General features: G+C 43.1%; 1 protein-coding gene across 1 annotated transcript; it reads right to left on the bottom strand.

Annotated features, from left to right (window-relative positions):
• Positions 1-2,523: 2,523 nt before the first annotated feature.
• On the bottom strand, positions 2,524-38,939 carry FKBP1A (FKBP prolyl isomerase 1A). Its single transcript, XM_007523033.3, has 5 exons — positions 38,749-38,939; positions 38,605-38,652; positions 12,152-12,264; positions 7,662-7,826; positions 2,524-3,616 (listed from the first exon to the last, which is right to left on the bottom strand). Exons 1-4 carry the CDS (start codon positions 38,783-38,785, stop codon positions 7,698-7,700), a joined length of 327 nt encoding a protein of 108 aa, XP_007523095.1. The 5' UTR covers positions 38,786-38,939; the 3' UTR covers positions 2,524-3,616; positions 7,662-7,697.
• Between the last annotated feature and the right edge of the window lie 22,009 nt (positions 38,940-60,948).

Below are 60,948 nucleotides of genomic sequence, written 5' to 3'. Positions count from 1 at the left end.
ACCTGGGTAGTGGTGCACCCAGTTAAATGCATATAGTATGGCAGTAGCACAGTACGTTAAGCACACATGGTACGAAACACAAGGACCAGCATAATGATCCCAGTTCAAGCCCCTGGCTCCCCACCTGCATGGGGGTCACTTTGCAAGCAGTGAAGCAGGTCTACAGGCGTCTTTCTCTCCTCTCGATTTCTCTGTCCTATCCAACAATGACATCAATAATAATAACCACAATGATAAAACAACAAAGACAACAAAAGGGGGGAAAATAGCCTCCAGGAGCAGTGGATTCATGGTGCAGGTACTTAGCCCCAGCAATAACCCTGGAGGCAAAAAAAAAATGCATATAGTATGAAGCACAAGGATCCAAGTTCAAGCCCCTGGCTTCCCACCTCCAGAGGGGATGCTTCCTAAGTGATAAAGCAGGTCTGCAGGTGTCTTTCGTTTCTTTTTTGCCTTCAGGGTTATTGCTGGGGCTCAGTACCTGCACCATGAATCCACTGCTCCTGGAGGCTATTTTTTTTTCCCCGTTTGTTGTACTTGGTTTTTTTTTTATTTGTTCATTCCATTTTGTTGCCCTTTTTTTTTTTTTTATTGTTGTAGTTATTATTGTTGTTGGATAGGACAGAGAAATGGAGAGAGAAGACAGAGAGGAGAAAAGAAAGCTAGACACCTGCAGACCTGCTTCACCGCCTGTGAAGCGACTCCCCTGCAGGTGCAGAGCCCGGGGCTCCAACCAGGATCCTTGTACCAGTCCTTGCGCTTTGCACCACCTGCACATAACCCACTGCACTACCACCCAACTCCCTGTCCTTGTTTTATCGTTGTGGTTATTATTGTTACTGATTGTTGGTATGCTTCTAGTTCTGCTTCTGGGATCCCTTCTGTTACATTGCTTGACGCTGTGGTCTATTTACATGGTCATTCTGTTACATTGGTTTGGTCTCACTCCCCCTGCCTCTGGGAGATTTTGGTTTAGTCTTTGCCTTTTCGCACTTCTTGCTTCTCCCCGCCCCCTATCCTACGTACTTCCTGGGTTCCTGACTCTGCCGCCGGAGGAGAGGCAGGAAAAAATTGTGTGGTGATTCGATTGGATTAGTTTCTTGAACCGTTCGCTCGCAAATAAAGAAATACTGCTTCTCCGCTCAGCCCTGTGTCCCTGGTCATGTCTCCCGCCACGCAGCTAGCCCAGCATACTGGCACCGTGAACTTTGACTGACAACTGATGTCATTTTCGGATAGGACAGAGAAATCAAGAGGGAAAGACAGAGAGGGGGAGATAAAGATAGACACCTGCAGACCTGCTTCACCTCTCGTAAAGCAAACCCCCTGCAGGTGGGGAGCCAGGGGCTCGAACCAGGATCCTTGCACCAGTCCATGTGCACTTAATCTGCTGTGCTATCACCCAATCCCTGGTGACTATCTTTCTGTCTCCCCCTCCTCCCAATTTCTCTGTCCTATCCAATAAAATGGAAAAATGGCCTCCAGGAGCAGTGGATTTGTAGTGCTGACACCAAGCCCCAGCAATAACCCTGCAGGCAAGGGGAAAAAAAAGATTTAAGAACACATAGTGATGCCTACCATTTAATCTTAAATGTGATATAAAAGGAGTGGTAGAGGGTTGGACAAATACATGATAAATATAGATAACATTTACAGTAGGTTCTAGATGGTGAAATGTATATATCCCCACACCCATATAAAAATACTTGGTTGACAGGAGAACCAATGAGGTAGGGATTGATTTGGAAAATTATTACTAATGTCTCTCAATTTTTAAATGCTATCTATGTAAGTGTGGGAGCATTTTTTAAAAAATATGATCCCTATGAGGAGGAATGAGTATTATCAATATTGGCATAAACAGGGTAGGGGAGAGGGAAGCTACTGCAACACCCATCCAGCTCATATGGCAAAAACTTTTCCATACCAAATATAAGCAAGAAACAAAAATTCAAAACCAAACAGTTCCCTTTGTCATCAACTTGCCAGTAGTACATCTCCAACTGAGCTGTGACTCATCTCTTTAGAGTGGATTACATCTCCCACTCCCTGGTACACCCCGAACAGCCCCACGTTCTACTCAGAATGCATTCTAATCAACATCTGGTGATGGATAAGAGATGCTCCCTGCTGATCTCAGCCCAATCTTTTGTTGTTTTTTAAAGTATTTTATTTATTTATTAATGAGAGGGATAGGAGGAGAGGGAGAGAAAGAGAGAAGACACCAGACATCATTCTGATACATGTGCCACTGGGGATCAAACTCAGGACCTCATGCTTGAGATTCCAACACTTTATCCACTGCGCCCGCCATCTCCCAGACCACTCTCAGCAGTTCTTGATGGGTGAAGATGCAAACCTACCATCCCATGTTCCCATTCCCCTGAGGTCAACAGGAAAGGATGTTCACTCCTGCTTTCAAGATACAATCTCTGACTGTGCCCATTGCCAATCTCCAATCCCCACCTCTTTGCACCAAAGGCCAGGGGGGTGCCCCTGAGAGTAACCACCATCACACAGAACTGAGAAAAGCCAGCATAAAGCACTTTTATTGCAATAATAAAACTTGAAACTCAAATGTAGTGCAAGGGAGTGGGGGGAAGGTAGGCAGCAATAATCTCTCTCACCAAATCACTACACAGGACAGCAAAGGGGTGAGAGGGGAGGAAGAAAAAAGCCAAGAAACTGAGATTGGCAGGAGAGCAGAGCATCAAAAACAGGAGATGCTAAAGCTGCGATGACCAGCATCATTTTCTTAAGAGAACACTCAAGGATTTGTCATGATGACTGGGCTTTCATTGGGTATTAAGTGTCTACAAACAGCACCTTCAATTTAAACTTTCAATTAAAGTTCTTAAAATTTAGGAAATGAAGTTTGGATAGCTATGGCATTACAAAAATCCTGAATATCCATTAGAAAAACCACAGGATGAAAGAAATAAAGAAAAAAAAAGATCAGGCCAAACAAGACTTCAGCAGTCCCTACAGGCCTGAGGACAAATACCTGTAGTGTCCAACTTCCGCAGTGAAAACAATCTGCTTTCAAAAGGCAGAGGATTTAAGGAGATGGTGGGTGGCGGCACTGGAAGCAAAGACTCCCTTCCACCCCCAACTTCAGTTAATTCAACCCAAGGACATCTCTCAACTTGGAGAATAATTTGGCCCTCAATAGCGCCTCATATCTGCTATGGCTTTGCAGCGCAGCAGCAAGAATGTTTAATATATAATAGATAAAAATTTCACCCCACCCCACCCCCAAAAATAAAATTTAAAAAATCTTGCAACCCACCCCCATACCAATTCCTACTCTAAAGTTAACCCATTGCTTGTGCTGTTAACACTTGACTAATACTTAACTGGAAACTGATATCCAAAAGACTGAAACTAAATCTTCACCCCGAAGTGAAAACAAAATAAAACGAGTAACTTGAGGTTTATGGCATATAGTTTAGGTCAGCACACACACACAAAGAGAAGGGGAAAGAGCAAAGCTGGGTGGTAGAACACATTCAGTCAGGGTAGATGTTTATACAAATAGTGTAGTGGAACATCCAGAAAAGCTCCTCATGGGTTCGCATGTACATTTCTGGAGGCACCAGATCCCTCCATGGCACATCTGTAGGGAACAAGAGAGTTTGTGAGTTCAGGAGACTTAGCAGCCATTCACCAAGTCCCTTTTGCCATCAAGTCCCTTTCCCAACCACATGGAGTTTTACAGAAGTCAGGCTACTTTTGCTTTACCTGGGGAGAACTAGCAGTTCCGCTGGATTCCTGTTTAAATTCTCTCCAAGTCAGGTAGTAGGTGGCACAGCGGGTTAAGAGCACATGGCGCAAAGCACAAGGAAGGACTGGCGTAAGGATACCAGTCCCAGTCTCCGGCTCCCCACCTGCGGGGGAATGGCTTCACAGGTTGTGAAGCAGGTTTGCAGGTATCTTTCTCTCCCCCTCTCTGTCTTCCCCTCCTCTATTTCTCTCTGTCCTATCCAATAACGACAACAACAATAAAACAACAAGGGTAACAAAAGAGAATAAATAAATAATTCTATCCGTTTTTTCTTTTTCTTAAAACCTAAGGATCAATTTACTTGGCTGATGACAGGAGTGAATCCATCACAACACTAACAATATATCCTCTGCTTATCACTGTCACTCAATTTGGCTGCATAAAGAACCAACTAGAAGGAATTTAAAAAATCTTAATACTTGGGACTTCACTTCCAGTAGCTGTGGTGAAGAGAGATTTCTTAAGTTTCCTAGGTGACTTAAATGTGCACAGCCTTAAACTGGCATTCCTTGTGTAGAACAGACTTCGGATATGCCTGTTGTCTCCCTTCATCCACATTAAGCCCTTAACTTTCTGGGTGTGTTTTTATTTTTTAAAAGTATTTTGCCTCCTGGGTTATCACTGGGTCTTTGTGCCATCACTGCAAATGCACTGTTCCTGGCAGTATTTTTATATATATATATATATATATATATATATATATATATATATATATATATATAGGACAGAGAAAAACTGAGAAGAGAGAGGGAGAAAGAGAGGGAGGAGAAAGATAAGATGCCCGCAGACCTACTCCACCTCTTGTGAAGTGTCTCCCCTGCAGGTAGGGAGCCGGAGGCTTAAACCTGGATCCCTGCACAAGTCCTTGCTCTTAGTACAAATGTGAGCTTAACCAAGTGAGCCACTGCCCGGCTCCCTGTGCTCTTATGATTTTTTCCTTCAAGACCCTTGTAAGAAGCTCTGAAACATCCCTTAATCTGTCAGCAGAATTATGCCAGGATGACTCATAGTCCTTCATCCCTCCTTTCCTTCTTCCATCCTACCAGATTTACAGAAAGACTTTCTGTAAATTTTCAAGTCGAACTCTGAAGGTTTTTTAAAGATAGCTATGTTCAAATGACTCCGTTGTCAAAGAACAGGGAAGGTCTTAATTTACAATATAAACTCCTGGGCAGTAGCTTTGTAAAATATTAAGCAATCCTTCCTAGTAGTGACAAAGAAGCCAGTCATCAACCTTGCGTAGGCCTGTATGATTCGGGTATGTAGGGCTCTAACTATTGAGACAGAAAATAGAAAATTTAAAAAGGCCCTGTTTTTATGAAGTACACGTCATAATCAGGGGCTAGCAAAATAGCTAACTTAGCTCACTGCTTTGCTATGCGTATAATCCAGGTTCAAGCCTAGCCTTCATCAAATTGAAGGAAGCTTCAGTGCTGTGGTTTTCCCATCTCTCTGTATTGCTCCTTCTACTTGAGAAAGTCAGCCCAGAGTGGTGAACCCTTGGAGAGAACCAAAAACAAAAAAGGTAAAAAAGGAAAAAGAAAAAAAAAAGTCACAATTAAGCTGGTAGCCATTTGTTAGCACTTTCAAACAAAAATGGGCCCTGGTAGGGCCCTTCTAATTCAGGGAACAAAAGTGGAGAAATTATAAAGACCTGGAAACAACTGGAAAGAAAATTACAACATTTGTGTACTTTATAATTCTAATATCAACATGGAATAGGTTATGTGCCACTAAGCTTAGTTTCCTAGAAATGTGGGCAAAAGAAATAAGAATAAAGACCAGGAAGTGAAGCAGGAGACAAGTTCTGGTTCTAGTTTGCCATCACCTGGATGTGACCCTGAGGAAGGTCTTTATTAGGCCTGTTTCCCCCTCCCTCCCTCCCTCCCTTCCTTCCTTTCTTCATGCCTGCACTACAAACTCACTGCTCCTAAGGCTATTTTTACCCTTTTTGTTGCCCTTGTTGTTTATTGTTGTTACTGCACAAGACACAGAGAATTGAGAGAGGATGGGAAGAGAAGGGAAAAGAAAGATAAGACCCCTGCAGACCGGCTTCACCACTTGTGAAGCGATCCCCCTGCAGGTGGGGAGCCGGGGACTCAAATGGGGATCCTTGAGCCAGTCCTTATGCTTTGCTCCATGTACACTGAAGCTGCTGCACTACTACCCGGCCCTCTCCTCACTTTTTAAAAAATTTATTCCCTTTTGTTGTCCTTGGAGTCAGGCGGTAGCGCAGAGGGTTAAGTGCACGTGGCACAAAGCACAAGGACCGTCCTAAGGATCCCCCTCCTCACTTGTTTCATAGAAGGCTGACTCTAAGTCCCTAGGACCTGCTCTGGCCTGGGACTGTCAGAAAGCATTCTTTTTTTTTTTTTTTGCTTCTAGGGTTATTGGGGGGCTCAGTGCCTGCACCATGAATCCACTGCTCCTGGAGGCCATTTCCCCCCTTTTGTTGTCCTTGTTGTTGTAGCCTTATTGTAGTTATTATTGTTATTGTTGATGTTGTTCATTGTTGGATAGGACAGAGAGAAATGGAAAGACACCTACAGACCTGCTTCAACACCTGTGAAGCGACTCCCCTGCAGATGGGGAGCTGGGGGCACGAACCGGGATCCTTACGCCTGTCCTTGAGCTTTGCGCCACCTGCGCTTAACCCGCTGTGCCACTGCCTGACCCCCAAAAAGCATTCTTTATACTTCTTTACAAACATCCTATAACTTCACTTTCAATCCACTGATAATGAGGTGGTCCTTGAGTGTCTTGGGTAAGCAAGGTGGTAATGCCTCTTTTGTACTGGCATGCTAAAACTACAAAATAGGCCAGGGACAGTTCTACCTTTTTAAAATTTATTAATGAAAGGGAGAGAAAAGAGAAAAGAGAACCAGACCATCACTCTAGAGACTGAACTTAAGATTTCATGTTTGAGAGTCCAACACTTTACCCGCTGTATTGCGTCCTGGGGCCATGGGCCACACTGTTGCTCCAAAAACTAAAATGCTGACTAATAAATTGGTCTTTATTACCACAAGTCTGAACTCAGTTTAATCTATGAATTATATATATAGACAAAGCAGCCAAGGAAGTGGCTCAGTGGATAGAGCATTCAGACTCTCTAGCATGAAGTCTAGAGTTCAATCCCTGGCATCACATGATGCTGGTTCTTTCTCTCATAAACACAACACAACACTCCATTTAAACAGCCACCACCAATTTTCCCATGCCCCTGGGTTCCCTCAGGGTGATCAGTTTTTACATTTAAGGTATACAGTCGTGTACTGCAGACTGGTCCCAACATATTTATAGCTGTGGTGTGCACAAGGCTATACTGTTTACATTTGTGTAATTTGTGATGTTTGCACAATGACAAAAGTCACCCAGACACATTTCTTGGAACATATTCTTCTCATTACTAAGTGTTGCATAACCGTATACTAAAAACTAAAACTGAAAGTATACCCAAACAGAGTAAGAACGTAGGGATTGGAAAAGACTCCCAGGAGGGCTCGGTGGTGGCGCACTTGGTTAAGCACACACATTACCATGTGCAACGACCCACGTTTGAGCCCCTGCACCCCCACCTGCTGGGGGAAAGCTTCACAAGTGAACAAGTACTGAAAGTATTTCTCTATCTCTCTCCTTTCTCTCCCCTCTCAATTTCTATCTGTCCTATCAAAGAAAATAATGGGGGTGGGGAGGCTGCTAGGAGCAGTGAATTCACTGTGCAGGAACCAAACCCCAGCAATAATTGTGGTGGCAATAAAAAAATAAATAAAACTTTCATGGCACTCATGGTTCTTTTTGCTACCCATCAAATACTGTGCATAACATGAAAGAAAGCAAAGGTGGGTAAAGGTCCTTTAGCATTAAGTTTCCTTACCCCAGAACAGGGAGCTTAACGAGGAAGCCATTCCTGTCATTCCAGTTTTAGAAGTTCCACATCAAAGACGAGAGTGGCATTTGGTGGGATGATGCCAGGGTGGCCAGTGGAACCATATGCATAATCTGGAGAGATGATCAGTTTGGCTCGCTGACCCACACTCATCTGTGAAAAGAAAAAAAAAATAACATTACACTCCCCAAATGTCTCCACAAGAAGCAGAAAGCGATTTAATATTTTTATTTGTTATTGGATAGAGACAGAGAAAAACTGAGAGGAAGAGGGGGAAGTAGGAAGGGAGAAAGAGAGACACCTGCAGCCCTGCTTCACCACTCATGAAGCCTTCCCCCTGAAGGTGGGGACCAGTGGCTTGAAGCTGGGGCCCTGTGCACTGTAATGTGTGTGATCAACTAGGTGTGCCACCGCCTGGTCCCCGCAGAAAGCTATTTATCTAAGACAGTGTAACCAGGATATTCCAGTCTCTGTGCAGCTCCCTGGACCCTTGATTATCCCCTGTGAAGGATGACATGGAGGTTGGTACCAGGCTAACCCCAGAATATGGCAGCTAGGGGTCCAATAGTGATTAAAACCCCCTCAGCTCCCAGAATAGCTGGGGAAGCTGTGATCTTGGTCTCTGACTCTGCTTCTCAGTATCTGAAAAAGTCAGCCTGAAGCATTGAAGCTCTGGAAATGACTCCCTCCCCGTTATGTGTTATGTATGTGTCTATATACGTGTGTGTGTGTGTGTGTGTGTGTGTGTGTGTGTGTGTGTGTGTGTGTGTGTGTGTGTGTAAACTGTTGTTGTTTGGACATTCATATGGTTTAAAAACAACGGAGGTGTGAGTAAAAATTTTTACTCCCATTCCACCTCATTCTAGTTTCTCCACAAATAGCTCTTATTGTTTCTTCTATTGTAAGGTTTATTGTTTTGTTTTTCTTTGTTTATATATATATAACATGCACTTTTTTTGCTTTTAGGTACACATTCTTCCAGTTTATTTTTTTTCCACTTTATATGCTGGTATATACAAGAGTAAGAAACTTTTTTCCCTATGCAGACTGAGAAGATAATACATAGCTTTTATGCAGAAAGACTTTTATGCCTGACACCAAAGGCTACAGGTTCAATCCCAGCACCACCAAAAGGCAGGGTTTAGCAGGGCTCTGGTAAAAAGAAGAAAAGAGGGGGCTGGGTGGTGGCACACATGGTTGTGCACACATGTCATAATGCGCAAGGACCTGGGTTTGAGCCCCCAGTCCTCACCTGTGGGGGAAAGCTTTGTGAGTGGTGAAGCAGGGCTGCAGGTTTCTCTCTCTCTTTCTCCCTAGCCATCAGCTGTTTCTGCCTCGATTTCTGACTGTCTCTATTCAATAAATAAAGATAATTTTTGAAAAAGAAGAAAAGAAAGAATTGCTATTCTAACGGCATATTCCCTTAATAAGTGTGTCAGAATATAAAGAGTACCTTACTGATGACCATTTGTACCTTTCCTATTATGTTCCTACTATAAATAATGCTACAGTGACTAATTTGTGTGGAATGTAACTTTACATTTGTGTAAGTATGTCATAGGCAAATTCCTAAGAGTGGGTTTGAGTGGTTCAATGACTAAGTGCAATGTATTTTGAAATACTGCCATGTTGCCATCTGTAAGGACCGCACTGTCAGCTACTACCAGTGGGTCATGAAGGTGCCTGCCTCATCCTAGTCCCCCAGCACAATGTGGTGTTAAAACATCTAACTTCTGGGCAGTGTAGCTTTTAATCTGTGTACTATTGACCACATGTGTCATATCACTTCTGAGAAGTCACATTCATAGAGAAAGTACCTTTGGTGGTCTTGGAAATGGCACAGTGGATAAAGCACCAGACTATAAAGCACGAGATATACTATGAGATATAATATACATAGCATGAGATATACAGCAGCAGATGTACTGGTGCTGTCTGGTTCTTTCTGTCTTCTTCTATCCCTCTCAAGAATAAATAAAGAAAATATTTAAAAAGGGAGAAAGGAAGTCATTTTGTTGTCTTGATGTCATTTCTTCACCTTTCCCCTTCTTATCTGAATAAAGCTTCTGTTATGCCAATACTATGAAATTCCCAGTAGACATTAAGGGACCCGGGTTGCCAGGTTTTAACTGGATTCTATCAAACCCAGGAAATTTTTTTCTCGTCACTAAGTAGGTAGAGGGTTGTTTGCAGTGATCTGGAGACCTAGTGGGCTTCTAATTAAGCCCTGCCTAGTGAGTAATTAGTTTTCTTCCCTCTCACCAAAGAGAATTAGAGATTTAACCAAAGTGGAAAGATGTCTTTCTTTTTTCCAGAATGCACATGACTTTACTTCTGAGAACTATCACTGACTTCTTTACAAGTAGACTGCAAATATTTTTTTGAAACTTTAAGCTATCCTACTCTTAGGCATCTTGATTTTTGTTCCTAGGGGACACAGAGTTGGTGGTATAGGAAAGAGAATTCACTGTAGTTCATTATATATGTGTATGTATTTTTTAAAGATTTTATTTATTTTATTAATGAGAAAGGAGGAGAGAGAGGAAGGGCCAGACATCACTCTGGTACATGTGCTGCCAGGGATTGAACTCAGGACCTCATGGTTGAGAGTCTAGTTCCTTAACCACTGCGCCACCTCCTGGACCACTGTAGTTCATTTTTATTTCCCTTTGGAAACCTTGCCAACTGTACCTTGCTATCCAGTCATTTCCATCCATCACCCTAACACCCACCCCTTTAAATCGTTGGATCAGTCTCCTGGCTAATCCCCTATCTCCTATGCCTAACCTTGGTCTTTACTGCAACTCATCAACTCATCTTATGACTGTTCCAGTGTTATAGCAAGAACTGTGTTGTGTGTTTTAAGATTCATACCTACCACCGAGACAAAGCTATCAGCCTATTTCACAGCCCAGGCTTGACAAAGCATGGAGCTACTGGGGAGATACCCTGCTCCCCAGATATCCACTGTTGTTTTGTGGTTATTCACAGCTCTGTTACTTACAAGGAGTTTGGGTGAGGAGCACATATTCAGTGAGTTGAGAGCATAGGTAGGGTATTATCTTTTTATTTTGATATTATTAGTTTTTTAAATTTTATTTATTTTCCCTTTTGTTGCCCTTGTTTTTTATTGTTGTACTAGTTATTATTGTTATTGATGTTGTTATTGTTAGGACTGACAGAAATGGAGAGAAAAGGGGAAGACAGAGAGGAGGAGAGAAAGATAGACACCTGCAGACCTGCTTGCTTCATTGTTTGTGAAGCAATTCCCCTGCAGGTGGGGAGCCAAGGGCTCGAACCGAGATCCTTATGCCAGTCCTTGCGCTTCGCACCATGTGTGCTTAACCTGCTGCACTACCACCCAACTCCCGATATTAGTTTTTTTTGTTTGTTTGTTTTTGCCTCCAGGGTTAGGCTTGGTACTGTGAACTCACTGCTCCTGGCAGCCATCTTTTTTCCTTCTTGTTGTTACTGTTGTTATTGTTGTTGGATAGGACAGAGAGAAATTGGGGGGGGGGGGAGAGGAGGAAAGAAAGATAAGACACCTGTAGACCTGTTTCACTGCTTGCGAATCGACAAGTGGGGAGCCCAGGCCTCAAACCGGGATCTTTGCATTGGTCCCTGCACTTTGCACTATGTGTGCTTAATCCGGTGAACTACTGCCCGGACCCCCGTTTTGATATTACTGGTATGTTGGCTTACATAGTATGGATTCATGCTCCTCATACAAGTAGGTTTTTGCCAGTTTGCTTTTTCCATTTAGTGATCTATCTGGGCATCTATCTATGCTAGTACACTCAATGCCATGCTGTTCTCTCCAGTTGCTAACACATGGTATAGCTATGGCTATGTAACCAAGTCCATGGTAACAGTGCATGTTTTGAGTTGGTATCACAAGTTGCCGAATGTGTGCAACTCGTGTGCCACCGCCCAGACCTTAATTTAAAGGAATTTATAAATGTGATAATTATCCTTTAAGCCTGGACACCATAATGTATTCTCCTCACAGAAAAACACTTGATATTGTCCTTCTCCACCCACCCACCCACCCCCCTTTTACCATTTTATGAGGGGGGAAAGCTAATTGTTGACAGGCAGATATGATTTCTCATTATGTTTGTCCATTTAAAGATGGTTTGTGTTTATACAGACAAGTAGAAATATATTTAAAGTCTCTCTACATCTCTGAGTATAAAAACTAAAAAAAGACTATCCCCGTAACTTTCTTTTCACATATATATTTTATTTTAATGAGAGAGGTAAGCAGACATGCCAGAGCACTGAACAGCTCTTGCTTTTGGTAATACATGGAGTGGAACCTGGGACTTTGGAGCCTTAGCTGTGACTTTTGTGGTGGAGGCCAGGCTCAAACCTGGGTCACACACATGGCAAACCAGCACACTATCCAAGTGAGCTGTTTCACCAGCCCAATAAAGAAACTTTTAAAGTAGATACTAGGAAACAAAATGAGAGCATACCTGGGCAACTCCTTCTTCCCAGCCTCGGATCACCTCCTGCTTGCCTAGCATAAACTTGAACGGCTTATTTCTGTCCCGGGAGGAATCAAATTTCTTTCCATCTTCAAGCATCCCTATGAAAAAGGGCAATTGTAACATGAGCAACAAGGCGTAATAACATGAAGTAAGTCAGAAACCAGCAACAGAATTCCCATCACAACTGCCAGCTCTGAAGCATCTGGCACAATGTCCTAGGTACCAGGAGGAACTTCAGTTCTTCTTCTAGCGTTTGCCCTTCTTCCGTAGCCAGTTAATGGCTTTGAAAGTGACTGGGATCCATGTGGATTCAGTCGGCTAGGAAGGATCGTCAGTTTCCCCAATGAATGGGTACTCATGGGATGCACCACGGGAAGGTCGATCCAAAGACTCCCTCCCTCCATCCCTGAACTTATGAAATATTCCTCCCTGATTGTAAGCAGTTAAGTAGACTACAAAGGAACTCTGCCTCCTCTCTAGTTTGGTCAGGAAGGGGTAGGGGTGTGCACACTCTGGGCATGAATTCCTAGTACCCTGTGATTTTTCTCCCAGGCTAAGAATAACTGGGGACAGCTGGGGAAGTGGCTCAGCAGGTACAGTGCAGGACTTAAAGGATAAGGCCCCAAGTTTAATCCCTAGCACTATATATGCGAAAGTGATGCTCTGGTTCTCTTTCTCCCTTGCCCATCATGACATAAATTTAAAAACAAACAAACAAAAAAAAGCTGTGAGTTGCTTTAGGTGTACATAACTGAGATAATGTAAGAAGCAGTATTTCTTTCCTTAATTTATCTATCATCCTTTATAGGAATCAGGGTAGTGTTAGAACTAAAATATCAGCATCAAAGAATAAAAGTGGCAAAAAAAAAAAAGTCAGAAACTCCTCACCAACGAACTACTAATGATTCTGATTTTTAGTTGAACTGTGGGGAATGCTTCTAGAAACTCAGTCCATTGTCCCTACAGCACTAGTCCCACTTCACAGATGAAGTTAACTTGTCAAGAGTAGTAATTCCAAACAACATTTTCATTCTACTATACCAGTTTCTTAGAAGCTGAACAAACCACAATGGAATCCTTCACACACACAAAAAAAGGGATTCTAGAGCTAGATATGTCAGTGTGAGTGCCATGAGAAAAATAGTAAGTATTTACAACTTTTTTTTTTTTGGGGGGGGGACAATAAATAAATAAATACCACCAGAGCTGGTTTCCCCAAAAACCAGTGTCAGTCTATTTTATTAGCCATCAGAGGTCCTAAAGTTCTTTCTTCTACCAGGATTTTAGACTGGTAACTGATTTCATTCTAGGCTAAGGGTGGGTACCCATCAAGGTTCTCAGGATCAGTCAGTGATCCAACAAAACACAGAATTCTGTTGTGTTTATGTTTTAGAGGTGGGAAACATCAACAACTCCCCAATCAATGTCAACAATTTTAAGCGTAGTATGGAAGCAGACATCAATTGAGAGCTTTATCACAGTCACCAGACTATCTGTACTTTGACAAAATAGGAAATGGGGAGTGGGGAGTGATGGGAACTGCTATACCAACAGAGCAGGAGGAGAGACAGGATGTGCTGGGGCAAAGTGCTGATACTCTGAAGTCTGAAGCTGTGTGTGTGTGGGGGGGTGTGTGTGGGAACTGCTTATACTAGTGAACAGAAGGGAAGACTGATATGCTGGGACAGGGTAGGCACTGATACTGCCTGAAGCCTGGAAATTCACCTCTGCTTCAAGTTAGCGCATAGTTAGGAGCTGTCTATCACCCAGAACTAGCAAACTGGGTGTACATGTAACTCATTCTTTTAACAGAACACAACTGCTACTGTTAAGACAAATGGCAAGACTAAAAGAAAGATCTCCACTTTCCACAACTCAACTGCAGACATTTTCTTTAGCCTCCACCCAACCGAACTCAAGAGTTGAGGATGACAGTCTGTAATGAATAATTAGAACCCTCAGAAACCTTTCTCTGTCCAGGTAGTGAGCCTTTACAGGCAGCTCAGTTATCCACTCAAGTCAGAGTCAGTGAGGTGTGGGGCCTGACTCTAGCAAAAATACTTCATTTAATCCAAAGGGGACGGTGAGCCACAAATAAAACTGAAAGAATAAATAAGTTCTTGGGCCAGGGAGATGGTGCAATGAGTAAGGCACTGGTTGGAAACAAGAGGTCCCGAGTACAATCCCAGAATGATCCTCTGATTTTCTTTCATTCCATTCTGTCTTGCATGAAATAACAACAACAGCAACAACTTCTTCCTGGTCTGTAACCATCAGACGTTGAAAAAACCCAAGAACCCTGAGGCTTCTTGGCAAACAAGTCACTAGTGAGAAAGCCCTCTAGAAAGGGTAATGGTTGGGAGAGTGGTCTCCAGTACCTGAGTTCTACCTGCAAAGGCTGACTAGACAAAACCCACAAAGAAAACATGCCTCATTCCAAAATCTTCAAAAACCCAGACCCGGTAGTATCTTCTACCACAAATGTTCTTTAAAAAAAAAAAAAAAAAGATTTATTTATTTAGTAGCATTAAGAGAAAAGGGGATAGAGATCCAGATATCAATCTGTCATGTGCAATGCTGGAGATTGAATTCTGGACCTAGAGCTTTAGATTCCAAGGCCTAATCTACTGTACCACTTTCCAGAACATCCTATTTCAATTCCATACCCCTTTTTACACAAATACAAATTTTTCAGAAGCAGCAATGATCTGGCTCAAGGGGATGGACTGAAATCAATCTAAGTCTTACTAAAACAGGGCTGGCAGGGGTCAGCCTAAATTCTAAAATCTACTCTGAAACCTACTGTAATCTTGCAAGAAATACCAGCCACACAGTAAAGATAATCAGGAAGAAAGCCCTTGTCACTCCTTCCTGTTGAAGGCTTTCTATGAGGAAGTGCTGTTTGGTACCTGTGACCATGAGGTGACCAAGAGTACCATGCAGTGGTCCAGGAGGTGGAGCAATGGATAAAGCATTGGACCTTCAACCATTAAGTTCAAGCCCTGGCAGCACATGCACCGGAGTGATATCTGGTTCTTTTTCTCTCTCTCCTATCTTCCTAATGAATAAATTCTTTTAAAAAAATTTATTTACTGGGGAGTTATTGTTTTACATTTGACAGTAAATACAGTAGTTTGTACATAACACTTCTCAGTTTTCCACATAGCAATACAACCCCACTAGGTCCTCTGTCATCCTTTTTGGATCTGTACTCTCCCCCCTCAACCCCAGAGTCTTTTACTTTGGTGCAATACACCAACTCCAGTTCAAGTTCTACTTGTGTTTTCTCTTCTGATCTTGTTTTTCAACTTCTGCCCATGAGTGAGATCACCCCATATTCATCTTTCTGTTTCTGGCTTATTTCACTTAACATAATTTCTTCAAGGTCCATCCAAGATCAGCTGAAAACAGTGAAGTCACCATTTTTAATAGCTTAGTAATATTCCATTGTGTATACATAGCACAACTTGCTCAGCCACTCATCTGTTGTTAGACACCTGGGTTACTTCCAGGTTTTGGCTATTGCAAATTGTGCTGCTAAGAACATAGGTATACACAAATCTTTTAGGATGGGTGTGTTGGGTTCCTTAGGATATATCCCCAGGAGAGGAATTGCAGGATCTTAAAAAAAAAAAAAAAAAAAAAAAGTACCATGCAGTAGTGGTCCCATTGCTCTGCATCAGCTTCAAAGGACTTTCCTCAAGATTTGTGTTCTGAGGTGATTAAAAGTCTGTTTTGGTTCTGCAGGGAAGCAATTACAGAAGCCAGACCTCCCACCTTCTGCACCCCATAATGATCCTGAGTCCATGCTCCCAGAGGGATAAAGAATAGGAAAGCTATCAAGGGAGGGAATTGGACACAGAGTTCTGGTGGTGGGAGCTGTGCCCCTCTTATCCTATGGTCTTGTCAATATTTCTATTTTATAAGTAAATTTGTAAAGTCTGTTTTGCCTTAAAATGCTCAATTATCTGTAGCTGGATGTAGTCTCATTGGTATGAGGTAAACAGCTACTTGATGAACTATAGTTCCGCCACAAGAGTAACAAAAAGGGGCTGGGCTGGTGGTGGTTCACCCAGTAGAGTACACACATTACCCACTCTTAAGGACCTGGGTTCAAGGTCCCAGCCCCCACTCAAAGCGGGAAGCTTCATAACCATTGGAGCAGTGCTACAAGGGTCTCTCCCTCACCTCTACCAAGGGGAGAAGAAAAAGAAGAAAAAGAGAAGACGGAGGAAGGCCACAGCCAGGAATGGTGCAGCTGTGCAGGTAGCAAGCCCCAGCAATAATGCTGGTGGCAAAAGATAAGGTAACAAAATCATCACCACAAATTATGATAATAGATCAGTGTATAAGCCAGGATCTATCCACTATACATGTTTACCATATAAGCCAATGTTTATACACAGACATGTATAAACAAAAGTTGTACACAATAGTTACTTTGTGGGACGCACTGTCATTTCTTAAAAGAAAGCTGACTGTGACCCTCCAAATCTATTTCATAATATATCAATGCACTGTAGCTCAATTTTTAATATTTATTTATTCCCTTTTGTTGCCCTTGTTGTTTTATTGTTGTAGTTATTATTATTGTTGATGTCGTCGTTGTTGGATAGGACAGTAAGAAACAGAGAGGAGGGGAAGACGGGGAGAGAAAGACAAGACACCTGCAGACCTGCTTCACTGCCTGTGAAGCGACTCCCCTGCAGGTGGGGATCCGGGAGGTTCGAACCGGGATTTTTACCGCGTCCCTGAGCTTTGCGCCACGTGTGCTTAACCCACTGAGCTACCGCCTGACTTCCACTTTAACTCAATTAAAAAAAAAAAAGTAGCCTATTTAACAAAAGAATTATCTTAATTTCCATTAAGTTTGAACATGTCCAGCAAGACTGTACTTTGACTGCAATAAAAAGTCACAATGTGGGAGTTGGGCAATAGCGCAGTAGGTTAATCGCAGGTGGCACAAAGTGCAAGGACTGTTACAAGGATCCCAGTTCGAGTCCCCGGCTCCCCACCTGCAGGGGAGTCACTTCACAAGGGGTGAAGCAGGTCTGCAGGTGTCTATCTCTCTCTCCCCCTCTCTGTCTTCCCATCCTCTCTTCATTTCTCTCTGTCCTATCCAACAACAACAATAACTACAACAAAACAAGGGCAACAAAAGGGAAAATAAATAAATACGCATTTAAAAAAAAAGTCACAGTGTACTAAGAGACCTACTCTTTATATTGTCTCTTTTTTCCTGATCAAATGCCAAGCTACCTCCAGATGTTACATCAATCCTGCTTTGCCTTCAACTGACTGACTGGTTAAGTGGTCAGGAGCATTGTGTGGAATCCAGCCTCCACTGGTTCGTTAGTCAACCTGGGAAAGAGATGCTCTTCAGCAGAGGCTGTGGGTCTATTTAACCCTAACTTGCTTTTCTGGGACACTGAAAGCAAAATCACTCCCTACTTTAAGAAATCACAACAAGCAGAATTTCTAAATAAAATGACTTGAAGCAAATGTTCTGGCAAGTATTCTTTTACTCCTACTCTATTTCAGATAAGCTGCTGTCTCTGGGACAGAAACCTCACTCCAAAACTTCAACCACACATAACCATCTGTCAGCCTTATCTAGTATCTAGTTCCTTGGAGTAGAAATGGGCCCAGGAAAGGGCTGGCTGGCGATGATGGATTAGTGGTGTGTCACTTACGTCTAAGGAGGGGATTTCCTATCATCTTAAGTCAGGGGCGGGAAAGTTGTTTTTTTTTTTTTTCTGCAAAGGGTCATTTGGATATTTACACCATTCACAGACCATGCAAAATTATCAACTTAAAAGTTAGCACTTAATGCTGCTATGTGAAAAGCTTCTAGATTTATTGTATTTCTGAGTGCTGCCTGCAGTTGTCTTGGCAGGGCTAGACCAATGGTTTTGTGGACTGTATTTGGCCCTCAAGCTCAACACTTCAAACCCCTGACCTATGTGAGGGGGGAAAAAAAAAGGCAAACTATCTCTGGAAGTGGGCAAAGTATCACATAACTGGCAAAGGAGCAAGGAGAAGGATGTGTCCACAGAAGAATAACATGGCACTCACTATATATGTTCAGGGCCATTATGCTATGTGAAACAAGACAGACAAATACCACCTGTGACTTCATCTATATGAGGAATCTAAACAAAGCAAACAACCCCACCCAATCCCCAAAACTCTTACATGCAGAGAACAGGTACAGAATGGTAGCTGTCAGGCAGAAGGTAGTGAGGTGGTTAAGAAACAAACAACTTTGCTCAACAACTTGTTTGGCTTCGTATGTTAACTCTCTTTTCAGTCACCAGGTTCCAGATGTCATCAGGATGCCGGCCAGACTTCCCTGGACTGAGGACCCCACCAATGTGTCCTGGAGCTCCGCTTCCCCAGAGACCCACCCTACTAGGGAAAGAGAGAGGCAGACTGGGAGTATGGACCGACCTGTCAACGCCCATGTTCAGCGGGGAAGCAATTACAGAGGCCAGACCTTCTACCTTCTGTGGAGAATGGGAAAGCTATCAGGGGAGGGGGTGGGATATGGAGAACGGGTGGTGGGAATTGTGTGGAGTTGTACCCCTCCTACCCTATGGTTTTGTTAATTAATACTTTCTTAAATAAAAATAAATAAATAAATAAATAAAAAGAAACAACTAGTTATAAAATAATGTGGGGATGTAGAAGACAGCATGGTGACTACAGTTCATAAATTGTATAATTTATTTTAAAGCTGCTAGAGAAAGCAAATATTAAAGTTCTCACCACAAAAAAAAAATTGTGTAACTAGATGCACTTGTGGATGTTAACTAGACTTATTGTAATCATTTTGAAATATACCCCAAATTAATGTTTCATGCCAATTATACCAACAATTGTTTAAGGTTTATTTTTTAGTGGGGGGTGGGGGTGGGGAGGAGATTCAGAACATCACTCTGGTATATATGATGCTGAGGGTCAAACTCAGACCTCATGCTTAAGAGTCCACTGCTTTGTTTTGTTTTGTTTTGTTCAGAGCAAAACTCAGCAGTTCCTGCTAATGAGATTGTGCCTGGAACCTCAGAGCCTCAAGCATGAGAGTCTGTGTAGCCATTATGCTATCTCCCCACCTGAACCACCAGTGTTTTATCCTCTGTACCACCTCCCACCTCAACACTTTTTTAAAAGGCAATAAAAAGTAACATAATGAGAGACTTCAAAAATTTTTTTAAATAAGTGGAAGCTGGTTAATGAAACAGACAAAATACACAATTCCTGAGGGAAAAATTACTTAAAAGAATTAAGAATTGCAGAACTTAAGACTTAGTCTTATGGGCAGGGGTAGATAGCATAATGGTTATGCAAACAGACTCTCATGCCTGAGGCTCTAAAGTCCCAGGTTCAATCCCCTGCACCACCATAAGCCAGAGCTGAGCAGTGCTCTGGTAAAAAAAAAAAAAAAAAAAATCTTAGTCATTAAAATACAAAATAAAAAAAAAACCCAGGATGAAATGATTTTAGTGGTGCATTCCCCCCCCATCTATCTTAAAAAATAATAATAATAAGCAGGGCCAGGTGGTGGTGCACCTGATTTGAGTGCACATGTAACAATATGCAAGGACCCGGGTTTGAGTCCCTGGGGAAAGCGAGGGGTGAAGCAGGGCTGCAGGTGTCTCTCTGTCCTTCTTCCTCTCTAACCCCCCCCCTTCTCTCTTGATTTCTGTCTTTATCCAATAAATAAAGATAATAAATTTTTTTAATAAATAAGTTTAATAAAAATATTTCAGTGGAAAACTGGCAAAACGTCAAAGGGAACAATCTTGTTCAACAGCCAAGAGCAAAGACCTTCAATGTCTAGAAAACTCTTCAGGGGGGAGGGTAGATAACATAATGGTTTTGCAAACAGCCTCTCGTGCCAGAAGCTCCAAAGTCCCAGGTTCAAGCCCCCACACCATCATAAGCCAGAGCTGAAGAGTGATATGGTTTAAAAAAAAACAAAAAAAGGTAAGAAAGAAAGATCCTCTAATTTCATCAGACTAGTAAGAGATTTTTATACTACAGAGGTCAAGTTTTGGCACACCCTGTGGAGCGCACACACACTGCCACGCACAAGGACTCAGGTTCAAGCCTCCAGTCCTCTTTTGCAAGGGGGTGGGAGGTAGGGGAACTTCATGAACAATGAAGCAAGTACCTCTCCCTTGCTTCTCAATTATTCTCTGCATTAAAAAAAAGAAAAAGAAAAATATATATATTATATAATGTATGGGAAAGCCTATATGTAAAATTTTTATTTCTGATTGTAGATATGAAAATACAAAACAAAACACAAGCAAACCAATTGCATTTATGTATTAGACAGAAATTGATTTGAAAGCAGAGGGGGAAAGTTTCATGGCACTGGATTTGGAAACAATTTCCTGGATATTATATCAAAATCACATAGGTAATAAAAGAGGCTGGGGAAAAGTGGGTATAATCAAAAATTTAAAATTTTGTGCATCAAAGGACACTCCAGCAGGATAAAAGGAAACTATATGACAGGAGAAAACACCTGCAAATGACATTATCTGATACGGCTAAATTAACAACACAACTCCTAAGACTCTACAACAACAAAATCAAGGGGACAGGGGGATACTATTATGGTTATACAAAAAGACTCTCATGCTTAAGGCCCCAGGTTCAATCCCCAGTACTACCATAAGCTAGAGCTGAGCAGTACTGATAAAAAAACAAACAAAAAATGATGCCCAACATCACTAGTCATTGATACACAACCTTACAACCATGAGGACAGAGAACGCTGTGGTGATACAGCTCATCCAGAAGAAAGAGCAGCACGTCTTCCAAGCACAGGGCCCTGACTCAAACACCACAGATGACACAAAAGCAAGTCTCTACAAAAGGCAGAGTGGTGCTGTGGTTTCTCTCCTCTCTTTGTTCTTCAACCTGTTTCCCCTGCTCAGCACCACCTCCTGCCCCTGTCTAAGAAATAATAAATCAAAGTGATGAAATAATTGGCTTGGGTAGTAGGCATGCATGTGTGAGGTACTAGATTCATTCCCTGGCATGGATAAAGATAATAACAATAACAACATAGCTTTAAGAGAATGAAAGGATAGGTCACAGACTGGAGGAAAGATATTTACAAATCATCTATGATAAAAAAAAACTAAAAGAAATGACTATTAATGAGAATGAGTATAACTAAGGGTTGATAGCAGCATCATGGAATACGTGGAGATACAGAACTAATTCTCATGCTGTTTGTGGAAATACAAAGTAACTACTCTGAGCAGGGTGGTGGCGCACCTGGTTGAGCGCATGTATTACAATGCGCAAGGACCCGGGTTCAAGCCCCCAGCCCCCACTTGCAGGGGGAAAGCTTTACGAGTGGTGAAGCAGGGCTGCAGGTGTCTGTCTCTCTCCCTCTCTATCACCCCTCCCTCTTGATTTCTGGCTGTCTCTATCCAATAAATAAAGATAATAATAAAAAAATAACTACTCTGAAAAACAGTCTGGTATTTTACGTTAACACACACCTATTTCCATATTACCCAGCCATTCTACCCCGGACATTTATACAAAACAAATAGCAGACTGTATCCATAGAAGGACTTAAATACAAATGTTCACAGCAGGCTTACTAGCCTGAAGCAGAAACAACCCAAACAACTGCCAACTGGTAAGTAGATCACGTATAGTCATAAATAATAAATAATCTGGGAGTTGGGCGGTAGCGCAGGGGGTTAAGCACACGTGGCACAAAATGCAAGGACTGGCATAAGGATCCCGGTAAGGATCCCAGTTCCGAGCCCCCTGGCTCCCCACGTGCAAGGGGAGTCACTTCACAGGTGAAGCAGGTCTGCAGGTGTCTATCTTTCTCTCTGCTCTCTCCATTTCTCTCTGTCCTATCCAACAACAACGACATGTTTAGCAGTGGCTTATGGTAGTATGAGGGTTGAACCTGGGACCTTGGAGCCTCAGGTATTAGTCTGTCTACATAACCATTATTCTGCCTCTTCTACCCTATATATAACAGCAACCCTATTATAACAACAATAAAAAAGGGCAACAAAAGGGAAAATAAATATATATAATTTTTTTAAAAAACAGTAAGGGGAGTCGGGTGGTAGCACAGCGGGTTAAGCGCAGGTGGCGCTAAGCACAAAGACCAGTGTAAGGATCCCGGTTCGAGCCCCCAGCTCCCCACCTGCAGGGGAATTGCTTCACAAGCGGTGAAACTGGACTGCAGGTGTCTATCTTTCTCTCCCCTTCTTTGTCTTCCCCTCCTCTCTCCATTTCTCTCTGTCCTATCCAACAACAACGAGATCAACAACAACTACAACAATAAAACAACAAGGGCAACATGAGGGAATAAATAAATAAATATAAAAAAATAAATTAATTAAAATTTAAAAAAAGATAAGCTGGATACATGGAATAATGTAAATAAAAATTAAGCTAAAAGAGACCAGGTAAGAGAGTAAATATACAATTCCATTTATTTAAGACTGGAAAATGCAAACAAATGCATACTGGTGAAGACTATACTGGCCGTTGAGTAGGAAGATGGGAGAAGTTTCAAAGGGGAACCAGGAGACAGATCAAAATTACGAAATTATACACTTTAAATATGTACAACTGACATGGTATCAATTATGAAAAAAGGTGAGATTTACTAAAATCCTACAGATAGCTCCGTTCAACACCAAACCTGGCACACCTTCCTCTATTTGGTGAAGGAGAAAAGTAAAGCAAGCAGCAACTCAAGGCTCAGTGGCAGCTATCATTTGAACTCTGGACAACTCCATGCCAGGATGTGGAGACCTTAAGCAGTAAACCCTCAAGCTGGTAGCAAAATTTCCTAGAGAAAGTACACTCTGCTGAAGGAGGGCAAGTAAGCTCAGACGTTCTTTTGAGACGTTAAGGGTCATTCTCGGCAAAAACCATCACCAGGATGACACGTTTTTAGCATTAATCAATTTCATTTTTGAGTATGCACAAGCCTGTAGCTCATGACACAAAGACTGTCTGGGATAGTTCCGTATTTTCAGTTTCAAATACTAGCTCGTCCTCTCCATAATGAATGCAGCTCAAGGTCACAGACTTGAACTCAGAATTTTATCTCTGAGGCACTCAGCTAAACCCCTGACACTCACAAGAACATTCAATTTGCTTCACTTGCATGATTTTTAAGACCCAAAAGAACAAGCACATGGTTTCCATATTTAGAATTTCTCCCTATATGGTAGGAAGAATCTGAGGAGCAATCCCAGACTGGCAGTTTTTGCTTTCAGCATCTTTAAATTACTGATCAGTGACCAAAATGTGAAAATTTGGGAATCCCCAGTCAAAAAACACAAGACCATGTAAGGAATGAAAACTAGGGTTATTTGAAATATTATTAAAGTAGTCTCTGATCCAAACTGTTTTACTATTTTTCTGGAGGAAAGAACAACTCAAATCCCTGGAGAGGGGACCAAATAATTTTTTTTTTGAAGGTCACATGGAGGGAGCCAACAAAATAGTTCACGGCACAACCCAGGTTCGAGTTTGGCTGCTACAGCACTGAAAGATGTTGTGGTCCCTTTCTCTCTGCCTTCTCTGTCTCTATCAAAAATGCCACAAAGAAGGTTGGGGCAAAAGCAAAATGGTGGTACTTAACTTGTACACCAGAGACCTAATTTGATCCCCAACACTGCACGTGCCAGAACTCAGCAGTCCTTTCATTGATCTCTCTCTCTTAAAAATAAATAAATCTTTTTTAAAAATGGTTCACAAGAAAAAGAGACTAGAGATTAAATTACTCTTTATTACTCATTTGTTTGAACATCCTCACTTAAAAGAAGTCAGGAGAGAGAGGCTTCAATATGCTGACCAAATACTCCTAAACTATGTTCCTGGTGCTTGGCCCAAGTCAAAGAAGCAGTGATTCAAGACGCAAGGGCAGACTTACTGAAAAAGGTACTGTAGAGTTACGGCTTCAGCACTATTGTAGTTAAAGCTCATGACTCATAATGTGGTTTCTGTTTTCAGATAAACCTTTACAGGTGGTTTTCAAAGCCAGCGTTTCAGTGGTCAATATATGAAAGGTTAAGATAAAAAGATACAAGAGAAACAATCCACAGTCTAAATTAAACAATGGAAACAACCTTAATTTCTCAAACTTTCAAAGTAAAATAAAATTCCTGAATTTAAAATGAAAGGAGCTGGACAGTGGCGCACCAGGTGAAGTATACACGCTACCATACCCAGGTTCCAGCTCCCACTCCCCACCTGAAGGGGGAAAGCTTCACAAGTGGTAAAGTTAAGTTCTGCAGGTGTCTCTCTGTTTCATCCCCTCTCCCCATTCAATTTCTCTCTGTCCTATAATATAAAGAGAAAAGAGGAAGAAGTGGAGGGGGGGAGGCCACCAAGAGCAGTGGTACATCGTACAGGTACAAGGTACATCAAGCCCCAGCAAAAAGGAGAAAAAAGAAAAGAAAAATGCAATTAGAAGAAAAGGGATTTTTTTTAACTCAACTGGATCATTTCTTTTTTTCTTTAAGGTTGATTTTTTAAATATATGTATTTATTTATTATTGAATAGAGACAGAGAAATTGAGAGGGGAGGAAGAGATAGGGAGAAAGACAGATAACTGCAGCCCTGCTTCACCACTGAAATTAACCCCCCTGCAGGTGGCAAACCCCCCCCCCCCCCCCGCTGAGCACAATGCACAAGGACCCAGGTTCAAGCCTCCAACCCCCACCTGTAGGGGAAAAGCTTCATAAGCTGTGAGCTGTACTACAGATGTCTCTCTTCCTCTCATTTCCCGTTCTTGGAGTTTCTCTGTCTCTAATAAGGATTTTTAAAAGTACGAAGGTTGAATGAAGGTAACGGAGTCAAACTGAAACCACAAGTTCTTTTGCAGATTTGCACCTGAAGTCACTCAATATACCCCCAAGTGGATGTACTGACCTAGGTAATTGAGTATACTTAGGCTTAGCTGTTTTTCTTCCTCCCTTTAGACCCAAAAGCTGAGCGCTCTCCCCCCGCCCCTTCTCTCTCTCTCTCCAGGGTTATTGCTGGGGCTTGGTGCCTGCACTACAAACCCACTGCTCCTGGAGACTATTTTTTCCCTTTTTGTATATCATTATTATTGTTGTTATTGCTCTCATTGTTGTTGGATAGGACAGAGAGAAATGGAGAAAGGAGGGGAAGACAGGGAGGGAGAAAGATAGACACCTGCAGACCTGCCTCACCGCTTGACTCCCCTGCAGGTGGGGAGCCGGGGGCTCAAACCCGGATCCTTGGCCATGTGCACTTAACCCACTGCACTACCGCACAGCCCCAGCTCTTTTAAGATGATTAAAAAAAAAAATTTTATATCTTTATTTATTGGATAGAGACAGCCAGAAATCAAGGGCAAAGGGGGTGACAGAGAGGGAGAGAGACGGAGGCACCTGCACATTGCTTTATGCTCACAAAGCTTTCCCCTGCAGGTGGGTCCCAGGGCTTACATCCGGATCCCTGTGTATTTTAACATGTGCGCTCAACCAGGTGCTCCACCACCCAGCCCCCAGAAGCTCTCCTAGCCAACCACTTTTTACTTAACTGGCTCACCAGAGACTCAAAAACAGTAAGATGACATAGTTTCAGCAAGATGAGAGGCCCTTTAGTCCCAATGTCTACCTCATCTTTATTCCGTCACTCCCAAGGGCCTGCAGTTTGCTCCCAAATCCATTTGTCAGCTATAATTACTGAGTATAGATCATGTAATGGGATAGTGTGAATAAACAGAGTGAGTCTGAATACAAAGAGTGGGCCTGGCAGACTATTTAGAAAGAGTTGATAAAAATCACAAATCACTAAAACTACTGCTAGTGTGGATAAGGCCAATGTGTGGCAAACGCTAGAAGAAGAAGGCCAATGTGTTAAATACCTAGAAACATGCTACATGTGTATATGACTGTACAGCAATCCGTGTTTGTTTTTTTTAGGTATTTATTGGGGGGGACAGAGCACACTCTGGCATATCTGATGTTGAGGATCGAACTAGGGGCCTCATGCTGAGAATCTGATCATTTTAAAGCTCTAAAGAAGAGATCTTTGAAGACATGGTCCTTCGGCAAATGACTTATGTTTGGATTTGAATTAAGTGTTTAGAGAAACCATGTAATTTTTAAGATTATAAAATCAACTACCTATTCATTTCAATCAGGGTGGATAAAGAGAAATTCCAAGAATGAGACAGATAAAAGGTATCAAAGTCCATGTCCAAGTCTCTGGTTGTGTGCCCAGGGCAAAGTGCGTGAACTGGAGTTAGAAACCCCAGGCTAGGTGGGATGAAAGGCTGAAGGCCTATCCTATAAGGGGACCAATAATGCCACAAAAAGGAACTGGATACCTAAAAAGGTACCCAAAAAGGAACTGGATAATGTCTAAGTTATCCAAAACAGCCTGGTCTTCTTCATGGGAAACAGCAGTTAATAATATATTTGCATGTATGTGCGTGTGTCTAATGTATCGTCACAGATCAAGCACAGATCTCACACATTAGCATTCCTACTAAATTATCTCCTCGGCTCTTCCTTCTACAATTTTAGAATGAGAAAGAAAGCAAGTGAGCAAGGCACTGCTGTCCTGTCTATGGAGTTCCTCTTGTTGCCCCCATCTTTTGGGGTACTAGAGGTCAAACCCAGAGGGGCTCATGCACATGACTGGGTGCTCTACTGTCGAGCCACCTCCTGGCTTTACATAAAAATCCCAAAACAGGCAACCCCTACTTTCTGATTAAAATGAACATACTAGCACTTCACACACAAAAAAAGTAATCAGTTTTAAAATACATATAGTAAGAGACAGGCCAGTGCACTGCTCAGTCCTATGTGGTGATGGGGATCAAACCTATGGTAGCCTGTATATGCAGGTTCTGCACTCTACCTGCTAAGCCACCTTACTTAAGTCAAGAAATCAATTCTACCCAACAAAAGCATTTAAATTGGAAAGATTATGGATTGCAGCTGGGGAGCAGAACATAGGATTTACATGCATGAGGTTCTGGGCTGATCCCTAGCACTGCATATATTGAAGCAGAGTTCTGGTTTTCTCTCCCTTACAAAATAAATCTTAAAAGAATATGGGGAGGGGGAGCTGGGGAGAAAGGGAGACTACAGGTAAATATGTAAAGTTTATGATTCGTAAATTATATCCAATAAAGACGTTAGTCTGTGAGACCCACTGAATAGAACCAGAGGTCTTTGCAGACTTAACGGATGCCAAAGCCAGAGCAGTAAACCCAAGGAAGTAGTTAAGAAATAGAGAAAGCTGGGAGTCGGACTGTAGTGCAGCGGGCTAAGCGCAGGTGGCGCAAAGCACAAGGACCGGCATAAGGATCCCGGTTCGAACCCCGGCTCCCCACCTGCAGGGGAGTCGCCTTCACAGGCTGTGAAGCAGGTCTGCAGGTGTCTATCTTTCTCTCCTCCTCTCTGTCTTCCCCTCCCTCTCTCCATTTCTCTCTGTCCTATCCAACAACGACAACAACAATAATAACTACAACAATAAAACAAGGGCAACAAAAGGGAATAAATAAATAAAAAAAGAAAAAAAGAAATAGAGAAAGCATGTTGAAAGAAGTACTGGTAGAAGGGACCCCTAGTGGCCAAATTTGAAACAATATGAGTATCAAAAAAAAAACGAGGGAGTCTGGCAGTAGCACAGCGGGTTAAACACACGTGGCGTGAAGTGTAGGGACTGGCGTAAGGATCCCGGTTTGAGCCCCGGCTCCCCACCTGCAAGGGCATCCCTTCACAGGGGGTGAAGCAGGTCTGTAGATGTCTCTCTTTCTCCCCCCCCTTCTTCCCCATCTCTCTCCATTTCTCTCTGTCCTATCTAACAACGACGACATCAACAGCAACAATAACTACAACAATAAAAAACAAGGGCAACAAAAGGGAAAACAACTAATTTTTTTTAATTGAGTATCACTTATTTTAAGACCTGAGCAAAATTCACAAGTCTCAATATAGTAAAAACAGAGGATAAAATCATTTCTCACCACTGGAAATGACTGTAACATCAAATTCTCACTTTAAACATTGTGAATCAAAGGCAAAGAACCCTACTTTTAAGAGGTAGGCAACTAATAAATATAAAAAGGGAGAAAAAAATTACAGCCCAGGAAGATGGCACAGTGATTTACACAACAATCTTTTATGTCTAAGGACTGGTGATCCCAGGCTCAATCCCTGGCACCACCACAAGCCAGTTATTAAGCAGTGCTCTAAATAAATAAATAAATGACACTTGAATAGTTATAGGCAAAAATCTGGTGAGGAGCAGGGCATTTCAAGATGTCCAAACACTACATAGACAATCTGATAATCACAAAAGGGGAAATGCACCATTAACAAAAAAGATGAAATTTATCATCACAGCGATGTTCTTCCCAGATGTGTGTTAAGTATGAAGTGCATAATGTTGCCACATATAAAGTCTTCACATTAAAGTGCTTACCAGAGCAACCAGGGCCCTGCCTCAGTGATAATGAAGGATCTATGTTTCAAATCTGCAGTTTGATCCTCAGCATAGTACGTATGCTACTGTGTTCTCAATTCTCTCTCTTTCTCTCTCTCTCATTAACAATTAAATCTTAACAAAGGAGTTTCTTAAATGTTTACCAGACTCTGTTCAGACGGTTAAAATTCAACTTCCAGGTTACAGGAAATCAAGGCAGAGGAAGCAGTTTAACAACATCATGAGAAAACAATGAGACAGAGGAAGGGTATTCTGTCAGATAAGGAGCCTGCTCTTTGAAAAAGCAGGATCATTACAGAGGGGAAAATCCAGTGAGAACTCTTCTAGACTGATACCACAGACAAAAAAAACAACTGCAATCAGTGACCTTCAAGTGAATTCCGGTTTAAAATCAAAGGTGATTAATAACAGCGAAGATGTGGTCCGAAGACGTGGTCCGGGAGGTGGTGCAGTGGTAAAGCTTTGGACTCTCAAGTATGAGGTCATGAGTTTGATCCCCGGCAGCACATGTGCCAGAGTGATGACTGGTTCTTTCTCCCTCCTCCTCCTATCTTTCTCATAATTAAATAAAATCTTAAAAAAAAAAAAAAAAGAACACCAAAGACAACTGAGGTAGTATCAATATCAACTTGGTATTAGCTACTACTGGATCATTTTAATTTAGATGTAACCAGAAGAATAAACAGAATGTTCTTTTTTTTCCTCTTTTTTAAAAATATTTATTCCCTTTTTGTTGCTCTTGTTTTATTGTTGTAGTTGTTGTTGTTACTGATGTCGTCATTGTTGGATAGGACAGAGTGGAATCGAGAGAGGAGGGGAAGACAGAGAAGGGGAGAGAAAGACAGACACCTACAGACCTGCTTCACCGCCTGTGAAGCGACTCCCCTGCAGGTGGGGAGCTGGGGGCTTGAACCGGGATCCTCACGCTGGTTCTTGTGCTTGGCACCACCTGCGCTTAATCCATTGCGCTACCGCCCAACTCCCAAAATATTCTTTAAGGATTTTTTTTATATCTATTTATTTCCTTTTTGTTGCCCTTGTTGTTTTTATTGTTGTTGTAGTTATTGTTGTTGATGTCGTCGTTGTTGGATAGGACAGAGAGAAATGGAGAGAGGAGGGGAAGACAGAGAGAAGAGAGAAAGACAGACACCTACAGACCTGCTTCACTGCCTGTGAAGTGACTCCCCTGCAGGTGGGGAGCCGGGGGCTTGAACCAGGATCTTGCTCTTTGTGCCACGTGCGCTTAACCCACTGCGCTACCACCCAACTCCAAACAGAATATTCTTATAAGAGCATCATTATTCAAGTATTTAGAGGCAACTCTTTTTTGTCCAGCAAAACCATTACATTCTCTATACAAAGTGACTTTATGTAGACAGAAATGGCACAAATGTAATGCAGTAGGCACATGCATATTTATTATTCTATTTTGAAAATTTCCATGTGGTTTCAGAAAATGAGCCCACAACCTTGTACATGTACAATGATGTCACTGCTGAGTGGTCTCCCAGTTGACTTTTTTCATTATTCTTTATTTTAGGAAGAGGTGAGGTGAGCTGAGGGACAGACACACAAGACAGCTCTAGGCAACTCCCTCTGGTGGTGTCCATAGTGTTGAAGACAGGGTCACATGCTATCTTGAACTATTTTCTGGTACTGTTTTGATTCTTTTCCTATGTCTGAAAATTTCACAACAAATTGCAAACACACATGGACGTTTTAAGATCTCTGGTTAAGACAAATGAGCCTTACAGCAGACTGAGGATAAAGTGTTGACCTCGTAAGCATGAGGTTTCCAGTTCTATCCTATCCCCAGCACTGTATGTAGCAGAGTGATGTTCTAGTTTTCTATCTGTCATCATTATAGATAAATATTTTTTAAAATTCTCAGTGATGAATCAGCTACAAAGGTAATATTGTATTAAGATCACGTTTAAGATAGCTGCTTTTATGTGTATTTTATAAGGCATGCTTTTTTGTAAAAATTAACGCTGGGTGATGAAAGATCATTTTAGAGAAAATGTTCATCTGCAGAGGATACATTTTCTCTCATTAATTATTCTGGAGAAAAATTAGTTACATATATGGTATTTTCCAAAAGGACTATTAATAGAATCTGTTAGAGCTAGTATAAAAAATATTTTTAAATAGACTTACTGTTAAATTAAATGCAACTTTTTTTTTCAATAATAGAAGACTGGAAAAAAGTGCTTTAGGTCACTTGGCATCTCCTTACAAATATTTTTTTATGGTCATGTTCATTAAATGTTACATTTCTGAAAGAAAAAAAAAATTCTCTTGGTCTACAAATTTAAGAGGACAACCGCAGCTTTCTTAATCAAGATGGTCTATATGCAGTGTGAACCTGTTCTAGTCTAATTCTCAGCCAGTCATTGCTCTTTTCTGAGTACCTATTTCCAGATCCCCAAACAAGAGGATGAAGTTTCAGCCCTATCCAATCCTATCAGTCTCCTAAAATGTATGCAAGTTTGAGCCACTCCAGGAGCTAGTGTGCTGTTTTTCTTCCACCCTAGATATCACTGGTGGTGCCAGCAGAAAGAAGGACCAGAAAACATACCACTCAGTTCCAAGGGCATAAGAAGTCTTAAGAACAGTATGTGCCAGAATGGCATCACTATCCCAACTACTGGAATGAACCCAGTGGGTCTGAACACATCAGAGGGCCATATCCTTATCCTCTTCACGGGTCACTGCTCACCTAGCATCACCTCTGTCCGCCATCTCAGACACTCTATACCCAGAATACAACCAGGCCTGTCTCGGCTCTTGTCCCCAGTAGTTGCATATCCACACAGTAGCATGTTGGGGGGGGGGGTGTCTTGTTAAAATCCAAGTTCATGACCCTTTAAGGCTTCCTGCCACACCCAAGAGAAAGCCACTATTCTCACAACCTACAGTTCTCTATCATCATCTCACCTCCTACTACTTCCTCCTTCACATCACCTTCTCCAGACACACTGGGTATGTGTATCCTTAGTATTCTGTTTGTTTTATTAGTGGCCAGGGCTTCCCATTTGCCACCAATATTATTTTCTTGCAGACACATGGTGTGAAAAGATACCACTTGTGATGCCGTCCCTTTGCATGGTGCTCCCATGTGATGGCGAGGGGGTTTAAATGCAGGTCCCTGCTCATGGTTCAGTGTGTACTCCACTGGGCGAGCTGCCTCCTGGCCCTCCTTGCTATCTCTCATACACCAAACATGGCCCAGTCTCAGAGCCTTTGCACCTGACCCTCAATCTAGAACACTCATCCCCCTAGATAATTATACTACTCACCAGCACCCCACCCCCATCCAACCACCGTTGGGAAATTATTAAAATGTTATTTTGCCAGAAGTTTTCAACAACCCTCACTGGGAGAGAAAGAGACATCTGCAGCCTGCTTCGCTACTTGTGAAGCTTTCCCCCTGCAGATGGGGACTTTTGAAGCCAGGTCCTTGAACATTCTTAAAATCTTTCAAAAAAATAATAATAATAATTAAAGTAAACAAACTGTCTCTTAGACTTTGTTAAAATGATGGTGATTTTGGTGTACTGCACATAAGTAATGGACTCTGGGGGGAAGGGGGGCAGCTTTTTGTTACATGATAGAGGAAAATAGGCTGGGGATGAGTGTTTTTCAGAAAGCTAAGAAATTTTACACATATACCAACAACTGTATTTACTGTAAACCACTAATCTCCCCAATTTAAAAAAAGGGGGGGAGCCAGGTGGTGGCGCACCTGGTTGAGCACATGTTACAGTACACAAGGACCCAGGTTCGAGCCCGTCCCACCTAGAGGGAAAGCTTCACAAGTGGTGAAGCAGTGCTGCAGGCATCTCTGTCTCTCTCCCTATCACTCCCTTCCCTCTCAAATTTCTGAGTCTCTATCCAACAAATAAAGATTTAAAATTTTTTTTAAAAAAAGGGTCAGGCGGTGACACACCTGGTTAAGCACACACAATATAATACACAAAGACCCAGGTTCAAGTCTCTGGTTCCCACCTGCAGGGGGAAAGCTTTCTGAGTGGTGAAACAGGGCTGCAGGTGTCTCTCTTCCTATTTCCTCCTCCCTCTCAATTTCTGTCTCTATCCAACAATAAATAAAAATTTAAAAAAGAGAAAGTTCTGGTGATTACTGGTGGGAGTTACATGAGCTTTGCCAGCGGATGTGTTGAGTTGTACATACATGTGCATGTATGAAACTATCCCCTCAGTACAAGAAAAGCCCTCCCCACACTGTAGGGCTTCCTACCATCTTCTGAGTCAACTTCATGCTATCTCTTTTTAATATAGTTCTGGAGACTGAACCCTGGATCTCTCTCTTTTTTAAAAAATATATATTTATTCCCTTTTGTTGCCCTTGTTTTATTGTTGTAGTTATCATTGTTGGGATAGGACAGAGAGAAAAGGAGAGAGGAGGGGAAGACAAGGAGGGGGAGAGAAAGATAAGACACCTGCAGACCTGCTTCACTGCCTGTGAAGCAACTCCCCTGCAAGTGAGGAGCCAGGGGCTCGAACTGGGATCTTTACGCTGGTCCTTGCACTCTGTGCCACATGCGCTTAACCTGCTGCACTACTGCCTGACTCCCCCCTGGATCTCTTAATAGTATCACTGAGTCACCTCCCTCAGCCAACTTATTGTCTATTTTTCAGAATGACAGTCAGTGAGAAAGACAGAAAGATGGGGGAGAAGTTGGAAGAAGAGAGGAGAAACAGAACAGAGCACCTCTCCCCCTTCCCTGGAGCCCTCCTTGTTGCTACCATGTAGTGTCAGTGAAAGAACCCAGGGTTTCCTGCATGTCAGATTGTTGCTTTACCACTCAATCAACTCCCCAGCCCATGTTTTCCTTCTTCTTTTTTTTTTTAATTTTTGGTATTCATATATTTTTTTAATTAAAATCTCAATGATTTACCATTGGTCTGCCACTTACAATAGTAAATTTTGGGAGTACATTTGGTGGGTTACTTTGCTCCCTTCTGCCTCCCACCTCAGTGCCTCTGCATGTAACTAGGAGGTGCCTGGCTGGTGACAGTGAAATCTTCTGGGGTGAGGGCAGTGGCGTACCTGATTGAGCACACGTTACCATGCAGAACGACCTAGATTCAAGCCCCCAGTCCTCACCTGCAGGAAGGAAGCTTCACAATGGGTGAAACAGTGTTGCAGGTGTCACTCTCTCTCTATTCCCCTTCACCTCTCAATTTCTCTCTGTCCTATCAAATAAACAGATGTCATTTTCCGTTAAGATGCAATGGAGAAAGCACAGGTCTTTAAGGCCAGGCTCAATAAGTTATTAGATCTCCTCTCCCTGAGGTAAATCACCCAGATACGGTCATGATTTAATTTTCTCCACCAGGGCTACCTGAAGCTCAGTGCCTGCACCATTCCCATTTTTCTCTCTCTTTTTACATAACAGAGAGAAATTGAGAGGGGGGTAAACAGAGAGACAGAAAGATAGATACCTGTAGACCTGCCTCACCACTCATGAAGCATCTCCCTGCAGGTCAGGAGTGGGAACTCAAACCTAGGTCCTTGTGCATGGTAATGTGTGAGCTTAACCAAGTGTGCCACTGCCCGGCACCCTTTATTTACTGAGCTCATTGGCCATGTCCTTGGGGCCCGGCTTATTGTTTCTTAAATGCTACTGGACAGAAAGTACTGGACAGTCCTGTGAGTCCTGCCCCAACAGTTACGGCTGGTCTACTTGAAGAAGACGTAGACGGGAGGAGGAGGGGAACCATCTGAAGAGTCTGCTAGGAGTGAGCCCTCTTCTAAACTTTAGGAGACCATGGAAGGTTCTACACCAGAGATGAAAAAGGTTGAAGAAATATGAAGGGTTGGAGACAGATGCTGTAGGAAAAACAGCCCATCTGCCCGTGCAGCATTCTACACATTCAGCACTCTCCAGGTGACCCTCATGAGGAGATGAGTCAAGAAATCCTTGGAGTTTTTCTCTTAAATCTGAGAAAGATACAGGTAACTTCAACCTGATCCCATGGACAAGATGTCTAGCTATGTTTTTTTGCCAGTAGGGTCATTGCTAAAGCTTGGTGCCTACATAACAGTTCCATTCCTCCCGCAATCACTGTTTTTTGTTGTTGTTGTGTTTTTTATGATAGAAAACAGAGAAGTAGGGAGAAGAAAAGAGTCACCTACAGCACTGCTTCACCACCTATGAAGCTCCCCCCTGCAGATGGGGACCAGGGATATGTACCACTGCCCAGCCACTAGCTATTTTAAAAAATATTTATCTGTTAGATAAAGACAGAAGTTGAGTAGGAAGGGGGAGATAGAGAGAAAGAGAGGAAGACACCTGCAGCACTACTTCACTGCTTGTAAAGCCTGCCCTCTGAAAATGAGGACCAGGGGCTTGAACACGGGTCTTTGCATACTGCTTCCCTCCCCACAGCTAATTTTTAAGAAGATAGCAAAATAATTCCTTCAATTTACTTGATGTTGTTTTGACAGTATGCATGTGGTTTACTGATGTAAAAACATAAGCCTAGCTATGAACCAGGACAAGTTCTACAGTAATGATAAAGCTACTAGAAACAAGGAGAGAGCTGTGAAAATCTGTTCCAACCTCAAGGCAAATACTTGGTGGGTGACTTAGGTTTGAGCTCACACTGCACTAGGGAAGTTCAGGAGCTGTGTTGTCTTTCTTCCTGCCTTCCCTCCCCCCTCCCTATCTTGGGGGAAAAAAAAACACACCTCCATGTGTAGTAATGCTATGCACGCTTCTGGTGGCTGAGAAGGGATTTTATTTAATTCTACTGTTTCTTTGGATCTATTTCCAAAATCAGCAGTAGCAGACACCTAGAAAAAGTAAGCCAGGACCAGGCAGTGGCAGTAGATGTTACCTATACATGTACAAGGACCCACACCTCAACAGCAAGGGGGAAGCTTCAGGAGAGATGGAGAAGTGCTGCAGGTGTCTTTCTCCATCCCCCCCCTTTCTCTGTCCTATCAAATAAAAAAAGAAAGAAATGGGGGTGGGGGAGAAAGAATAGATCAAAGAATATTCACCAGTTAACCTAGGTCAACCAGACTCTCCTCCTAGGAATTAGAATCATTAGGTTCACAGAGAAAACTAGGCCTGGTGCTGAGTGGGGATGCTGGGACTTGCAGCATCCACCACTGGGAAGACAGAAAAAAACAGAAATCTGTAACAGAAGGTTGCTGAGAAAAACAGTCAAAAACCTAGGGCATGAATTTTCCCTGAGGTCCAGCAGACTTCCTGCCTTTTGCAGATCCTTGAATTTTTATAATTCTTCCCCTGTCCCTACCTCAATCAAGTTTCCCCAAGATGATTCTGTTCACAGTAGCTTAATAGTCTTAACTGCTGCAGATGAAATCTCAAAAGTCTCTACCTATTCCTCTCACGCCCCCACAGGTCTCAATCTCAAACAGGTTCTTCCTGGGACGCTGGTGGCAAAGACCAGCAGGAACAAAGCTGCTTAGTGAAAAACAGCCTATTCTGTGAGCATGAAGCAGAGCTGGCTTCTTACTGAGGCACCTTTGTGAAGACTATCAAAAATGAAATAAAATGAAATAAAAAGAAAGCCTCTGTCCTAATGCATGCCAGGGTCCTGCTGCTGTTCTGGGAACATGTGGGTGAGCACCACCCTCGAGGGAAACAGACTTGGAAAAGAGGCATGAGAGCCCTGATGGTGTTCTGGGTCCCATGACCATCTGCTCTCTCAGGAAAAGGTTCCAGACATGCCGTGTGGGGATATGGCACCAAGAGGCATAGTGAAGTGTGCTGCTGTCTACATGCTGGGGTTCACTCTTGCCAGCAGCAACAGAAGATGGGTAAGTCATGAGGGGCACACTCTTGTCTGTGGGACAGACATACTTCTTAGTTATCCTAGTGAGGCTACTTGGTGTGTGTGTGTGTGTGTGTGTGTGTGTGTGTGTGTGTGTGTGTGTGTGTTCTCAATGCCTATCTGAGGCCCAATCTGCCCCAGTTGGCTGTGAAAATTGGATGAACTGCCCATTCCAGCACTGTAAAAGGCAATGGTTACTCTTCTCACACTATTGATCTAAAACAACCAAACTCCACCAGATGGCCTAGGCTCAGATGTTGATCACAGCCACTTAAAAAAAACTAAAACCGGGAATCAGGCGGTAGGGCAGCGGGTTAAGTGCACATGGGGCAAAACGCAAGGACCAGAGTAAGAATCCGACCCAACTCCCCACCTGAGTGGGAGTTGCTTCACAGGCAGTGAAGCAGGTCTGCAGATATCTATCTTTCTCTCCCCCTCCTCTCTCCACTTCTCTCTATCCTATCTAACAACAACATAAATAACCAATAATAACTACTACAACAATAAAAAAAAAACAAGGTCAACAAAAGGGAAAATAAATAATAGTTTTTTTAAAAAAAACTTAAACCACTTTCTAGTTTGATTCACAGGTGTGACAGTGCTCCCTACAAAGATCAGTTTTGACACCTCCTCCCTCCTTCTTAGACTTTAAAAAGGTTCTAACCCTTAGCTCTTTCAGCCATGACCCCAGTTCAAGCCATGAAGAACAGCCAGAGAAATAAAAGGGCAGGGGCCCGCCCGGCAGTAGTACACCTGGTTGAGTGCACATGTTACAATGCACAAGGACCTAGGTTCAAAACACCCCGTCCCCACTTGCAGGGGGAAAGCTTTGCTAGTAGTGAAACAGGTCTGCAGCTGTCTCTCCCTATCTCCCCTTTCCCTCCAGATTTCTGTCTCTATCCAACAAGTAAATAAAAATTTAAAAAATGTTTTTAAAAAAGAAAAAAAAGAGCAAGGGAGAGAGCATGCTGCTTTTCATTCCTTTTCAAATAAAATGATTTCCTTCACAAGAAGGCTTTCCCTGAGGTCTGGGAAAATAAGGTGGAACTTACCCCTCCCTTCCACCTTCCCCGGGTCCCCAGCAAAGCAGGTCAGAAATGCCTGCTACAACCTACTACCCAGAAGAGGGAAAAAGGAGAGGGAGGAGGAGGAACAGAGAAAAGGGTGGGGAAGACGAGAAAGAGGAAGGAGGCGGGAGAGGGAAGTTTATTCCTATCAGCCCTGGCTACACCAATCACCACTCCCCCTCCCCCAGCCCGCAGCCCGCAGCCCCCAGTCTCCGCCCGCTCAGCCTCCCCCTCCCCCCCCAGTCCACCCAGGACCTTGTAAGGGCATGGAGTCAAAGGATGGTCCCAAAGCGCGCACGCACCTTAGGTCTTAATTCTGGCGGTGGGGGGGGAGGTCTCCAGTTTCCTCTAGGCTAACCTGTCTGTTCGCTACCTGAACCGGTCCTCAGTTTCCTTATCTTGAAAATGGATGAGAAAAAATCTCTAGCCCCAGAAGGGTGGGGTGTCTAGACCGCGGCCAGTGAGACCAGGATCTTCGGGGCTCCGAGAGTGGAGGTTCGAGGAGGTTCGAGAGCGAGCAGATCCAGTTCCTCTGAGGCCAGGCTGAGCCCAGGCAAGGGCGGAGGAAGTGGGGTGTCCCCACCCACGGCTGGGGGCCCAAGGCGGCTCCGCAGACTGAACCACCCAGCCCGTCCTACAGCTGCACCTTCGGGAGGGCCCGAAGCGGAGAAACCGTGTCGTCTCTGCTGGGACCCAGAAGCGGTCTAAATCCGCCAGGACCCTGCCCGCTCCCGAGCGTGTGACCTTGGGCCAGTGACTTTGCTTCCTCAGCCTCAGTTTCCCCGTCTGTGCAGTGGGCGTGGGGCGGAGGCGCAGAGCTGCTCCTGCGAGCGCCCGGCCCGCGGTCAGCTGCCCCCGCGGCCGCGCCCACCAGGCCCGAGCCGACCCCGGGGGCCGCCGCCTCCGCCCGGGCCTCGCGCTCCGGCCACGCGGGCCTCGCGCCGCCACGCCCCGGCCTCTGCCCCCCGGACCCCCGGGCCTGGCCTCCGAGGCGGTCGCAGCCGGGTCGGGAGCCCCCACCCCGGGCCCCGCCGACTCACCCGTGTAGTGTACCACGCAGGTCTGGCCGCGCTTCGGGAAGGTGCGCCCTGTGGAGACAGACAGACAGGCAGACAGACGGGCACTGTGAGCGGATGCGCGAGGTGGCGGGGGCCAACCCGGGGCCGCCGACAGCACCTACTTACCGTCTCCGGGGGAGATGGTCTCCACCTGCACTCCCATGGCGGTGGCAGCGGCGGCGGCGGACGCTGGGTGGGCGGCGCGACTGGCGGCGAGGACCTAGAGCGAACCTGGCGGCTTCTCGGCAGCGATCCCCAGTCCTGAACTGCCTCGTCCCGAACTGCAAAGCCTGCGCACGCGCGCACCCTCGCACGCTCCGCCCCGCCCCTGCGTGCGCGCCCCCGCACACCGCGCGCGGCCCCGCGGCCCTGGCCAATGGGCAGGGGGACCGGAAGCCCGCAAGTCCGGAGGCCTGAGGAGGCATCCCTGCTGTGGGCCTCCGCGACTTCCCCCACCCTTCCTTTCTCTCTGCTTCCCGCCGGGCTGCCAGCGCTTTGCTCTCTCCTGCATCTGATAGCCAGGAGGAAGGACTCGAGTGTCTGCCAGCTACTGACTGGGTGGCTTTGAGGAGAGTCACTCACCTTATAAAAAGGATGCTTATGGGAGGGCTCAACGCTCCTGTGTGCTCATGGTAGTTGTATGAGTTGTTGGAACACCTGCATGTGCATTTTTTTTTTAAGTGGAGAGAAGTCGTATACAGACTGCCCGACCTGAAGTCTGTTTTCTCTTGTTTGGCTCCATTTGTTATGGAAATCTACATTGCTTGTCCCCTCCCATCCCAACAGGACACTGACCTCTGCTTGGATACAACGCATTTAAACCTATTAATAAGACCCACCAGTTCTTCCATTATCTTCAATAAACAGCATTTACAGGTGAAGAGAGAGCACAATGATTTATGCAGTAGGCTATGCCTGAGACTCCGAGGTTCCAGGTTTCATCCCCAGCAGGGCTACAAACCAGAACTGAGCAGTGCTCCCATAAATAAATAAATAAGTAAATAAAAGCAAAACCACCATTTTCTCTTTGCGCAGGCTGTGGAGGCCCCAGGCATTAGGGAGAGGGCCATTGTTCTTAGATCAACACCATTCCCTCCCACTAATGTAAGATGCTGAAAAAGATGGTCACAATTACTTATAACCTGATTTTGGAAGTCAACTTTACATTACTCACTCCACATTTAAACTTCTCATTCTCGGGTCAAAAGAAAGGAAACAGGAGCCAGGAGGTAGTTCACTTGGTAGAGTGTACACAACCACCACATGGGAATACCATGAAAAGGGGAAGCTTCACAAGCAGTGCTGTGGTGTCTCTTCTGTCTCTCACCTTAATCTTGGTGAAAAAAAGAGAGAAGTCTAGGAGCTATGCACAGGCACAAAGCCCCAGTGCAGTCCTGGCAGGAAAAAAAAAAGTTACATAAATAAGGGGCCAGGTGGTGGTGCAACTGGTTGAGCACATACATTACAGTGTACAAGGACCTGGATTCAAGCCCTCCAGGTGGAAAGCTTCATGAGCAGTAAAGCACTGCTATAGGTCTCTTTCTCCATCTCCATCTCCCTCTCCTCTCTCAGTTTCTCTCAGTATCCTAAGTAAGTAAATAAATAAAATATTTAATGTGTGTGTTTATTAATAGTCATTTTGAATACAGTGGTTTCTGTAATCCTTAGAAACCTCTCAAGAGGCAATTACTACTCTGATTAAATTGATTATATATATTATAGAAGTTGAGAGGGAAGGGAGAGAGAAGAGAGGGAAAAAGACATCTTCAACATTGCTTCATCACTTGTGAAGCTCTCCCCCTACAGGTGGGGATACTGTTCTGATGCTGTCTATAAATTGGTTCTAAAGTAGCACTACATTAAATATTTCTGCATCCATGAAATGTTATATATTTGATACACAGTAGCTAGTCATTGGCCACATGGTTATTAAGCACTTAAAATATGGCTAGTGCAACTAAAAAATTAGTATTGGACTCAATTTAAAATTTGAGTTAATATAAATGTAGACTGAGTGGTCAAGATGTGACTCAGTGTGTAAAGTGCAAGGTTTACTTGTGTGGGATTCCAAATTCAATTCCAGGCACCACAGAAGTTAGTGGAGAGTGGTACTTTGTCCTCCTCCTCTCTCTCAGACAATAAATAAATGAACCTGTAAAAATAAAACAATATAATTGTAGAGTAAATAATCCTGTCTCCACTGTGCTAACAGAATGTAGTTAGGGTGACTCAGTAGTAGAGTGCTTGCATTGCATGCTTAAGGCCCTGGGTTCTGTTTCTGTACCACACAAAATGATGGAGCCCTGATATGGTCTCATTCCTTCCTTCTCAATTAACACACACACTGACATGTTTAAGACCCAGGTTCGAGTCTGACTCCCTCCATATTGAAGGACGCATTTGTGTTGTGTTCTTTTTTACTCGCTTTGCTTCTGTCTCTACTTACTGATAAAATAAATCGCATACACATTTGTGTTTTGAAAAATGAATTAATGTCTTTGATATCTATCCATACTGTCTTGTGCCTCAGCAGTTTCTTTTTTTATTTTTTTAAATATTTTATTTATTTATTGGATAGAGACAGAGAGAAATCAAGAGGGAAGGGGAACATAAAGAGGGAGAAAGAGAGACATCTGCATCACTGCTTCACCACTTGTGAAGCTTTCTCCCTGCAGGTGGGGACCGAGAGTTTGAACCGTCATCCTTGCACACTATAATATATGCACTCAGCCAGGTGCACCACCACCAGTCTCTTACTGCTGAGTAAATTTTAAAAAAAAATTTTGAAATTTATTTTTTAACTTAGCGAAATGTATACTGCATAAAGTTTACCATTTTAATCATTAAAATTAAAAAGTCTTCAGCTTATCTGTTTCCTGAGATAGGGAGCAGAGCACCACTGGATCTTATGTAGGACCAGTGCCTCTGGAATGCAGGGAATGCCCTGTGCATGCTGAGTCACCTCCCTAGCCACCATTTTGTCACTTTAATATGTATGTAGGCTTCAGTGGCCTTAAATTCTTTAGTGGCATTCACATTGTTGTGCAACTGTCACCACTATTCATCTCCAGAACTTTTTCATAAAGCTGAAATTTTGTATCCATTAAACAATAAATTCCTAGCTACTCCCCCAGGCCCTGGCAATCAGTATTTTGTTTTCTGTTGCTGAATAAGTTTCCTTCTTTCTTTCTTTCTTTCTTTCTTTCTTTCTTTCTTTCTTTCTTTCCTTCTTTCTTTCTTTCTTTCTTTCTCTCTTCCTTCCTTTCTCTATCTCTCTCTCTCTCTCTTTCTTTCTTTCTCTCTGCCCCAAGCCCTTTGGCAAAGGAATTTGAATGCTTGAAAGTTAAAGGCAGGGGGCCAGGTGGTGGTGCACCTGGTTGAGCACATGTTACAATGCACAAATACCTAGGTTTGAGCCCCCAGTCCCCACTTGAGGAGGGAAAGCTTCACAAGTGGTGAAGCAGGGCTGCAGGTGTCTTTCTGTCTCTCACCCTCTCTATCCCTCCCTTCCCTCTCAATTTCTGACTGTCTCTATCCAATAAATAAAGATAATTTAAAAATTTATTTTAAAGAATGTTAATGGTACACATGATATAATTACAGCTCTTGCTTTGCTCTTCTTGACTAGAAGTCTTTAAAAAGATTTATTTAACTGCTTATGAGGGGGGGGGGGGGGAACCAGAGCGCCACTCTGGTACATGCAGTGAATGCTGAGAATTGAACACTGGACTCCGTGCTTGTAAGTTCAGCATTCTTAACCACTGTGTCACTTCTCAGGACACTAGAGAAGGTTTTTAGTGGTAGAGATGTCTTCTCTTCCTCTAAATCCCATTCTTTGGATGCCTTGCTGTTTAATCTGTACAGATAAAGTGTCTACTCTTTGTTAGCTGTAGTTTTTGTTTTGTTTTGTTACTGGGGCTTTTTGTGCTTTTGTGTTCCATTCACCACTCATTTCCCAAAGACTTCCCCCCCCTCAGTATGAGGGGGGGAGGGGGATGGGGGGAGAGAGAGAGCACAAGGGAGGAGAGACTCCATAGCTTGGCACCACTGCTTGTAAAGATTCCTCTGTGATGGTGCCCCCATATTATCCCAGGGGATCTTTCCACTGCGCCACCTCCCAGACCACACCAGGGGCTTTTTCCAAATGATAAAATGTACAGTTTACCAAGTAAGCTATCTCTGGTCACTTTTTATTAGCTCTAGATGGAGAACTCAGGGCACCAACATTTACTGAATTCCCAGGAAGTATCTAAGTCCCATGTATGTCTTTACCTTTATGTCTGTGAATTCTCCATTACCCCTTTCTTTAACTATTTTTATTTGATAAGACAGGGAAGTTTAAAAGGAAGAGGAAGATGGAGAGAGAGAGAGAGAGTTCTCTTGAGACAGACCTACAGCACTGGTTCATCGCTCATGAAGCTTCTCCCACTGCATGTGGGAACTGGTGGCTTGAATCTCCTGCACCTAGCCCAAAGAAGACCTAACCGGGAGTCAGGCAGTAGCGCAGCGGGTTAAGCACACTTGGCACAAAGCATAAGGACTGGAATGGAATGAGGATCCCGGTTCAAGTCCCCGGCTCCCCACCCACAGGGGAGTCGCTTCACAGGCGGTGAAGCAGGTCTGCAGGTGTCTGTCTTTCTCTCCCCGCTGTCTTCCCCTCCTCTCTCCATTTCTCTCTGTCCTATCCAACAACAACGACATCAATGATATCTACAACAACAATAAAAACAACAAGGGCAACAAAAAGGAAATGAATATTTTATAAAAGAAGAAGAGGAGGATGAAGAGGAAGAAGAAGAAGGAGAAGGAGAAGGAGAAGGAGAAGGAGAAGGAGAAGGAGAAGGAGAAGGAGAAGGAGAAGGAGAAGGAGAAGGAGAAGGAGAAGGAGAAGGAGAAGGAGGGGAAGGGGAAGAAGAAGGAGGAGGAGGAGGAGGAGAAGGAGGAGGAAGAAGAGGAGGAAGAGGAGGAGGAGGAGGAGGAGGAGGAGGAGGAGGAGGAGGAGGAGGAGGAGGGGGAGACCTAACGCTGACAGCTCACTAGAACAGAACTGACCCTGAAAGTCAGACTTGGGTCTGCTCTCCTGGCCAGGCTGTAAGCTTCCTGGAGCCTGGGGACATGGTGCTAAGCATGTGGGAGTGTCAGGGAAAGAACACAGAATCTAGAGGGGATTCTGCACTGCTTCTCCATTCCACAGTGACCTTGAGCTTGAGTGTAAGTTTCCTACCCTGAAAGATGAGAACAATAGACACTCTCATGCATCTTTTGTAGTGATTTGTATTATAATGATCTTTCAAGAAAGCAATTGGCAATACAAATCAATAATTATGAAAATGTGCTGACTTGGTACAGAGAGGTGGCTCAAGGATAGAACTCATGCTTTGTATTCATGAGGTCCTGGTTCCACCCCCAACAGTGCATATAAATTAAAAACAACAACACAAAAATAGGGCTGGTAAGATAGATTACCTGGGGAAGGGAGGGAGGTGCCTGATTTGCCACGAGTCTGACCCATATTTGAGCCCAGTCCGTACCACACTAGGAAAGCTTTGGTGCTATAGTGTCTCTTCCTCTTTTAGCTCTCATTCTTTTTTATATATATATATTTTAATATTTATTTTATTTATTTATTCCCTTTTGTTGCCCTTGTTGTTTTATTGTTGTAGTTATTATTGTTGTTGTCATTGTTGGATAGGACAGAGAGAAATGGAGAGAGGAGGGGAAGACAGAGAGGGGGAGAGAAAGATAGACACCTGCAGACCTGCTTCACTCCCTGTGAAGCGACTCCCCTGCAGGTGGGGAGCCGGGGTTCGAACTGGGATCCTTATGCCGGTCCTTGTGCTTTGCGCCACCTGCGCTTAACCCGCTGCGCTACAGCCCGACTCCCTAGCTCTCATTCTGTCTCTCTATCTGAAACAAACAAACAAATTCACTTGAAGTGATGAAATCTCATAGATGCCCAAAAAGGACAGAAAGAAAGAAAGAGACAAGAAGAATGAATGAAAGAAAGAAATCACAAATGGCAGAAAAGTGTCTTTGCTTTTTTGTTTTTACTTACTTGTTAATTAGAGAGAAGGGGTGAGGCAAAGACAGAAATTGGGGGCATCATTCTGGTACATGGGATGTTGGGAGTTAAACTCTGGACCTCATTCTTGAGATTCCAAGACCTTATACATTGCACCACCTCCTGGGCCTGGAGAAATGTGTTCTTACCTTTTTATTTAAATATATTGTCCTTTTTTTTTTTTCTTATTTCAAAAGATACACAGGCCTAGCAATAGCCTTGGAATTCTTTATTATTATTACTATTCTTTTTTTCTTTTTTTATTTTTTTATATTTACTTATTTATTCCCTTTTGTTGCCCTTGTTATTTCGTTGTTGTAGCTATTGTTGTCGTCGTTGTTGGATAGGACAGAGAGAAATGGAGAGAGGAGGGGAAAACAGAGAGGGGGAGAGAAAGATAGACACCTGCAGACCTGCTTCACCGCCTGTGAAGTGACTCCCCTGCAGGTGGGGAGCTGGGGGCTCGAACTGGGATCCTTATGCCGGTCCTTGCTCTTTGTGCCACCTGAGCTTAACCCACTGCGCTACCACTGGACTCCCTATTTTTAATTTTTATATTGATTTAATAATAATTGACAAAACCATAGGATAAGAGGGGTACAATTCCACACAATTCCCACCACCAGAGTTTCATATCCTATCTCATCAACTGGAAACTTTCCTATTCTTTATATCTCCAGGAGCATGGACCCAGGGTGCAGAAAATGGAAAGTCTGGCTTCTGTAATTGCTTCTCTACTGGACATGGGCATTGGCAGGTCAATCCATACTCCCAGCCTGTTTCTATCTTTCCCTAATGGGGCAGGGCTCTGGAGAGGTGGGGTTCCAGGACATATTGGAGAGGTCGTCTGCCCAGGGAAGTCAGGTTGGCATCATGGTAGCATCTGCAATGTGGTGGCTAAAAAGCATTAAGATATAAAGCAGAAGGAATTGTTTAATAATCAGGAACCTAAAGGTAATAATATAACAAATGAGATTTGGGATGTCCATTTTGGAAGATGCTAGGAAGTCTATTTTAGATATATTCCATGGGACCCATGATGTTGCTAATTTTTGCCTTAGCCTGACAGCTAACATTGCAGGTGGGCCAAAGGTATTGTCTAGGGAGATGTTGTCAAAGTTGGAAATAGGACTAGAAAGCTGGATCAGGGCAGAAAGTAGCTCTCAAATATGGGAAAAGTACATAAATACCATTAATTGTAACCCCTATGGATCTGATCTGGAGCCCATATTCAGCACAGGAGCCTGTGTAACCTCTGCATCCCTGTTGGTCTGAGCTCACACTCCATGGTCATAGCTAGGAACATTCTAGGCTGCACTCATTTCAGAACCCACTTCCTCTAGTTGCAGAGTATGGTGACCCAGCCTCCCTTCAGAAAGTGGGGCAGGTTCTACTATTGTTGTTCCACATTGAAGGCAAGATCATCTACAAGATGAAGGCCTACAAGAGGGTCCATGATGCTATTCCTGATGGAGATGACCAATAATGATGGAGAGAGGGATCTGTTAGAGGTCTAGGACCATCATATCTACGTGGGAACCCCAGGATTCCCTATGACCCTGGATGATGGGGTGGCCTGGTAGTGACCAAAAGAGCCATCATTAAAGTATGACCTTGGAATTCTTTTGCTAATGACCTGTGGTACAGACTGGGTGTCTGGATCCTGACATGCTCACATGTATTATTAGCTCACATATGCTAGATGCCAGAAGTTTCAGCTTCACATTTGTTGACTATTTTATTCCACATAACAGTCATAAGCTTTCAATGTAATTTATGACTCCATTTCATAGATGAAAAAACTATAGACCTATAGGCACACAAGGCTCCATAGCTTACCTCATATGATTCAGTTGGGATTTGAGCCATAGCACTCAGGCTCCTGAAAGATTTTCAGAAATGTATTGATACATGAGCCATTACCTGTCTTTTCTGTGATGTATGATGTATGATGTGATGTATGACCCCCCCCCACTTTATTCTCTTTGTTTCATTCTGCTTACTAAAATGCTGATCATGAATCATTAATTGATCCCAGAACTTGCTCATGCCTTGTGATGGTGCAGTTTGAAAAGTACTGATGGAAATTTATCTATAGTGAGAGCTAATAGCTATGTACTATATATACTCTATCCTGAATATCTTACATTATCTCCTTTAGTATTTCTCACAGCCCATGACCTCTACTGAGCCACAGATTAGTTATTAGCTTGTTCGAGATAATTCAGCTGATAAGTGGAGGAGACAGTACTCTAACCCAGGCCATCTGTACACATAAGTATCACACTTGGTACTCTTCTTGGGGAAAAGTAGGTCAGTGGTGTGCGATTGTCTAAGCTGTGTGCATTGATAATAGCTTTATTGAATAACAATTCACATACCATGAATTCATGTTTCTAAGATGTACAATTTAGTGGCTTTTAAAAGCATATTTACAGAATCTTTACAACTATCATAAAGCCACTATTAATTTTATTTTATTTTAATCACCCCCTAAAGCAATTCTATACCCATTGGAAGTCACTTTGATTCCTCCCTCTGCTCAGTCTATAACAACCACTAATCTATTGTCTATCTTTATAGATTCACTTATTCTGAACATGATGTAGTTGAACAATAATACAACCTGTAGCCTTTTCTTAGTTTGGCTTCTTTCACTTAGAATCACGTTTCTGGCGCAAAGCGCCAAGGACCAGCGTAATGATCCCGCTTCTAGTCCCCGGCTCCCCACCTGCAGGGTAATCGCTTCACAAGCGGTGAAGCAGGTCTACAGGTGTCTTCCTTTCTCCCTCTCTGTCTTCCCCTCCTCTCCTCTCTCCATTTCTCTCTGTCCTATCCAGCAACGACGACATCAATAACAACAACAATCATAACTACAACAATAAAACAACAAGGGCAACAAAAGAGAATGAATGAATGAATGAATGAATGAATGAATGAATGAATAAATAAATAAATAAAATATTAAAGAAAAAATTCATGTTTTCGGGGGTTGGGTGGTAGCGCAGCGGGTTAAGCACAAGTAGCACGAAGCCCAAAGACCAGCAAAAAGACCCTGTCGGGGCGTCCCACCTGCAGGGGGTTCACTTCACAGGCTGTGAAGCAGGTCTGCAGGTGTTCTTTGTCTCTCCCTCTCTGTCTTCCCTTCCTCTCTCCATTTCTCTCTGTCCTATCCAACAACAACGGCATCAATAACAACAACAATAATAACTACAACAATAAGACAACAAAGGCGGTTTGCAGGTGTCTCTCTGCCTCTCTTCCTGTCTATCTTCCCCTTCTCTCTCAATTTCTCTTTGTCTCTATACAATAACAAATAAATAAATTTAAAAATTTTAATAAAAAAGGGAAATAAAAGCAAAATAAAAAAATCATGTTTTCAAGTCTGACTCAAGTGCTGGGAGAGGGCTTATCCAGTAGAATACATACTTTACCATGTGCAAGGACCTGAGTTTGAGTCCCCAACACCACATGGGAGTGTGTGGGGGAGGAGGCAGAGATGGTTCTCCCCCATGGCTGTAGACTCATAATATTTAAGCTCAACAGAGAGTTGGAGAGAAAAGCATAATTTATAGAAATTTTTAAGTCCTTTTTTTTTTTTTTTTGCCTCCAGGGTTTTCGCTGGAGCTTAGTACCTGCACTACAAATCCTGGCTGCAGGAAACTGAGAGGGGAAGAGAAGATGGGAAGATAAACAGGGAAAGACATATACAGACCTGCTTCACCCCTGTGAAGAGAGCTCCCTGCAGGTGGGGAGCCTGGGGCTGGAATTGTAATCCTTACAAGGGTTCTTGCACTTCATACTATGTGTGCTTAACCTGGTGCACTGATGCCCGACCCCTTTAAGTCATTATTCAAGAAAAATGAAAGTATGCATACAAGCCAATGCATGGGGGGGGGGATTGGTGATGGAGGTTTTTTGTTTTTGTTTTATGTAATTCTTTTTTTTAAGTTTTATTTATTTTTAATCAGAGATATAAGTGAAAAAGAGAGAGAGAGAGAGAGAGAGACCAAAGCACTGCTCTCAGCTCTGGCTTATAGTGGTCCTGAGGATTGAACCTGGGACTTCAGAGACTCAGGCATGAAAGTCTTTTGCATAACCATTATGCTGTCTCCCCAGCCCTGTTTTATGTAGTTCTAAGGCCCTGCCTTTCTTTCTAAACCATGCTCACACCAGTCACAACTTTCAAATGTCCTTTTGTCTTCCTCTTTTTCCTCAGGTAAGGGAAATAATGCCTGACTTCCATAGGTGTTCTCAAATTCTCTAAGTGAGGGGGCAAAATAAAGGTTCTTGGTCACAAAAAGTTCCTGCACCCAGTGGAACTGAGGTACATGGCCCTCTCTGGTCCTTACCTTTCACTAGCAGGAGTACTATGCATGGCATAGGGGGAGCTCTGTAAATGGTGGAGTGGTGCCATCGTGTTTCTTCTTCTATCTCCCTGTGTGTTTCTCTTTCCCTCTCCATCTCTCTGCCTGAAGTTGAAAGGGGGAAAATATTCCTCTAGAGAAGAGGAATCATGTAGGTATGAGGCCCTGGAGGACAATTAAAAAAACAAGGGAGTCAGGCGGTAGCGCAGCGGGGTTAAGCGCACGTGGCACAAAGCTCAAGGACTGGTATGAAGATCGCACCCAGCTCCCCACCTGCAGGGGAGTCGCTTCACAAGCAGTTAAGCAGGTCTGCAGGTGTCTGTCTTTCTCACCTCCTCTCTGTCTTCCCCTCCTCTCTCCATTTCTCTCTATCCTATCCAACAACGACGATGTCAACAACAGTAATAACTACAACAATACAAAAAAAAAAAAAAAAAAACCAGGGCAAAAAAAAGGAAATAAATAAATATTTTAAAAAATCTTTAAAAAACAACAACCACTCATCTAAGTTGTAACATGCAACAACGCTTAATTTTTTTTTTTTAATGACTGGATGCTGTTTCATAGCATAGATATACAACATTATGCTTATCCCATTTATTTGCTGATGAACTTTCTCATTTCCACATTTTGGCTTCTTTGAATAGTGGTGTTACAAGCATTCCTGCACAAGGATTTGAGTTCCTGTTTTCAGTTCTTTTGGGGAGAAACTTTGATGTGAAATTGCTGAGCTACATGCTAATTTTATGTTTAACTTTTTGAGGAAATGCCAAACTATTTTCCAAAGGAACTGAACCATTTTACATTCTCACCAGCAATGTCAGAGGACTCCTTTTCTCTACACTTCTAACAGTGCTTATTATTGTCTATCTTTTTGATTATAACCATTCTAGTCAATGTGGTATTTCATTCTACTTTTCGTTTGCATTTTTCTAATTATAGTGCTGAGCATCTTTTCACGAGCAATTGCTTTTTGAAGAAGTCAGAGATCCAAAGGTTTTTTTTTATTTGTTTGTTTGTGAAATTGCCCAATTTAAAAATGTTGGCCTAGTGTGGGGAAGATAGCACAATGGTCCAGGAGGAGGTGCAGTGGATAAAGTATTGGACTCTCCAGCATGAGGTCTTGAGTTCAAACCCTGACAGCACATGTACCAGAGTGATGTCTGGTTCTTTCTCTCTCTGCCTATCTTCCTCATGAATAAACAAATAAAATATTAAAAAAGAGAAAGATAGGGTGGGTAGGGTAGCTAGCATAATGGTTATGAAAAGAGACTCTCCTACCTGAGGCTCCAAGGTCCCAGGTTCAGTCCCCCACACCACCATAAACTAGAGCTGTGCAGTGCTCTGGTGAGAGAGAGAGAGAGAGAAAATAATAGAGAGGTAGCATAATGGTCATACAAAGGACTTTTATGCCTGAGACACCAGAGGACCCAGGTTCAGTCTACCATGCCACCATAAGCCAAAGCTGAGCAGTAATAGGTAAAAAATTAATTAATTAATTAATTTTGGTTTATAGGAATGAGGAGACAGTATAATAGTTATACAGATGACTTTCATGCTTGAGGTTCTGAGCTCCCAGGTTCAATTCCCAGCACCACCATAAAACAGCTGAGCTATGTATGTTCTGGTAAAAACAAATAAGTAGAGGGCTGGGCAGTGGTGCACCCAGTTAAGCATATATATCACCAAGTGCAAGGACCCAAGTTTGAGCCCCTGCTCCTCACCCGCAGGGGGGTCCATTTCATGAGTGGTAAAGCAGGTCTGCAGGTGTCTGTCTTTCTCTCCCTTTATCTCCTTGTCCTCTTTCAATTTCTCTCTGTCCTACCTAATAAAAATTAGAAAGGAAAAAATGGCTGTTGGGAGTGGTGGTTTCATAGTGCTAGCACCAAGCCCCAGCAATAGTTCCAGTGGCCATATATATAAAATAAATAAATAGTAAAATTAAAGTATTGGAATACATATGTGTTACACATCATGAGGATTAAACAAAACCAATGCAATTCAGAGACATAGACCTTTGGGGCAGGGGTAGAAAGCATAATGCTTATGCAACAAGACTCATCCCCCATGCCACCACAAGGCAGAGCTGACATAGACCTTTTAAAATCGGAGCATGCTTATTCAGACTCCTGGTCTCATTTCAGGCACAAATATGCACTCTGAAACATGGGAAACATGCCAAAGTAAAAAAGGTTCCAAAGTCTACAAAACTACAAATCTTTAGTATAGTGACTACAGTTGATTAGAACAAGATATATACATCCTTTGTTTTGTTTTGTTTTTACCAGAGCACTGTTCGGCTCTAGTTTGTGGTGGTGCTTAGGATTGAATTTTGGAATTCTGGTGCCTCAGGCATGAAAATATTTTAGCATAACCTGTATGCTGTCTCCCCAGCCACATCAAATATATTTAACTATCTAACAACTTAAGGCAGTACTTGAAAAAAAATAAGATAAAATCACAGAGCTTCCTTGGTCATGTTTGGAAGACTCTAGAGACCTGGCCCATTATTTTTTTTTCTAAATTTTTATTTATAAAATGGAAATATTTACAATACTATAGAATAAGAGGGGTACATTTCCACACAATTCCCACTACCAGAACTCTGTATCCAATCCTCTCCCTTGATAGCTTTCCTATTCTTTATTCCTCAGGGAGTATGGACCCAGGACCATTATGGGGTGCAGAAGGTGGAAGGTCTAGCTTCTGTAATTGCTTCCCCACTAAACATGGACATTGGCAAGTCAATCCATACTTCCAGCCTGTCTATCTCTTTCCCCGTAGAGCAGGGATCAGGGGAGGTGAGGCTCAAGGACACATTGGTGGGGTCGTTTGCCCAGGGAAGTCAGGTTGGCATCATGGTATTATCTAGAACCTGGTGGCTGAAAAAGAGTTAACATATAAAGCAGAACAAAATGCTGACTAATCATGAACCTAAAGGCAACAATATTGTAGGTGAGGATTTGGGGTCTCCATTCTAGAAAAAGCTAGTAGGTCTATTTTAGGTATATTCCAAGGGTCCCATGACTTTACTAGTTTTTTCCTGAGCCTGGCATCTATTATGCAGCCTCTTAGCCTCCCAGCAGTTTCTGTTCGGTTGGTGGCTCCAGGGACTCACTGAGGTCACCTTTACTGCTGGCGGTCGTGACCAGCCAGGAACTGGCTATGCTTTAGCCTACATCCCCAGACTGGTCTCGGGATCCGGGCACCACCACGACAGCATCCTGAAGCACCTGTCCTGTTTTTGCTCCTGTTAGATGGTACAGGGATTGGAGCACAGCTCCACACAGCTGGGCATCCCCACCGCTAACTATCATGAAGTAGTAGATAACCTTCTCCTTGAAGTAGCTTACTGGCATTTACTATGGTTGGGCTAATGATGGAAATGGAGATTAAAAAAAATTTTTTTTATATTTATTTTATTTTCCCTTTTGTTGCCCTTGTTGCTTTTTATTGTTGTTGTAGTTACTGTTGTTGTTATTGATGTCGTCGTTGTTAGATAGGACAGAGAGAAATGGAGAGAGGAGGGGAAGACAGAGAGGGGGAGAGAAAGATAGACACCTGCAGACCTGCTTCACCGCTTGTGAAGTGACTCCCCTACAGATGGGGAGCCGGGGGCTGGAACTGGGATCCTTATGCCGGTCCTTGAGCTTTGCACCACGTGCTATTAACCCACTGTGCTACTGCCCAACTCCCGGAAATGTTTTTAAGATTGCTATCAACTGCGGTTTTGGAGGTGGCGCAGTGGATAAAGCACTGTACTCTCAAGCATGAGGTCCTGAGTTCAATCCCCAGCAGCACATGTACCAGAGTGATGTCTGGTTCCTTCTCTCTCTCCTCCTATCTTTCTCATTAATAAATAAGTAAAATATAAAAAAAAAAAAAGATGGTTATGAGCATAGGCTGGAACCCACACTATAGGAATATGGAAAAAAAAAGTCTATGGAAACTCACATCATGTACACTTTCAAAGAGGATTTCTTTTTTTTCCCAATGAATAAATATTTAATATCAGAATACAATATACATTGTACAAAACGTGCGTATAAAGCTTCCCTGAACTTAACACTTCTGTTAATCTTGGTGTCAGATGTTAGTGGGTTTTGGTCAGATTGAGTTTGAGAGAAGAGCTGATTGGCATCTTGGTGTGTAGATTAATAACCAACTTGGTTTTCTGTGACTAATGGTCTTTATCTCTTAGAAGACTGAGTTCTGGTTTTGCTTTTGCTACGTCACGACAGTAGGGGAGCAGAAAAGACAGAGAAGAAACTTTCTTGTCTTGAGGAATTTGGAGAGCTGACCCCCCAACCCAGGGTCTAAGGTGGCCTCTCTGAAGGTATGCTGGGAGGTCAGGTGGTTGAGGGTGTGGGAGATCCTAAACTCTGGGTTCCTAGCAGCTCTGGCTTCAGCCAGGTGCTGTGGGGAAACCCTCAAAGAGGACTTCTATGGAGAAATCTTCACTGGGGTCATTACTGGCAACATCACACAAGAAAAGAACTTGATTTTTTTTTTTTAGTGATTTAATATTTATTTACAAAATTACAATTATGCAACATTTCTGCCACCAGAGTTCTGGATCAGCAGTTCTCCCAAGGTTGCAGATATGAGTTAACTAAGAGAACTTGTTTTTTAAAAAAATATTTTATTTGGGAGGCGGGCAAAAGCACAGTGGGTTAAGCTCATCTGGCGCAAAGCTCAAGGATCCACTTAAGGATCCTGGTTGGAGCCCCCGGCTCCCCACCTGCAGGGGAGTCACTTCACAGGAGATGAAGCAGGTCTATGGGTGTCTCTCTTTCTCTCCACATCTCTGTCTTCCCCTCCTCTCTCCATTTCTCTCTGTCCTATCCAACAACGATGACATCAATAACAACAACAATCATAACTACAACAATAAAACAACAATGGCAACAAAAGGGAATAAATAAATATAAAAACTATTTTATTTGTTTATTTATTATATATATAATAAATATATATTATTAATATATATTTATTAATATATATATAATTTATTTATTTTCCCTTTTGTTGCCCTTGTTGTTTTTTTATTGTTGCTGTTATTGATGTCATCGCTGGATAGAACAGAGAGAAATGGAGAGAGGAGGGGAAGACAGAGGGGGAGAGAAAGACAGACACCTGTAGTCCTGCTTCATCGCCTGTGAATCAACTTCACCTGTAGGTGGGGAGCCGGGGGCTCAAACCCAGATCCTTCCACAGGTCCCTGCACCTTGCACCACGTGTGCTTAACCCGCTGCGCTACCACCCGACTCCCGTTTACTTATTTTTAAGAAGTTATTTATTTATTCAGGAGAAAGGCAGAGAGAAAAAAAACCAGACAGCACTCTGGTACATGTGCTGCCACAGATTGAACTCAGGACCTCATGGTTGAAAATCCACTGCACCACTGGACCACAAGATTTTATTTATTTATGAGAAAGATAAGAGGAGAGAGAAAGCACCAGGCACCACTCTAGTACATGTGCTGCCAGAGATTGAACTCAGGACCCCATGTTTGACAGTTCAGTGTTTTATCCACTGCATCATCTCTTGAACCACAGAGAACTTGATCCTTTAGAGTCACTTATTGAGTGATCCAGAGTGATATTGAAGAAAGATTGACTACATATACCAGAATATTTGAAACTCAAAGAAGATAGTTCCCATCAAGTTCCTAAAAGCAAAATCATAAATGGTCACTGATGAAAAGTCATTTGTTCAGTCACTGTTTGCTAGCATTTTTTTTTTTTTTGCCTCCAGGATTATTGCTGGGGCTCACTGCCTGCACTATGAATCCACTGCTCCTGGAGGCTATTTTTTCCCTTGTTGTTTATCATTGTTGCTATTATTATTGTTATTGCTGTCATTGTTGTTGTTGGATAGGACAAAGAGAAATGGAGAGAGGAGGGGAAGACAAAGAGGGGGAGAAAAAGACAGACACTTGCAGACCTGCTTCACCACTTGTGAAGTGACACCCCTGCAGGTAGGGAGCCAGGGGCTTGAATAGGGATCTTTACACCTGTCCTTGCACTTTGCGCCATGTGTGCTTAACTTGCTGTGCTACCACCTGGCCCCCCATTTTCTAACATTTTACTGCTCTTACTGTGTATTCTGAGCTTTGTTATATTCTAACAACCAGTCATTTTTCTACAGCTGTGAATTATTGGGTTGTCAAAAAAAGTCATGACAGGTTCACATAGAAAAACCAAGAAAAATGTCGTGACTTTTCCAACAACCCAATAGTTTAAATAGTGCAATGTAGTTGCCATAGTTTCAACTATTAAAATCAAATCTGTGGATTCTGGTGTTGGCGCATCGGGTTAAGCGCACATAGTACAAAGTACAAGGGCCGGAGCAATGATCCCAGTTCGAGCTCCCAGCTTCCCATCTGCGGGGGTGTTGCTTTGCAAGCAGTGAAGCAGGTCTGCAGGTGTCTATCTTTCTCTCTCCCTCTCTATCTTCCCCTCCCCCTCTCAATTTCTCTCTGCCCTATCCAATTATAATAACAAGCAATAACAACAATGGAAAAAAAGATGGCCGCTAGGAGCAGTGGATTTGTGGTGCAGGCACCAAGCTTTACAGTTAACCTTGGAGGAAAAAAAAAATCAAATCTGTCATGGTACAGTACTATGTGATTTCATCTAAAAACTTTTAATTGTGGTCCTGGAGGTGGTGCAGTAGATAAAGCAGTGGACTCTCAAGCATGAGGTCCTGAGTTCAATCCCCGGCAGCACATGTACCAGAGTGATGTCTGGCTCTTTCTCTCTCCTCCTATGTTTCTCATAAATAAATAAATAAATAATAAAAATCTAAAAAAAAAAAACAAAAAACTATTTGCGTGATCAGGGAGGTGGCGCAGTGGCTAAGGCATAGACTTTCAAGCATGAGGTCCTGAGTTCGATCCCCGGCTGCACATGTACCAGAGTAATGACTGGTTCTTTCTCTCCTATCTTTCTCATGAATAAATAAATAAATTATTAAAAAACAAAACTTTTTATTTGGGAGTCGGGCGGTAGTGCAGCAGGTTAAGCGCACATGGCGCAAAGCGCAAGGACCGGCTTAAGGATTCCGGTTCAAGCCCGCGGCTCCACACCTGCAGGGGAGTCGCTTCACAAGCGGCGAAGCAGGTCTGCAGGTGTCTGTCTTTCTCTCCCCCTCTCTGTCTTCCCCTCCTCTCTCCATTTCTCTCTGTCCTAACAACGACATCAATAACAACAACAATAATAACTATAACAAGAATAACAAAAACTTTTTGATAGAGCTGAGAGAATTTGAGAGGGGAGGGGCAGATAGAGAGGGAGAAAGAGAGACACCCATAGCATTGCTTCACTGCTTGTGAAGCTTCCTCTTATATGGAAGAGCAGGAGCTTGAAGCCGAGTCCTTGCCCATGGTAAGATGTATGCTCAACAGAGTGTGCCACTCCCAGTGCTTAAAATAATGCATTTTAAAAATCAAGATTCTCTTTTATGTAAATGTTGATTAAATATAGCACTGGACATTTCTTTTTTTCTTTTTTCTTTTAAAGGTTTTATTTATTTATTAATAAGAAAGATGGGAGGAGAAAGAGAAAGAACCAGACATCACTCTGGTACATGTGCTGCTGGGGATTGAACTCAGGACCTCATGTTTGAGAGTCCAATGCCTCATTCACTGCACCACCTCCCAGACCACAGCACTGAATATTTCTTGTGTGTTTTATCATAGCAATAAAGTATATATTCAAGTAAAAGGATAAAATAAAAAGGAGGGGACCAGGAAGTGGCACACCTGATAAAGCTCACATACCACCGTGTGCAAGGTCCTGGGTTCAAACCCTCACTGCCCACCAGCAGGGCGGAGGCTTCACGGATGGTGAAGCAGGTCTGCAGAAGTCTATCTCCCTCTCTTTATCTGCCCCTATCTTTTCAATTTCTCTTTGTCCTATCAAATACAAAACAGAAAGGAAAAAAAAAAAAGGAAAAAATGGCCACCTGGAGCAATGGATTCATCATGCAGGCACTGAGCCCCAGCAATAAACCTGGTGTCAATAAATAAACAATAAAAATTAACTAACTAATTAATTAAAAAAATAGACTCATGGGAGTTGGGCAGTAGCACACTTGGTTGAGCACACATATTACAGTGTGCAAGGACCTGGGTTCAAGCCCTTCGTCTCCACCTGCATGGGGAAAGCTTCACATGTGGTGAAGCAGGTCTGCAGGAGTCTCTCTCTCCTTCTCTCTCTCTTTAATATTTTATTTATTTTCCTTTTTTGATGCCCTTGTTGTTTTTATCATTGTTGTGGTTATTATTATTGTTGTTATTGTTGTCGGATAGGACAGAGAGAAATGGAGTTAAGAAGGGTAGACAGAGAAGGGGAGAGAAAGCTAGACACCTGCAGACCTGCTTCACTGCTTGTGAAGCGACCCCCCCTGCAGGTGGGGAGTGGGGGCTCCAACCCAGATCCTTAAGCTGTCCTCGAGTTTCGCACCATGTGCGCTTAACCTGCTGCACTACCGCCTGACTTCCATGGTGTCTATCTTTCTCTCCCCCTCTCTGTCTTCCCCTCCTCTCTCCATTTCTCTATGTTCTATCCAACAACATCAACAACAATAATAACTACAACAATAAAACAAGGGCAAAAAAAGGGAATAAATAAATATTTAAAAAAAAAAAAGAATTATTTCTGAATTTCAGTGGCTGCTAGTATGTGACCAGTCACCATTCGACTGTGAGTGGAAGCTCCAACACCTAGCCCTGAGCATGACAGAGTTCCAGACCTGTGGTGGAGTAGGAAATAAGGGCAAAGGGAGACATGTTAAATGACAGTTTGGTGTGCATCAGCCACCAAGACTGGGAAAACATAAAAGGCAATGATCTGGCTTTGCTAACAACAAAAATATAAAGATAAAACAAACAAAAAGATGGGAGCAAGTTTAGTATGTTGAGAGAAGACATAAATAGCAAAATGTTAACTTTCTTCAAACCCACTGAAGGGCGTTCAGATCATCTGGTAGTGTGACCACTGATGGGGAGCCATGTGATCTTGGAGCTCTGCTGGTTAGACTGGTGCCCAGCCACCAGAGTTCATGTGGGCACATGATGCTACTTATGTATTCTGTAGGGAGCTTCATTGGAGAGTGAGTAACACACAACTCGAACATCCTCAAGTCAGTTTGGACTGTGAAAGACTAGCAGCAAAGGTCTCCAAGTTGCAAATATCATCAAGGGGGCTGGGGGGAAAATAAGGACAAAAGCAGAATTCCATTTATAATTTCCTATATTGAATCTACATGCACATGTGATCAATTGGCTCACTACTACTAGTTTGTACATGCATAACATTTCCCAGTTTTCCACATAACAATACAACCCCCACTAGGTCCTCTGTCAGTCTTTTGGACCTATACTCTCCCCACCCACCCAACCCAGAGTCTTTTACTTTGGTACAATACATCAACTCCAATTCAGGTTCTACTTGTGTTTTCTCTTCTGATTTTGTTTTTCAACTTCTGCCTGAGAGTGAGATCATCCCATATTCATTCTTCTGCTTCTGACTTATTTCACTTAACATGAATTTTTTAAGCTCAATCCAAGATGGGCTGAAAACAGTGAAGTCACCATTTTTTATAGCTGAGTAGTATTCCATTGTGTATATATACCACAACTTGCTCAGCCACTCATCTGTTGTTGGACACCTGGATTGCTTCCAGGTTTTGGCTATTACAAATTGTGCTGCCAAGAACATATGTGTACACAGATCTTTTTGGATGGGTGTGTTGGTTCCTTAGGATATATCCCCAGCTTTTTTCTTTCTTTCTTTCTTTTTTTTTTTTTTTCCCTACCAGAGCACTGATCAGTCCTGGTTTATAGTGATGCGGGTGATTGAACCTGGGACTTCAGAGCCTCAGGCATGAGAGTCTGTTTGTATAACCATTATGCTATTGACCCTGGCCCCAGCTGCAAGACTTTGAGCAACACAGTTTGCCTCTGTTTCAACTTCTTCAAAGACAATGGTATGCGTCTCAGAAGGGCTGTTTTGAGAATCACATTTATAATTCTGCTGTGGAAAATTTTCATTTGAAGCACTCAGAATACTGTGTGACAGGAAGTAAGCACTTAGGGAACATTAGCTATCATCACTAAAAAAAAAAAAAAGTCAGGAAGGATCTGCAGTAAATGATAAGTTGTTATCTTGGATGGTGGTGATGGATTATGGAAGACATCAATCTTATTAACTTATTTGTCTACCAGGTTATAGCTGGGCTCCATCCCTGCATGATGGCCACAGCTCCTGTTGGCCATTTCTCCCCTTTTTAATAGTGACACAGAGAGGTAGGTAGTGAGAGAGAGAGAGAGAGAGAGAGAGAAGTAGAGACACCTTCAGCACTGCTCTATCACTTGTGAAGCTTTCTCTCTGCAGGTGGAGACTGGAGGTTTTTGAAGGTTCTCAAGCCTGGTCCCTTCTACTGAGTGCACCACCACTGGCCTCCTAGGTTGTGACTCTAATCTGTGCTTTTATGTTATTAAGTATCAGGTATCACAAAAAGAAAACTATTAGTGGCCAAAGGTGTACATCAGTGGTAGAGTGCATGTCTCTCATGTATGAGGTCCTGGGCTTTATTGTCTGGTATCCACACACATAAAAAGTAACTGTTAACACACTAATCCTAGGGCCTGAGAAATAACTTACTTGGTTGGATACTGTGCTGTTTTGCCATGTGCTCAACACAGGTTCAAGCCTGGCCTCCACCACACTGGAGGAAGTTTCAGTGTGGTGGACTCTGCTTCCCCTTCCTTTTCCCTTTTCCCCTCCTTCCCCTCCCTCCTCCCCTCCCTACTTTCTCCTCCTCTTCTTCCTTCTCCTCATCCCTTCTCTTCTTTCTTCTCCTCCTCTTCCTCCTCCTTCTCTTTCTCTCTTCCTGCTTTTCTGTCTCTACCTAAATTTTTTTTAAACTTTTTTTTTTTTTTGTCTTCAGGGTTATTGCTGGGGCTCAGTGCCTGCATTACGAATCCATTGCTCCTGGAGGTCCCCCCCTGTTGTTAAAATTTCTGAGGCTCTTGCCGGGCCGGCTAGCTTCACGGTGGTGAACAGAGACGCGGAGACAACGGCTGGGCAGGGAAGCTGTATTTCTTTATTCAGGAACAACGATTCATAAACTAAGACAAACTAAAAACCAAACAGAACTCGGCTGTCTCTTTGCGGCGGCACAAGCACTCCCTCTTACTCTCGAACTCGGGAACTCTCCAACTCTGGAACTCTGGAACTCTCTTACTGGGGAACCCTCTGAAACTCTGGCACTCTCGAACTCCGGAACTCAGGAACTCTCGGACTCCGGAACCCTCTCCCAGGGTCCCTTGGGGCGGGGCCAAGCAGGCCCGCGAAATTAACAGGACTCATCCAATTCTCTTGGAGGGGGAGGGCTAGAACAAGCCAATGTAAAGCATACGACAATTCCCCCTTTTCTTTTTAACTAAATGACTATAGTATCAAGGGTGTGGGGTGAACAGAAACATATATAACCAAAACCAGCATGTTGCCAAGAGAAGGCCTGAGGGGGCCATATCTGAAAAAAAAAAAACATTTCTTGCCTCTGGGGGGCTACTTGCCTCGACGGGCATTTGCATGGGGGCGGGGAACGGCCTAGGGTCCCAAAGGCAGCTGGCTGCAACTTACTTACTATGAAACAAAACTTGTTATTAGCATATCTACTGCACGATCTAACATTTCTAATAGAGAAGGAATTTGAGACTTTTACATATCAACAACGTCTTTTAACCTTTTGTTACACCCATTCAAGATGGAGACACACCCTAGGTGTGGGCCAGAGAGGAAACCTCAGGCATGAGAATAATTAGCATAGCCATTGTGCGATCTACCATTTCTAATAGAGAAGGTAGTGTTTTACATATCAACAAGT

The sequence above is a fragment of the Erinaceus europaeus genome, chromosome 1, assembly GCF_950295315.1.
Source record: "Erinaceus europaeus chromosome 1, mEriEur2.1, whole genome shotgun sequence".
Lineage (NCBI taxonomy): Eukaryota > Metazoa > Chordata > Mammalia > Eulipotyphla > Erinaceidae > Erinaceus > Erinaceus europaeus.
This window is presented reverse-complemented; position numbering and strand designations above follow the sequence as displayed.

What these genes read in the sequence shown, in the direction of transcription:
- FKBP1A (XM_007523033.3), bottom strand. Translation starts at nt 38,785, where the DNA reads ATGGGAGTGCAGGTGGAGACCATCTCCCCCGGAGACG. An exon ending in CTGCGTGGTACACTACACGG is followed by an intron (nt 12,265 to 38,604) that starts GTGAGTCGGCGG and finishes CCTTTTTCATAG; the next exon opens with GGATGCTTGAAGATGGAAAG. An exon ending in GGGAAGAAGGAGTTGCCCAG is followed by an intron (nt 7,827 to 12,151) that starts GTATGCTCTCAT and finishes TTCTTTTCACAG; the next exon opens with ATGAGTGTGGGTCAGCGAGC.